The 56523-nt window shown below is 39.0% G+C and overlaps 6 protein-coding genes across 7 annotated transcripts; 3 read left to right on the plus strand and 3 right to left on the minus strand.

Moving 5' to 3' along the window:
* Nucleotides 1–1387: 1387 nt before the first annotated feature.
* LOC133725961 (1-aminocyclopropane-1-carboxylate oxidase) lies at nt 1388–3022 on the minus strand. Its single transcript, XM_062153385.1, has 3 exons — nt 2849–3022; nt 2190–2753; nt 1388–1929 (listed from the first exon to the last, which is right to left on the minus strand). Exons 1-3 carry the CDS (start codon nt 2951–2953, stop codon nt 1636–1638), a joined length of 963 nt encoding a protein of 320 aa, XP_062009369.1. The 5' UTR covers nt 2954–3022; the 3' UTR covers nt 1388–1635.
* A 7783-nt stretch (nt 3023–10805) lies between these two features.
* LOC133744041 (uncharacterized) lies at nt 10806–16665 on the minus strand. 2 transcript variants are annotated; one of them, XM_062172167.1, is made up of 14 exons: nt 16393–16665; nt 15680–16326; nt 15347–15510; nt 15193–15253; nt 14857–14922; nt 14553–14638; nt 13810–13873; nt 13247–13459; nt 12630–12695; nt 12206–12285; nt 11999–12125; nt 11711–11772; nt 11439–11499; nt 10806–11088 (listed from the first exon to the last, which is right to left on the minus strand). In XM_062172167.1, the coding sequence occupies exons 1-11, from the start codon at nt 16532–16534 to the stop codon at nt 12011–12013; spliced, it is 1704 nt and encodes a 567-aa protein (XP_062028151.1). In that variant the 5' UTR covers nt 16535–16665; the 3' UTR covers nt 10806–11088; nt 11439–11499; nt 11711–11772; nt 11999–12010. The 2 variants fall into 2 exon arrangements, with proteins under 2 accessions (XP_062028151.1, XP_062028158.1); XM_062172174.1 differs by having other exon boundaries at nt 11439–11542.
* Nucleotides 16666–18944: 2279 nt separating this feature from the next.
* LOC133725963 (uncharacterized) lies at nt 18945–21835 on the plus strand. Its single transcript, XM_062153387.1, has 2 exons — nt 18945–20925; nt 21339–21835. Exon 1 carries the CDS (start codon nt 19202–19204, stop codon nt 20897–20899), a length of 1698 nt encoding a protein of 565 aa, XP_062009371.1. The 5' UTR covers nt 18945–19201; the 3' UTR covers nt 20900–20925; nt 21339–21835.
* Nucleotides 21836–24265: 2430 nt separating this feature from the next.
* On the minus strand, nt 24266–27163 carry LOC133744056 (clathrin coat assembly protein AP180-like). Its single transcript, XM_062172185.1, has one exon. The coding sequence runs from the start codon at nt 27080–27082 to the stop codon at nt 24374–24376; it is 2709 nt and encodes a 902-aa protein (XP_062028169.1). The 5' UTR covers nt 27083–27163; the 3' UTR covers nt 24266–24373.
* A 2043-nt stretch (nt 27164–29206) lies between these two features.
* On the plus strand, nt 29207–29593 carry LOC133732417 (uncharacterized). The gene has a single exon (XM_062159959.1). It carries the CDS (start codon nt 29207–29209, stop codon nt 29591–29593), a length of 387 nt encoding a protein of 128 aa, XP_062015943.1.
* Nucleotides 29594–44711: 15118 nt separating this feature from the next.
* On the plus strand, nt 44712–46432 carry LOC133744063 (palmitoyl-monogalactosyldiacylglycerol delta-7 desaturase, chloroplastic-like). The gene is made up of 5 exons (XM_062172196.1): nt 44712–45063; nt 45182–45322; nt 45440–45583; nt 45687–45793; nt 45905–46432. Exons 1-5 carry the CDS (start codon nt 44779–44781, stop codon nt 46149–46151), a joined length of 924 nt encoding a protein of 307 aa, XP_062028180.1. The 5' UTR covers nt 44712–44778; the 3' UTR covers nt 46152–46432.
* Nucleotides 46433–56523: the final 10091 nt, after the last annotated feature.

Raw genomic sequence — 56523 nt, forward strand, 5'->3', positions numbered from 1 at the left:
TCATTCATTTTCTGTGTTTGGGATGGCAAAGGAAGGGAAAATGATTCCCAAATGAAAGGAAAAAGAGAGGGGAAATGGTTCCCCCCACCCACCCCAGGATCCACTTTCCATCCCAATTTCCTGCATTTATTACAAAATTATATGACTAAATTGTCACTGCTCCAAATCATTATTTGCTAGTTTTATCTATTCTTCTCTCATTTATTGGTTAATTGTATGTGATATATTCATGTAAATTCATCTCCTTTCTTTCTTCTCTTATATATATATATATATATATATATAATATGCACTGTGCGTTTGGTTTTTGATTTCATCTGTGGTTTTGATTTTGGTTAATGATTCATATACTTTGGTTATTGATTTCATCTGTGCGTTTGTATATATATAGTTTGTTATTGATTTGTCCTCTGTTTGGGGCATATGTAATCACAATTTTTTTTTCTTTAAACTTGAACAGGATAGGCAGTAGCTAGATTGATATAGAATAATTTCATTGATGCTATTATTCCATAGATGTGTCGTCATGATATGGAGGATTCTTCTACTGCTGGACAATATTAAGGATTTACTTAATTTTGTCGTCATGATATATATCATTGCGGAACGACATTATCGAAAGATACTTTACAAAAGACCAATTGAAAGCCCCAATATGTAAAACTTAGAAAAGAAAAAAAAAGAAGGTAAATTTATGAATTTGAATCTCAATTTTAATCTTGTTCTAAGCTTTCTCATTAGTATGAGGGTATTATTGAAAAATTAATAGGATTTTTTTTCCTTTCCTTACAAGAACCGAACACTACAATGGAAACTAAAAAGTGTATTATGATTACATTCCTAGTCTTTCCAAACACTGAAAAGGAAAATTGATGTGAATTACAATTTCCCAAGCCCATGAAAAGAACAAGGAATTGATTTTTTTTTATTTTCTTTCCTTTCCGCGAACCAAACGTAGCCTAAATGGAATTTAACTTCCCAATCTATTAGCCCAAAAAAAAAAAAAAAAAAAAACTTCCCAATCTAAGCTTTCTTGATGTTGTCAATGTAATTATCAAGTCAAAAGGCACTTGTTTTCTTCTCTTGGCCACATCTTGATATCATTGGCAAAGATAAAAAGCTACTTTTAGTGCAACTTGAACTCTCCTCTTTTCCCATCCTGAAAGCAACGCCGTGCTTATTTTTATACTCCTCTCGTCCTCTTCTTGTGCCTTTGATTGATGTGGAATTGAACTTATACTTTTAAAAATACTTTAGCTTCATCATGTCGGCATGTCACTGCTGCCGAATGGCTTCAGCCTCTTTAGCTTATCACTGTGATTTTGCTATTTTGGAGGGCCTAGTTTTTATAAGTTGACGAGTTTGAGTGATTATATAACTGACAGAATCTAGTTAAGCACCATCGGGTTTTAATTATTGCTTAGGGATTTGCAACAGATTATTTTATATAGCAAATTCCCATGTCAAAATATATATTACTATAGAATAGTAACCTTGGTAAATCAATCAATCTCTAGCTACAAACCACACACTGACGATAACCACAGTAATAGTAAACCTTGAAATTACTCTAGTTCAAGTAAAAGCTTTGCTCGATACTTTCACACCCATTAACTTAGTAGATTAAATTTGCTCTTAAGCTGTGGCAATTGCAGCCAAACTGGGATTGGCTTCAACTGTTTTCATGGCTTCAAATCTGGGTTCCTTGGCCTCGAACTTGAGGCCTGCATAGAGCTTCATGTAGTCATCGAAAACGAATTTCGGGTACACTTGATTCTTCTCCTCTGCTTCTTTCTCCACCAGAGATGGTGCTGGGTAGATAACTGCATCACTTCCAGGGTTGTAGAATGAAGCTATTGACATTCTGGTGCCATCTGTCTGGGCAATCACTCTGTGCTCCACACTCTTGTACTTCCCATTAGTAATCACCTATATCCATTCAGACAATGTGGGTATATATCCGGTTAATGCTCTTTTGCCATATATGTCGTAAGTTTTACTATGAGGCTTTAAATTTAAATCAACCCGTTGATATATATAATTTGAAGATATAACATGAAGATTGGACGACTGTAGAAATGTAAAATAATTGGACACTCATCATCATTAGTTCGTGTTTTTGATTTGATAATATAACAAGCGAGACTGTTTGGTCAGAAAACGTGAATATGGAGTTGAGTGATTAGTACCTCAAGTTGGTCACCAAGGTTGATAACAATGGAGTGGCGCATTGGGGGCACATCAACCCATTTACCGTCCTTGAGGAGCTGAAGGCCACTGACCTTGTCATCCTGGAAGAGAAGGATGATGCCGCCGGCGTCGGTGTGGGACCGGAGACCCTTGATGAGGTCCGGGGTGGGGCACGGAGGGTAGTTGCTGACCTTGGTGCCAAAGGTAGGACTACCCTGTGAACCATAGAAGACCTTCTTGAGGTAACCTTTTTCCAGTCCAAGATTCTCACAGAACAAGTCCAAGAGCTCCTCCGCTAGCTTCTCCAGTTTCAGAGCAAACTCCTTCATGACCTTCCTGTACTCGTCCTCGAGATCTGGGACTTCTGAGATGTTTGAGTGGGGAAGGTGCTTCAGGTGGAAGGTGCTCTCCCAGTCCATGTCTTTGACCTCAGAGTTAACTGCCTCAAGGCCTTTGCTGGCCACCAGGTCCTTAAATCTTTGCTCCAAACAATTCTTGTAGTGGCCTTTCGTCATCTTCTCCACTGTGTCCATAAGCTCAATGGGTAGCCCATGATTCACCAGCTGCGCGCAATATTTGAGAAAAACCAGAAAAATAAGATCATTGTGTGAATTAGAAAGTAAGAAGCTAGCATATGAATATAGACATTAATAATTACCTCAAAGAAACCCCAGTTCTCACAGGCATCTTTGATGGTTTCCATTGTAGCTTTTCTCTCCTCACCGTTGAGTTTCTCCATGTTGATGACTGGGAAGTTCTCCATTTTTCTCGACTTCTCTCTCTCTCTCTCTCTCTCTCTCTCTCAACAAGTGTTTGCTCAATTCTTTAATGGAGAGTAGAGCTTGGTGTGTGGGCTATTTATAGGGGTTTTAGATGGCACTGTGTGGTCAAGAAGAATAAAGTTGCCGTGAGGACACAAACAACTGCGAAAGCGGTCAAGTTCTTGGGGTAAGACCAAAGTGACGAGGGGAGAAGGTAAATGACTCACATGGGTTAGGTTTAGACTCTGTAAAGGTTAAATCCCTTCCAAGTTCCAATATAATTAAAAAGTTACCTTTTTAGCCTTAATTATCTCCGCTACAATATTTTTTTATAAAGTTATCACCTTTAAAAACAGTCATTTTTTTTTTTTTTTTTGAATCAAAGGAAAATTTTATAAAATAGTCTCAATAGAGATGATTACAATCAAATCGTAACGCACCCAGAACATTTTCTGGAGCATTATCAAAACTAAAGGAACTAGTCCTAACCTCAAGCCAGAATGACCATTACATACCCTTCCGCTGTCATTAATGTAGACAGACAAGAAGTTGTGGAGGTACCACGGTGGTACATAGAAATAGGTCCACTCATTTAACATTCGATGCTCACTTATTCTAACCAAGCCTATAGTACTATGCTCAAACATTAGAGAGTACATAGGCAATGTAAAATAGAACTTAATTTTTCTCCTTACCCATAGTAGTAGAGCAAGGAGGATAACTATGATAATTTGACTACCTCCGGGATCCCAAAGACGAAAATTTAGGGAGTCTGAACCCATATGCTTGTTCCACTTACAAGCCCAGGTCCAATAAACATCCACAGCTGCATTGGGCCCCCAAAATGTTCCAAACCCTAAAACGTTGGGCAACCATTTTGATCTGGGCACCCCAAAAAGGGATCTGGGCACCCAAACGAGTTTGGGAATCCGAACTGGAGCTGTTGCACCGGTGTTTGCAGCCACCATCGCCGCAACAACTTTCACACCTGCAGCTCGATGCGTCATTGGCTGTTGCCTTGGACGAACCTCCAATTTTTCCGCCACCAGCCGCCATGATCGCCCCTCTGGCTTCACCATTCTCAGCCTCCATCCCGAGCCCACGCAAAACCATTCGTCCTTCTCCGCTGCCTTCAGCACCAGGGCCAAACCATAGCCACCTCGTCTCCTAACAGTTGCATAGGCTATGATCCGATCCTCCGCCTCTGACACCACATTGAGAATCGTACGCCGAACGCCACCATACTTTAGTCGCCCTCTGGGAGGCCGGATCCCACCCAGATTCTCAGTTGGTTCCCAACTTGAGAGGCCATCAATGGCTTCATGGCGAGGCACGATGGAACTCGAGGATACAGCCTCTTTGAGAGAGAAAATTGGTTGGAGACTCGTCAAAGAAAATTGACGTTGGAGGGCCGTAAGACGGCGAGAGGCAGAGATGCTACTGCTTAGTGATGGTGACAAACACCATTGATGGAGGCCCCAGCCATGACGACTAGGGTTAGCAAGGAGGCGGAGAGCCATTTTCAAAATTTCGAGAGATCAATTCAGTATTCACTCCTTTAAAAAACAGTCATGTTGACCTTTCAAAAAAAAAAAAAAAAAAAAAAATAGAAATCACGTGATATAACATGATATAACATTTCAAATGACATTTCAGAAATCACGTGTCCAACAATAGAAATTTCAATTACTTTTATATATTCGTCATTTTACAAATCCTAAAATATATGCTAGCTTCATTCCAAGCCTAGCTACTTAACATCGTGATCCATACTTGCTACTCATATGGATTTGACATGTTCATTGAATCAAGCTGCTCTCTCCAAACTCGCTTTGCCTTGTTCTACTTTCTCCTCTTCAATCCATTCTCGGTAAAAGAAAATCTTCTCTTTTCGGACCACAGGATCGAGCTCGAAAGCTCATACGTACGTACATATCTTCTATATATATATGTCACCTTGACCAGTAAATTGGCCTCCACAGCAGACGCCAATTCCATTCCCTACTTTCTTGGATCCTTCTGAAAATGAATGATGGTAGCTATCAAGAATGATAGCTCTTGCATCTTTAATTACTCTTTTACCCTCTTCTCCTAATTAATAGGAATTGCAACTTGCAACCTAAACACAATGTGTGGCTCTAATAGAGTCAACTTGTTTGGGGCATATTAAACCAGCATCACCTTATTCATACCAAAATGCACACTGTTGCAGCAGCACAAGAAAATTGGCAGGTCTTTAGATTAAACAAACCTAATTAACGTTAACTAGAATTAGTTTACTCTAGCTAGGCTAGTGATGCAGCCTAAATGAACTAATTAGTGATGCAGGGTACGTCAGGCTTGCATGCATTTAGTGAAGGATTCTTATTCCTAAAAAACAAAACGTGGGCGGCTCTGTTGCTTCAATCAGTAATATCATGTATTTTGTAATTGTAATTTTCATCTTAGATTAGATTATACAAAAAGGATACAATTATTCATACGCTGCTTAATTTTAAATAGAATGGATAATTATGGATCAATCCGTGTTGGATACCATCTTCAAGGTTTGATTGAGAAGGATCAGAAAAGATATGTATACATCAGTCGCCATCGAGTAACTTGGATGTCTTTTGAGGACAGGAAGAGGTTCAATTTGCAGGAAAGGAATATTCGAATTTATATAATATGTAGTTGTCTAAAATATTTATTGAGGCCTTTGAATCTGATCATGAATTTAGCCCAGCCCTGACTCATGCACTCATTTCCAGTCCTTGTTTCTAATTAATGATAAAGCAATGCCAGTGCTACAGGTAATTCTTAGAAACCAACAAAGAAATAAAGATGAATATGGTCCATGCCGTGGGGGACTACTACGTACTACTATTCTTTTTTTTTTTTTGGTCAAAAAAAGATTCTACGTACTACTATTGAATGCCACTAACTTTATTATCATGCCCTAAATGAAATGAAAAGCCAGCCAATAAAACAATATTTCTTTACTTAATTGGGTTTCCGGGTTATATTATTCACCAGAAGGCTACCATGCATCTTTTTTTTCATCAAATAAAAAACAAAGGCTACCATCTTTTAAGCCTTTTGAAGCATCAAAAGCAAAAGGTTGAGTCAGTTCCCATATCTACACATCTCTTTATATATCTATTTATATTCACAATCAAACTGAGTCCACCTTGCATTTTGCGCACTTTCTACGATCAAATCAAAGCAGAGTTTCAGAGTACTCTGGAACCTTTTTTTTTTTTTTTCAGAGTCTGGAACCTTCAATAATCCACTGAAGTACTGAGGATAGGAGACATAAAACTTGTCACTGTGCTTTGAGCTAGCTAGGTTAATATTTTATTCATATCTGAATAAATTAGCCAATTGGGCACTTGGCCTCTGAAACCAGGGGCTTCTTAATTTGACAATGTTTTAAAATAATTAATTAACTTTTTCATCACCACCCAATGTGTCCCAGGTAGTGGAAGGTATGCACTCTGATCTTCTTAAGTAAAGAACCTTTAATTAGGTCTCTTCCTCACAGTCCAATTCACCATGATTACAATATTTAAAGTTTAATACTTTTCCATAAAGCAGAGTATATACTAATAATCTATGAGAATGTAGCAAAGCCTATACATATGGTCGGTAAATGAAGCGGCACACTCAGTTGATACTTGATAGAGCTTAGCTAGTCTGTTTTTATATAAGTTTGCTAGAGTCAAATACCCATTCGGACAAAAGCACTTTGGAGAAACGCATTAAGCATTGCACATGCCATGCATGATATAATTGCTATGATAGTACTTTGTGCCTTCTGATAATTGAAGCAGCTAGCTAGAACAAGGTGGTTCCTACCACCACATTGTTGGTGAGGTTTTAGTGCAGGTTCTGTCTAACTCTTAACAAAACTACAAATAAGTTATTGATAAGAATTAATGTGTGCGTTGTGATCCCAGCTTGTGGAACCAGTTTTTTTTTTTCTTTTTTTTCTTTTCGATTTTATGATATTGGGATTTTCTTCTTCGTTCAAAAATTGAGGAGGGAACTTGATTGACGGGTCAAGATATGGAACCAAAAACGCGTAGGCGCGCATATGAGAACAAAAATTGATGTCCTCTTATATATGCTTGGGTTGCGATCATCTTTTCTGTTATGTCCCCCATATGATTTGTGTGCAAGCACTAGCTAGTGCTCCTGGAATTAATCAATGTTTTCCATCGTCTTAGAGGCTGGGATGAGAATGACCTGACAGAGACCCAAGTAGAGGTTTACGGAATTTAGGGTTTTGATGAGTTTGTAAGAATCACGTTGCTGATTAATCAATAAATGAAAAAAGAAGAAGGTGAATTGGTGAAAGGTAAAAGATAGAAGAAACAAATGGGGATTATGATTAGCGTTCTATGGTTTCGGGACTTCAATTTTATCAGTTTCCTACAAACTTTTGTTTAATTAAGTTTGTGGGAAGGATTAAGATGGGAAATTATTTTTGTGTGATTTTGAATCATTTCTCACATGTCACTCTTTCTATACTTTTCTCCATCATCTCTAATTTAGAGCGTCAATCAATGCATGCTTACTATTTCAAAGCTAACTATGGTTTTTTTTTTTTTTTACTTTTTTATATCTAACAAAATTATGACAAGCTGAATTTAAAACTCTACTATTTATTTAAGCAATGTTATAGCTATGTATTCGAAACACTAGATAACTTATTTGAGAATTGAAATGTTGAGAATGAAAATGGAACTATTCAGTCACCATGTATAGAGAAATTCACAATGTAAAAATTCATTGGCAGCTGAGTTTTACCATGAGACATACCAACTAAAAGTTGCAAGGTTGGACCCTACTGATTGACCATTATTATAAAAATAGAATTTTGTTTTTTTCCGATAGAAGAAGGAAATTACAACACAAACCTAAAATATAATTTTTTTGATCTCAAAATAAAAATTTTGTCCCAGTGTGATATAATTGAGTGAACTCATATGATTGGCCCACGGCTGTACAATTAGTAAGTTTACGATTCAAATTTGCTAACCACTGTAGGTGGTGATACCACCACCAAATAGCAACCAAATAAGAAATTGCTATGTCTGATAAATCATACTCATAACTAATTATAATTAACTTAATTATTAGAAAAAAAAATAATAATAATAAAATTCTTGTTTAATACTTTAATTATTCACTAAATCAACTACTTTTATTATTAATTAAATAAAAGATATTAATTCTCTCATCTTCATCGACACTAGCCCAGCAAAGCTGCAAACATTCTTTCAACTTCAGAACCCAGCAAAATCCTACATACCTAGAAAACTCAAATGGACATAAACTCTTCTTTGGCTTTTGTCTGCCAGTGATGGGTTTGTGAGGGCATATTAGATCTTCCCTCCCAATTCTCAGAAACACACCAACAAACCCAGATCTCGTCCCAACACACACTAGTCCAGCACGAGGCAACTCACCAAATAATCCCAGCAAACTCAATTGCAGACCATCCTACCATCGATTTTCTTCTAACTAATTTTTACTTTTGGGCTTAATTTTCCATGAAGTTTAAAGCAATTTGAGAAATTGAAGCTCTATGAATTGTGGGCAACCAATTTCAGTTTGGGTTTTCTAGGTGAAAATTTTGTTAGAAAAGGCTAGGTACGTATTATAGTATTAAGACTTTTTCTGTCACTTTTAGAAATTGATAATGAAAAAGTTTGCAGAACTCAAATCAAATTCCAAACCTGGGTTTTTTGGTATGAAAGAGAGAGTATTTCGTATTTCTCTCTCTTTGTTAACATTAATTCAAAGTTGTGGTGCTATTTTTGCTATTGCATGTTACTGGGTTTGAAGGGGAAGAGAGGGAGATGGGTCTGCCGGGTTTGAACTTTGAAGGAAACGAGAGAGAGTATTGTTTCTTTTTTATTTCTCTCTCTTCATTAACCATTAATATTATTAATTTATTAACATCAATTCTAAAAACTTAACCATAGTTAGATTATGCGACACTTGACAACTGTTTATGGAGTGGTGGTATCGACACCTAACCAAAGGTGGTGAGCAAATTTGGTTCTCTACAAGTAAGCGTTGAACTTCAACCTTACCTAATTATACGATCATTTCGAATAAGAAATTTTAGCCATTAGTTCCAATGTATGACTACAATGAAGTTGATCAAGTACTAAAAAAACTAGATACGGAAGGTCAAAACATGCCAAACGCACGTTACTTTTTGCCTAGTTGAAAGTCTTGATTTGATGGAGTTGTTTAGTTTTATTCACATGGTTAATTGAATTTTAAATTTTTTAGTAATGAATCACATCTTCAACGACATCGATAATTATAGTATTAACATCGTTAAACATCTTTATTTCTCATTTGTATAATAGTATTTTTATCAAAAGAAATACTAGCCATCTTCTATTCAAAGATGTGAGTACTAATTAAACTCGATATTTTAAGTCAAAACATGTCAATCTCAAGTTATTTAGTTTTCGTCGGTAAGCTGTAAATTGTTGGTAAGTTATAAATTAAATATTGTAAAAGTCATGAGTTTGATTCTCACTAGCATATGTAAGGGTGGGCGAGTTAAGGGGTTTAAATATATATATATATATATATATATATATATATATATATATATATCAGATCCAATCCAGAGCGGAGCTCCGCTTTGAAATTAACGAGTGAAGTTCGAGTTTTCGGTAACTTTTCGGTCGCATATCCACATCTCGACCGTTCAGTTTTTAGGTACTACTGTATAGATCATCTCTGCAAATTTTCAGTCAAATTGATGATCATTAAGACATCTAACTCGTTTAAACCAATGAACCGTACTATATTAAGCCAAAATGATGATCGTTAAGGCATTTATCAATGCCTTAACGATCATCATTTTGGCTGAAAATTTGCAGAGATGATCTATACACTAGTACCTAAAAACTGAACGGTCGAGATGTGGATATGCGATCGAAAAGTGACCGAAAACTCGAACTTCACACGTTAATTTTCAAAGCGGAGCTCCGCTCTGGATAGGATTTGATATATATATATATATATATATATATATATATATATATATATATATATATTGATGCTTATGCATCAAGGATTAAAACATAATCTAGATTAATGAGAATGTTGTTAACGTAGTCAATGGGCCATGACTTGATATGGGCATATACAAATCAATGATAAGAATATATTAATCACCATGCACATGGTGAAGGCTCTAAACAACCCACATAAATTGAAATTGTTGATGATTGAGGTCTAAGTGTCTAACCATCAAGAATGAAGAAGAAAAGGAAGGTGGGTCAACTGACAAACCTGGAAATTTCGGTTGAGACTTGAGAGGCTCCAAATCCTTCAAGACGTATGGGATCGATATGTGTCTAATCATACAGAAAGGAGCGGTTGTGTTTGACCCACTAATTCCAATTGCAAAATGGAAATATTTGGAGGCTTCTTAGAAATTTCATCCTATTTATTTCACTTTGCTATTGTGACCTATCACTATACACCACGTCAGCATGGAACAATATAAATTTTGCAAAAAAATAAATAAATCCAGATATGCAAAATGACTTCTCAAATGGTCGAGGCAAATCCGTGACTCCAGGTCATGATATATTTTGGGAGGACAAAATAAGATTCAACATTCAACAAGGGGGACCAGACAGTAGCAAAGACTCGAGGAAAAACTTGGACAATTCGGAATGAAGATTGATTCACAATCTGGGTCGACTTGTAGAATCAAACTTTGATCTGCAATCTCCTGATGAATTTTCTTCAAGAAATATCAAACATGAATGGAAAAATGCCGCGTTTTGGAAATAGCAAGTTCCAGGAACAATGTAGATAGCTGACAAAATGAACCTGTAAAATGTTTATGGATATCTGTTTATACATAAAATTTGCACAAAATGAATGTGTGATATAACCATACAATCGTGTGATGACAATTATTCTGCTCTATCTATTCTTTGCTTTTGAATTTTTATTGGAAAATGTTAGTTGGGAAAGAAGCAAAAACGCTTCCCATCAATCACGAGGATGCTGTCAGCATACTCAGTTCAAGCTTATCTCCAAATATCAAATGTATCTTTGGTAGTCTTCAAATCAAATGTCAACAAAAGGGTTGCTCCATAGCCATATCCTACACATAGAGAAACTTTTAAATTATGATTATGCTGAAACAGTATAATGTTATTGTTAAAAGGAGAGGGAACTGAAGCAAACAACCAAGCCATGATTTTGCTAATGAAGAATTAAAATCTCAGTTATATGAAGTCCAAACTCCAAACATATGTTTTGATAAACTTTATTACAACTGAACACAGAGGAATGGAAGAGATTTTCCTGGTTGAAGTAATACTCAGTTGTACTGTCTTTTATAACTTGACAATATGTAGTTGATATTTGAATATAATGAGAAGATGAGCCACTACATAATCAGTGTGAGACATATGAAATAACCATGCACAAGCATGAGAAGGGAATTCTTACTGGACAAAATTCGTCGAAATCAGCTTCTGAAGACTTTACCCATCTTTGCACGCTGTTAAAGCTACGGAAGAAAAGAAGGGTCAATATGTTGTCAAAAAACCAATCTGTAACACGAATATTCACGGGATTACACAATGGCCTGACTTTAAGGACAAGTAAATGAATCATGCTGCATGCGCAAGTGTGATTGTTTTGCCTACAGAGAGAACATGAAACGATATGGACAAGATGGACAGCAAAACATTAAATTGCTAGCACCAGAAATAGCTTACCTATTTATATGAACCTGAAGCAAGGGCCTCACTCCCCGAATGAAAGATGAATTTGTCAACCCCTGAAAGGTAACAACATAAAGCTTGTTAGGATCATAGGTGAAAGAGGCTAAAATAACCTCTCCACAAAAACAATAAAGTCGAGCAAAACTACGAAAAGCTCAAAACTACCCATTGAATTCTAAGCTCCAGTTGCCAGAGATGGAGGTTATCTCTTCAAGTAGTAAAATAACAAATTTACTTCATCATGACATAGAATTTGAATGAACAACAATTTAGACAGATTACCTCTCTCATGCTCTACTTATAGCCTACTTGTAGCATTAAATGACGATAGCTACGGCCACGTATAATACGCTGCCACAAATACTGGAGTGATTCCCGGAAACCCATCTTTAATCTCTCTTGGACAAGCCTGTAATCAGAGAGCAACATAAATGGTCAGCTAGACCTTCATGATCATTTTTAGTACCTTCAGTGCATGAGATAGCTTACCATCTTACAAGACACCGTTGAATGGCTCTAGATATGGGGCGAATGATGGATAGATCCCGTTGAGAATAGAGCAAACCAACCTAAGTGATGAGAAGAAAAAACATGAGCTTAATAGGGCAGAGTATATCATTGTTTACCAAGCCAAATTCTAAGGAAAAAAATGCAGATGTACTATATCCACGTTTAGAATATACAGATGCATAGCATATATCCACGTTTTGAATTTATATTCAATTCAAAACTTTGCAAAGAGTTTCAGCAACCAACAGATAATGTGGGATGCATAGCATATATAACACTAAAATATACAGATGCTAAAAGTGTGACTGCTGGATTACTATGAAAATTACAATAAATTTGTCCAGAAATAAATGTGGGAGGGTCAATAAAGTTCAGGAGAGTAAATGCATATGGATGAATGTACCTCCACTAATGCAACAGCAGATGGATCATCGAAGATCTCCAGGCTACAATCAGCTAGATAATTAACCTGCAACAAGGTACATAGGTATTAGAATATCACTACACAGAAGATAGAAGACTAATAACGACATTACTGTTTTCTGCAAGCAAAATTAAGAGAGAAAGAAAAAGCGGAAAAGAAACTACTTACAACAAAGGTATCTTATGATGATATGATTTGATGCATTTTCCTACCTATCCTCTTTTGTTTCTCTATCTTATTAGTGAGTTACAAAAAAGTGTTTGGAGGGGCACAACCACAGCAACTTTGAGGATAGTAAAGTATAAAATAATGATACCTACATATTTGTTTAGAAAGTGGCAGGAGGGGAAAGTGTATCATGTTTAGACAGGCTATCTATGAGGCAATATTATTTAAATTTTATATTTAAACAAGAAAAAGAAAAATCACAGTGATCCAAACAATGAAGTCTAAATGTGTAATCTGTATGTAAGAAGATAGTGCAGCCCCCACCTAACCATAAATATCCTAATTAGTGAAACATTCAGTTATTGTTCCAATTGCACAACATAATTCTACCAAGAGAGAAACACAGTAGAAATCCATATACTACGTACCCCAAATTCTGTATTGACAAAAGACTGCACAAAATCCATCAGCTGGACCTTTGCCCAATCAGTGCACAATGTGGGTTCATCAGTTGGTGGAGGATGTCTCCAAGGTGCACCAAAGCGCAGTCTATCTTTTGATATATTTCCCCTGTGTGCATCAACAGCAAACTTTTGCAGAAACCCCAATGCTCTCTCCATGGCAGGATTGACTACAGTAATCTGAATGAATAAACTTGAAGAGAAGTAAGGCGGAGCACAAATAATCAGAAAATTAAGAGAGTGATCAACTTCAGCACTTAAAATGACATGTTCAATAGGATAACAAAGCATAACCACAGTATTGATGGTTGAAGATAGCTGGTAAGCTTAATGTATATCCATCTAGAAAATGAAGACAATGAAGTGACCATAAATCTTAATCATGCGAAGTGCCATCAAGTATATTTTGTGAAACTCCCATGCATTCATAAAAGAAAAAATTGTAAACAAGACAATCACGGTTCAATTAATGGAAAGGTAAATCAGCAAGATGCATACTTCGCGCTCCATTGCTCCCTATAGAAACTTACTTGCAAATATGCTAAATATGAATCCACAATGTCCTCAAATGTGCCATCTTCGTTATCCACCAACCTTGAGATGAACAAAAACAGTAATAGATATTAAAACTATGTAACAACAATTATACACGGAATTACCATGTAGCAAGAACTATATTCAAATTGGGAAGAGTTGACTGATTAGGATGAAACAGAGACATTCCATTTTAATTGTGTTTCAGTTACCAAAAAATTATATTAACTGACTTTGATGGTGACTGACGAGTTGACTATGCATTTCAAAGATGAGAAAGGAATCCTCTTAGGAGTTTAAGTTGGGAGCGGTATCCATGATGCGGTGCATATTGACTATGTATGAAGGAAACAGATGATTTTCACTCTATTTTTCACTCTACCTCAACAGTAAATGAAATATCCACAGATTATATGTTCAAAAATGAATTATGATACATGGTAAAGCTATGTACACCAGGTAACCCCAATGTTCATTTATGTAGAATATTAATAAACTCTTACAAAAACTAGTGTTTCCGTAAGAGTTTATTATGATACATTGGTAAAGCTATATACACCAGGTAACCCAACCCCATAATTCATTTATGTAGAATATTAACAAACTAATACGAAAACTAGAGTTTCCATATAAGAAACCAACCAAACCGTATCTATTTTGAGACAATAAAAAAGTGCAGTTTCTAGTTCCTGTAGCATGCATCAACATCATAGTAGATGGTAAGAAATATGATACTTACTTCTGATAGTAATTGCCCTGCTTGAGTGCATATAGCTCGAATAGGTGCCGTGGGTTTGGGCCAAGCACCTCGGCAATTATCAACCACTGCAATATGTAATAATAATGCCAAAAGTCACTAAGAATTGCAATATTTCAGGAAACTAAGGAGAAAAAAAAGTTAGTACAAGAAAATGGAAAATCAGCAGGAACTCTAATATGTTAAAATTTCAGAAACCAGGAAATATGATTGATTTGTTTTCTCCTCCTCCCCCCTGCCCAAAAGAAGGGAAAAAAAAAATTCTAAACTTAGACAAGTTTATTACCTCTGAATGACTGAAGTAATCAGTAACCATATGCAGTTTGGCTTCTTGGGGATTCCAGCCAAAGATCTGTAGAACAAACAAAGTTTAAATGTTTGATATGCACCAGCATCAGAACAAAATGCACAAGATTTAATTGAGGAATGTACAACTCTGGGAGACAATACATGGTCTACGACACTACAGTAAGTCCTATGGATAAGTCAGGCACAGGGAGGTCAAGGGCCATGCCTAGTCTAGAAAAACTAGTGTTACTTTCTCTTTAGCGATAAAGTAAAAACAGTCATGTCATTGTGTATACACAGAGATCATGAAGCAATGTCGTTTCAGTTTAAGTACCTCACGAGAGATGAATATGTCTGGAAATCCAAAATCCATGTAAGCTCGGTACGAATAGTAACTGAGGTATCGACAGTAAGAATTAGAATTCCTAACTTGTGATGCAAAGATAAAAGAGTGATGTGATGTTACAGTTTAATGGAATGAACCTTACCTATCCGATGTCACAAGTACAAGAGGCAAGCACCTCTCATTTGCACCTAAAGCAATTATTCTCCATATTAGGCTGTCATGGTACATCGATCCACTGACTGATGAACTCTCATCTAACAGAATTGCATTCTTCAGAACTTCGATATTGTTTATCACCAGCTTAGGCTGCTCAAACATAATTTAAAACATCAGTCAATTACTATTTTTATGAAAGCACCAAAAACAATTCTTCACATCAGTGTTTTGAACTTTAAGCACAACAGCTTGCATTGTGAATATAACATCATAACTTATCATCTAGTAACAGGATATCAAAAGTCTGAACTTAAATTACCTGAAAATGATCAATTTCAGCAGCTTGTGACAACAACTCCAACAACAAACAAGGCCAATCAGTACACGAATTCGCCAGAGACCTCGAAAACCCACCTGTCCGATTCAAATGCGCAATGGCATTAGCCCTCCAGCTATGCTGCAACTGAATGACCTCCTTTGCCAATTTCAATGCCACAACGGCCTCCCTATAATACGAAGCCTCCTCCAGTGACAAACTCTTCTTCTTCTTCTTCGTATCACTCAACCCTAAAACCCCATCAATCTCTTCAGCATCACACCTAGCACTCAATGCGAAAACCGCCCGATCCCACAGAACGGAGCCGGAAACCTTGTCGGAAACCGCATTGTTGGAAGCCTTACTGCCCTGAATAACTCGGCGAAGAGAGTTGTTGAGACTGTGCCATTTGCAAAGGGTAGAGAAGACCTGGTGGGAGGTAATGGCGCCGAGCCGGACGCCGCTGTGAGCCATGGATTCGAGGCAGGTTTCGAGTTTGGTTGTGCAATCGGACAAAGAGGGAGGTGGGCAATTGGCCCATGAAGCCCAAGGAAAGGAGTGATTGAACTGGGGGTGGTGGTCTTTGATGGACTCGGCGAAGTCGACGTAGCCAGTGAGGTGGGGGCCTTGGTTCCACTCGCCCAGCAGACCTGGAAAGCAAGCTGTGAGTGTTAAGAGATAAAAGGGAATAAGAAAGAGAGGGGTGGGGTTTTTACGTTCGAGGATGAGAGTGGTCTTGCCGACGCCGCGGGGGCCGTGGAGGATGAGAGGCTGGGGGACGCGGTGGTGGTGAGCGTGGTTGTTGAGGACTGTTTCTAACAATGGCCTGGGGATGATCCTCCAGGGTTTGTTCACCATTTTTTTTTTTTTGTTTAGATTTGGGGGAGCTCTGTGACTGTGACTCTCTCCTCCTGCTGCTACCACTCTCTACCTGTGTGTGATTTGGAAGTCTCACTGTGCTGTGCGTCGTTTTTGTGGTAGAGAGGAAGAGGGTATTAGGAGGGTTTTAGGGACCAATGGGGCGGCCTCCGCAACTAGAATTTTTTTTTTTTTTTTTTTGAAGAAAATGTTATGTTTTTCTTTCGATCATCACCAAATACACCATTCGCAAGACAAACAATTTCACATATCATTTGTCAAAAAATTTACCATGCTTTCATTTCTTTAATTTTCCTTTTTCAGCTAAGATATTTGCAACATATCTCAGCTGTCGAAATTCACTCAATATTTTGAAAAGTAAAGATTTATGGTAATTGTCTAATGACACGCATTAGGTTCAATACTTATAAAATATAATAATAAGTCAAAATTTATGAAATCATAAATGTTCTCATGAAAAGTTAAATTTACACAAAAACAGTGGGTTATAGCAAGGAGTTTTGGGCCTTTTGGCACGAATTGGTCAAAATTTTAGGGTCAAACTAAATGTACCTAGCAAATATCTAACTACACCCAGCCCTAGTATATTTTGCTCTAAATTTCCAATTTTACCCATAAAATTTAAATGTTAAATTTCATAAAAAAAAATTAAAATTAAAGCACCGCTAATTAACTTGTTGATGCTAGCCGGACGATGGCTCCTCCTCCCCTCATCAGACTGCTCTTTCTCTCTTTCCCCCCTCCCGCTCCCTCCGTCCCCCCTTCCCTCTATCTCTACTCCTTAATTTGATTTGCGAGGTTTGCTATAGTTGGTAGGACTGATGTTTTAAGAACAGACAAGTAATCTGCTGAGGAATTGATTGTACGTAGTTGGCTCTTCCTAAAGAATGAATTAGATGCATGTAAGCATGTATTAGATCCATGAGAACCAGTTAATCTGGTTGAGACCTGAGGATTTTGAATACATGCGTGATGGGTGTATGTTAACAAATGAGTGCCATGTGTGGGCATATTGATCTGCGAGTTCATCAATCCCCTCAAGAATCACAACTACTTTTATCTTCTAATGGATTAGCCAACTGGCTAGAGCCTCCAACATCTTCTTGAATCAATGTTTTTCTCTGATACATACAGTTTCAATTATGGTGGTGGTGAGGGTTTGCGACTTTGCGTTGATGTTGAACTGGTGATAGGTGAAGTGTTTTTTTTTTTTCCCTTTCTTTATTACAATGGGGATATAACTGGAAATAATAAGATATATGACTAGAGCTGGGTGTAGTAAGATATTTGCTGGGTAAATTTAGTTTGACCCAATAAATTTTAATATGAGTCGAAAAACACTATTTCATTAGAACATAAGGTTTTTTAAAACTCATATAAGATATATAGAAGATATCTCACCGATTGAAAATTCATTAGTTTCCTTGAAAAGTGACCATATGAATTGATAATTAAGATGCTTTTTTGCATTGAGACTTTTGGATTCAGTCCTCGGACATTTCACAAAATATCCACATTTTTTAAGTGTTAATGGCCCTTAATGTTTTGATGTTGTACTCTGTACCCGTTTATAAAATATCAAAACATTCAGAAATGTAAAGTTTTCCCAAAAACATGATGTTATCAAAACATTCAGAAATGTAAAGTTTTCCCAAAAACATGATGTTTTCAAGTTTTCATGAGCCATTTGAAACACGTAACTGGAAATCTAATCAATACCTTGAAACTTCTCAAAAAAAAAAAAAAAATCAATACCTTGAAAAAATATATAGCAAAACCAGCAAGTGCTAAGTTTCAAATATATTAATTGATCTTGTGTCATTCATATATAGCTAGTTAGCTACTAAAACCAAGGAGTCCTAAAATGATATCTTAAAATACAGAAATAGGCTAAATAGCACTTGAGAAGAACAAAGAAATAGGCAAACAGCTCATTTCCAGTTGGTAGCACCTGAGATCCCAACTTGGTCCAATGATCAAAACTCTATAGCCCGGGAAAACTCTTATAAAAAAGCCCAAACATCAATACAGCTACATGTGCAACCACAAAGATAGGCACCAATTGTTGCACCGCCGCACAAGTGCCCCATTTTCGGAACGCCAAACACCGTCTACTACGGCCCATAAATTCCGACAAACTAAGTTTATGGCGAGTTAAGCATCAAAGCAAACTTTAGAATTAAATTGCTCAACCCACAAGACGACACAAGTGGTGGTGTTAAAATGAATCACTCCACATTAAGTCAGGCCCAAAATCGATCCACATCGAGCCATAGACTAGAAGCGGAAAGAGGTAGGCCATGTGGCCCAGGCCCAAGTTCGTTAAAAGTGAGAAGAAAACCTGTCACAGACGACTGTTTTTTTTTCCCTCTAATAAAGGAGCCACTGTAACCATCACACTCCTTTCCACACACTCTCTCGTCTCTTCTCTCTCTCCTCTCATTCCTTGCCATTGTTGCTCTTCCCCACACCTCGATACCTTCGCTTCACTTTTCTCCACCCTCGTGTCAGACCCCCTCCCTTCATATTCTTACCTTCCAACCAAACAACCCAACCTTGACTCTCCTTCACTTTCATGCGTCCACCGCTCCCGGACTCCCACCCAAACCCGACCCGGCCTTAGCCCGGACCCGACCAACCACCCCAATGCAGAGCGCCACCTCCCCCCTCCAAACCCTCCTCGACCTCATCAACGAGACCCTCTCCCTCATCCTCCGCACCTCCCTCACCGTCCGATCCTTCGCCGGCCGCTGGCAGCCCCTCCGCTCCAAGCTCGCCTCCCTCCAGACCTCCGTCGCCGACATCTCCGACTCCCCCCACTGGGCCGAGAACCCCCTCCTCTACACTCTCCTCCCCAACCTCCTCTCCACTCTCCAGCGCCTCAAGGCCCTCGCCGACCAATGCAACGACACGTCGTTCACCGGCGGGAAGCTCCACATGCAGAGCGACCTCGACATGGCCGCCGCGTCCCTCACCAACCAGCTCCGCGACCTCGACCTGCTGCTCAGATCTGGCGTGCTCCACCAGTCAAACGCCATCGTTTTGTCCCACCCGGGTCCCGGGTCGGATAAGGAGAATCTCAGCTTCTTTATCCGGGACCTCTTCACGCGTCTGCAAATCGGCGGCGTCGAGTTCAAGAAGAAGGCTCTGGAGTCTCTGCTTCAGCTTCTCGAAGACGACGACAAGGCCGCGACCCTCGTCGCCAAAGAAGGAAACGTCGCCTATTTGATTCACCTTCTCGATTTCCACAACCAGCCCTGGGTCCGAGAACAGGCCACCTCCGCCGTTTCGCTCCTCGCCGCCGCAAACGACGAGTCGCGCAAGGCGGTGTTCGAAGAAGGGGGTTTAGGCCCGTTGCTGAGACTGCTCGAATCCGGGACTAACACATTGAAAGAGAAGGCGGCAATCGCCGTCGAGGCACTCACCGTCGACCCGGAAAACGCCTGGGCCGTTTCAGCCTACGGCGGCGTTGCTGTATTGATCGAATCCATTCGATCCGGGACTCCGGCGACGCAGACCCACTCGGTCGGCGCCATCAGAAACGTGGCTAACGTGGAGGAGATCAAGACGGCTTTAGGAGAAGAAGGGGCTGTGCCAGTGCTACTCCAATTGCTCCTCTCCGGCACCATCACCGCCCAAGAGAAATCCGCCAATTGCATAGCGATTTTAGCCTCAACCGATGAGTATTTCCGAGCTTTGATCATCCAAGAACGCGGCCTGCAGAGATTGATGCATTTGATCCAGGACCTACTGAGCTCGGAGACATTGGAACACGTCCTCCGAGCCATCACTTCGCTTTCGGCATCAGAGCCCTGCGCTCGAGTCCTGTCATCTTCAACCTTGTTCCTAATTCAATTGGCCGAGTTCATAAAGCAGGGTAGCTCAATCCTCCAGCAAATCTCAGTTTCTTTGCTTTCGAATCTATCAATTAGTATCAGCGATGGGAATAAGCGAGCCATTAGTAGCTGTATGGGGTCATTGGTCAAGCTCATGGAGTCGCCAAAACCGGTGGGGCTACAAGAATCGGCGTCGCAAGCTCTTGTTTCGCTGTTGACGGTCCGGTCGAACCGGAAAGAGTTGGTTAGGGACGAGAAGAGCGTGATGAGGCTGATTCAGATGTTGGATCCCAGAAACGAAGCAGTGAGCTACAAGTTTCCGGTGATGGTAATCTCGGGGATACTCGCCGGAGGAAGCCAGGGATGCAGGAAGAGGCTCGCTGCGGCCGGAGCTCAGCCACATTTACAGAAGCTAGCGGAGATGGAGGTCGCCGGAGCCAAGAAGGCGTTGCAGAGACTCTCCGGCAATAGGCTAAAGACCATTTTCTCCCTGACTTGGAGGGAATAACGGAACGTGGTACCCGCCAAAGAAAGGTCAGTTTCGAGATTTCAGTCCTTGTAAAGTGTGTTTGACTTATGGACTCTTTATTGTTTTGACTCTGCTTAGCCCTATTAGAGTATGCCAATTGTGCATGGCCTGCCTGTCTGTTCTGTTTAAAGTATCCCACCTGGCATGCCTCTATAGAGTCAAAAGACAATTGTACCCCTTTAGATAAACTAATAGAGTTTGGCCGGGTGGGGCCCCGCAGTCACAGAAATCCTATTATTCCTGGAGTACGAGTCTATGGAATATTTAAGTCGTATTGAAAACTCTGTACCTTGATTGCCGCCTAATTTGGGCCAACCCATCTAGAAGGTCCAACATTTTTACCTTCACAATTTAGCTGTTGACTCACGAGGTATTTTAACTGTTTGTTTACTCACGAGATTATTGGTTTTTACCACAGGGAAAAGGAGGAGTTCGATTGGATTTTTCTAACCGTCCAAGAATGAGAAGCTGGAGGCTACAAGCTTAGGCGACAAACACATACATCGTATACCCAACTTTTTTTTTTTTTTACCTAATCTTGATATTTATCTATGTTATATATAAATCCTAGTATAAAGTTAATATTATATATTGGTAAAGAAAAGAAAAAAAAGAAGCATGGATGCGGTTTTTAGGGAGTATCCTTGGTTTGCTGTTCCTTTTAATTAATCTTTTAATCTTTCTAATTGATTCACTCGTGAAAGCTGCAAGAGACAGAGAGAGAGGTTCAGTATGATGATGGTGAAGCACATTGTCATTTTTTTTTTCTTTTCTTTTCGGGTGTCATTAGCACATGTTTTTGTTTGGTAATGTACATCCTCCTTGAGAAGACAATGTTCGTAATGGATACGACTTGGGTTTCTTTTAGTTAGAATAGAAAGAGTGCAACTGTTTTTCGTGTGCTTTTTTGACCAATGATATTCTTGTGAATCTTATGTATCTGAGCCCTTCAATTCTTGTCATGATGATGATGATGATGATGGTGGATGTTGATTGCTTGATTTTGATGTAGATGTTGGGGTTTGTTTAGCTTAGGTACAATACAATAGTATTATGTTATTATTATGCACCCCAAGCCCCCAAAGCTTTTAGGGCTTAGATTTTGCTTTTTCCATTCTTGTCTGTGTTTCTGTGGAGGCAATGGGAATGGGAATCGATGGAAGTGAATGATGAAAAAGCTTTTAGTTTCTGAAACACACTAGCTAGCTAGTGACTTGGTGAGTTGGCTCTCTCTTTCAGCAGATTTGGTGATTGGTAAGGTGGAGGAACTGGGGACCCTCCTCTCATGCTTGTGCCAGGAATTAGCAAGCATGATGAGTCTGAAAAACCTAATTGAGCATAGAACCCACTACTCATCCCCACTCGATGTAAGAAATCCAGTCTCCATTTGAGCCGGTTAGCTTGAGCTTCACATCACAAACAGGGATGAGTGAGAGGGATATGGTTGTGATATGTCACGAGTAGAAAAGCTGGCTTTGAATATTTGGTAGGGGGAGCACCTGGTAAAGGGGAAAAGATTGAAAAATTGGTAGTGGAGGAAGGCAAAGGCGTAGATGTAGGGAAGATAGGAGACTGATTATTGGAGGTGAGAGCCAAGGGTGTCCCTAGTAGAAACCAACAGCGACCTCACATGGCAAAGAAAGATTTGCGTCAACAATACCCGAGCGAGGTAAGATATATGGTTGTGATTCTACTATACACCAATGTATGACATATTTTAGTTTTTTCTTTTCACGTTTCAATTAGATAACGAAACAAATCAAAATCGTCTTATATTTTCACTGATTCAAAAGATAAATAAACCAGAGTATGCCATATGCTAGTGTAAGGTTGGTCTCTCGTCATAGGATCAAAAGATTTTGTAAAAAGTCAAATATAAACAAAATGCAAATTATACTATGAAACTTCACACCTCCTAATTTTATACGAGCCGGATCATAAATGACTGTTTTTAACCGACCTAACATCGAGAAAAAAGGGAGCCAACTCCTTTAAGAATTAACTTATTAGATATGACCTATGAATGTGAAACTGTGAATAATGAAACTATGATATGATGGATGTGTCATGTCACTCATGTGTGGTCCAATTTGTCCTTCACAAGTTTGTCACATGCTGTTGCTTGCCTTTGCCTTCCCCCGCACCAGACACCACCCCCTCTCTTATCATATCATATATATTGCATTGCATCAGATGCTGTGCTATGCTATGCCTACTAAAGAAAAGCTAACGCCTTTTCCTGGGTCACATATATCTTTCCCGTGATATCTCTATCTCACTCTTTAAAGCAGCTGCATCAACTTAGCTGTAAAGCCTCTTCACTCCATTCTCTTTCTTTCTCAATTCTCATGAACCAACAACCAGTGCTGATTTCTGCCACTTTCCAGCCAACAGTCCACGGTTATAACGACGGTTGAGTTAACTGGGGCTTTTTGTCAAACCGCACTTAAAGGTAGGGCATTTCCCATTTTTATAGGAACTTCTGTACCAGAAACAATGATATCTCCAATTATAGCCCCTCTGGGATGTAAAATATATCTTTTCTCACCATCCCCAGTGTATGAGACAAATGTATGCATTTCGATTAGGATCGTATTCTATAGTTACGATTCTACCATACATCCCACCAAATATTATTAGAGTCGTATTCTATAGTCGCATTCTTGTTTGGTTAGATCCAATGGGCCTTAGTGGTAGCTGAGTCAGGTTTCGATACAAGAGTTTTGGTCTGAAAATTCACAAACTAATTTCTTTCAATACAATCTGGAAAAGTGAACGAAATGATCTTACAGTACAAGGACTTGTATTAGGCCTCAATATTGCTGTGCCCCGTAGCGAGGACTTGTGTGGTCAATCTAATCTCCTCTAGTCTTGTTAAGCACATTCCAAGCCCTCATTTAGCAGGACACCTCCATCCACTTGTGGGTCTTCTAAAAAAGAGGACCCATGTGCTTTTCTTTGTTGATACTCAAATATATCTCATTTTAGTGGGCTTCCTAGTAAAACCCACAGCCACTTTCTTCTTCTGTAAAATTAGACCAGTTAAATGTTGAACATTATGGGCCAAAATTGTTCGGCTTCTAGGAGATGTTTATGCTTTCAAGTAGCAGATATTGCCAGATGATCCGTTCGGTAAGTAAAAACCAGGATTTCCAAGTTTGTTGCTTAGCTCTAGCCCAAAAAAAATGCTTAGCGCAAGTGGTTGAGTATAAATCTTCAAACCTCTATGTTGGAGATTCAAATCTCCATTTGTGCAATGGGTTTAATATGCTTCGAAGCCCTTGGGGTCAATCTAAGTGGTGAGGGAGGATTGTGAATTGAATTAAAATTAAAATAAATCGGGAGTTCGATTCTTTCTCTAATATAACAAGGAGAAAAGAAAAAAAAAAAAAAACCTTTCTAAAGAAAGTAATTGCCATTGCAATATGGCCAAGACAAAGTTACCATTACACATCAAGTCAAATGTTTAGCAATAATCTTGTTTTGTTGCTCCAACCACTGTCTTTGTTGATGCAACACAGTTTCTTGATTCACTGTTCCATTACACATAGTTTCACTTGTACTTGTCATGCCAGAGAAGGGTCCGAACGGGTCATCACTTTGGATAGCAAATGGCGAACCAAACCTTGGTGTCTCGTTGCCATTAGTACTGCTTCTTGCCGAGAAAGTTGGCACGGCCATGAACTCATTAGGTTCCTCTGAACTGAAGGTTGGTGCTACTACACTCCCATTATTAGGAGTCAGCTCCCCAAACGTTTGCGACATTCTGCTCTCTCTTGAATTTTCTGCACAAATTGAAAGGGCCAAAGTCTTATCCTTTGGAAATTCTGCATGAAATGTTGGTGCTGTTATGCTGTTATTTGTATTCTGCGCACAAAAGGATGGTGAAAATGAGCTTCCTTCAGGACTTTGAGCCGAAAATGATGGTGCGATTTCAGTGTCTTTCAAATTTTCTGCACAAGATGGAAGTGCCAAAGTCCTATCCCTTGGAAATTCTGCTTGAAATGTTGGTGCTGTTATGCTATTATTTGTATTCTGCGCACAAAGAGGTGGTGACATTGAGCTTCCTTCCCCACGCTGAGCTGAAAATGTTGGTGCAATTTCAGTCTCTTTTGGATTTGTTGGTACCACTGTGCTATCTATTGTATCCGCCGTACAAAAGGTTGGAGCCACCGCCCTCTCATTTGAGTTCTGTGCAGAAAACCTTGGTGACATCGTGCTTTGTTTTGTACTCTGGGCCAAGTACGTTGGAGCTACATTTCTCCCATTTGAGTTCTGTGCAGAAAATGTAGGAGACATTGTGCTTTGTTTTGGATTATTGGCCAAGAATGTTGGTGCCATTGTGCTACCATTTGAATTATGGGAAGAAAATGTTGGTAACATTGTGCTTTGTTCTGAACTGTCAGCCACAAATGTTGGAGCCACTGTGCTCCCATTGGAACTCCGCACACCAAATGTTGGTGGCGCCGATGGCTGAGATGTGGAAGGGAACGAAAACAAATCGTCCAAATTTTCTAGGCCAGCGTTACTACTTGTCTCATTGGAAGTGGGAATTGCAAAGCCCTCAACTTGTACAATGTCTTGAAGAAATGGATTGTTTTGGTGTAATGCATTGCTTGTCAAAGAATTCTGAAAGAAATAGTCCAAGTCCGGGCTGGACGATGACTCCAACAGATTAGGAGACAGGTTAGGAGAAGGAGAAGCAAACAGGTTGGGAGGAGGCGAAGCAATCGATGATGTTTCCATTGCACCACTTTGATTTGCAGACTCAAAAAGAACAAGTTCCCATGCAGGTTTTTCACCTTCTTGATTAGCTTGTTGAACCTGATCTGTTTGTTGCGGTGGAAAGACCTCAAAAAGATCAATCTGCGGCAAAGATTGGCTCGATGCTTTATCATTACTACCAACCATGAATTCCGGTAACGGTGACTGAAACGGAGACAGGGTCTTCTCGGACAATTGCTCATCGGAGGTAAGAAAATCTTGCTCGGCCGACCACGATGGGCTAGCCCCATTTTCTATACCGCCAACACTCATCAAATCCGATAACGACGTACAAGCCGAACCAAAAGCTGAGCCTCTCTCCGATGCACCCTCGAACGGCTCTGAATTAGCAAACTCAAATTGGTCCGGGCTGGATGCCGTCCCTTTATCTTTAACATTCTGATTCATATACTGCGGCGGCGATCGACCTGGAAATGAAGCTTGGTCTTTCACAAACTCCTGCAATGTCTCGATCAGCTCCTCAGAAATTTTCTGCACGCTTGGATACTCAGAGGTCCTCCCAACACCTAACGCCTTGCAAGTTCCATAAAAAGTAGAAAGCTCTTCGAATTGCTTCGAGGCTTTTACGCATGCATGAAAAGCACTTAGACATGAATGGTATTGGAGATGAAAAAAGCTATCTAAAAGCAAAGCCAGCCCGTCCGAAATGTCTCTGTATAGATCGTAGGTCTCCTGGACGATTGCGTAGAGGGAAATGAGGATTAAACGGTTCGTTTTGGCGGCACCGGAGGGGATTAAGGCAATGGCTCGATCCAGCAGTTTCTGCCAGAATTGAATCCGGTCCAGCAGCATCGCCGGCTTCATGTCCCGAACCACAGGTTCATTATTAATGCCTCGTCGGCGGTTACGGGTGTTGTTGATGATAATGCAATCCTGATCTCGCTGATAGGTGAAACGCCGCTGGAGCTTTCCGGTGAGGAAGCAGTCGAGCCTTTCTTCAAGGTAGAGAGCGAAGTTGCGGACGAAGGCGGTGTAGTCCCAGGGACATGAGGTCGAGTCATCACGAAAATTGGAGAGGTTAAGGATCTTGGCGCCACGTTTCATCCCGTGGAGGACTTCAATGGGGAAATAGGGGTCGCCGTCCTGGAAGATTCGGAGGACGAGCATGAGGGACTTGATGGCGACGATCCAGTTGCGGGTCTTGCCGATGCGTTTGGCGATGGCTTGGGCGCAGGTGGCGGCGTTGGATTTGGAGGCGGAGATGAGGGAGAGGATCTCACGGACGTACTTGTCGTCGATCGGAACGACGTCGTGGGAGGTGGCCTTGAGGATGGTAACTTCGAGGCTGGCGAGGTTGGAGGTATTGGAGACCTTGGCTAGGCTTATGCTCGTCTGGTCTTTCACTGCCCCGATTGCCTTCTTTAACTTGCTTGGCATTGCTTATGAATATCAGTACGTAAATTTGCATGAATTTCAATAAGGAGGGATAGTTTGTGCATGAAACTAACGAGTATTCTTCTTTTTCTTTCTTTGGTTTTGGAGAAGATTGGAGGTGGTGAGAGGGATTCCCAATTATTTTGGGTGGTGTAGATGATCGAAGAAAGAGCTTGGCCTTGAGACTCGTGTTTTTGTGGACGTGAAAACAGAGACTCGCACTTGTTGGTTGACCAAGTCATTAGCTTAATTACAGACCATTTGCAGTACTGGTTGCTGCCACTCTGCTAGTCTTAGATTTGTTATAAGATTGTGTGAATGAGATCTGTTTCGACAGTGTGCATGGGAATAATGCAGTCATTGAAGTATGATTATAAAGATACTCTGCTAGCCGGTAAGGCATCTGATCCGCTCATGGACTGTTTGTTAAGTTAATTAGTCTTTTTTTAAACGAAAAATTAAGTAGAAAACCAAAATCACTAAACAACTTTCTCGCGATGGTCGGAACGTTGGAAAATGATATTTTAGATTGTTTCTATTTATTGTGCTGAATATATGAAGCCAAAGAGTAATTTTTTCTAATGCTCTATCAAAATATCATGTGTTTGGATATGCTAGGTCACATTACATTTTATTTTGGACGTGACTGACATACTATTAGAGCAAAGCGATTTTGACACGTATTGAGTCTAATTTCAATTATGTAAACTTTGGGGCAAGAGCTTGAAGGGGTACGTAGCTCTTTCATTATGGGACTGTTATTACCTCAAAACTAATATTAATAAAGTACGTTTTTTTTTTAAGAGGATAAAAGGATCTCACTCTTACTCCCATGGTGACTCGAACCCAGGACGGATCGGTAGTAGGCGCTCTAACCACTGAGCTAACACCACTTCGTCAAAGTACGTATTTAATTAAAAAGAAAGTACATTTGAGATCCATTCCAGCAGTCTTATAAGGTCTTTCTTAGCACGTAGGTTTATAAATTGACATTGGTCGCGACCGAAATTTAAAAGATTAATTAAAAAGCTTTATCCAACAAAGTCAGTAGGACTAAGGGAACGTCAAATCTAAAGTAAAATAATTCATGCAAAACGTACTCCAAAATTATGCTTGCTTATGCATGAGTACAATTTCGTATCCTGTTTTACATATGGTTTTCGTTTCTCTGTAATACTAATTAATTCATTAGATGTATAAATAATGTCCAAGCTAGACTGCATATGTGCAATGAGGTATTCACTTCAGCAAATTTGGAATGTATGTCCTTTCCAATAAATTCACATTCACTGTATTTTACCCAAACTCCCAAAGGGGAAGACATGCATTAATTATTACATGTTGGTCTCATGACTCTTTTTTTTTTTTTTTTTTTTTGAAATAATGGTAATTTCATTGATAATAGTGCATGCCAAGAATGCCATTACATACCCACCCGCTGACACATAACAAATTAACAATAGCTAGAACAAGGATTCGTGGAGGAGCCACAGTGGTACATAAGATAGACCTATTATATTTGAACTTATCGCTCACTTAAAAGCGAGCCTATAAGCTATGGAAAAACATAGCTAATAGACAAGCCCAAACGAAAGTAAAGCGGATATTAATTTTTTTTTAGAAAACCCTAAGCGCCGCCTACCTTGCGTCGTCGGCAAGCTTCGACTCTGAAGCCTCCTACCGTTCTCTATGTTGCAAGGCAAGATTATTGTCTGGAACTGTAGAGGAATTGTGAACAATGAAACCCAACGTGCCCTGATAACCATGGTTCAAGCACGCAAACCTGCCTTAATCTTTCTGTCAGAAACCCTAGCAAAGCAGGACCTCATTGATCGTCTCACACGAAGTCTGGGTTTTAAGGATAACATCTGTTTTCCCCATAGAGATGAGTCTCAAGGATTAGCACTCATCTGAAATGAGGAAACTCATGTGAAACTCAGAACTAAATCTGCACATCACATTGATGTGGTTATTGGCAAACCGGAGGAACTGAAAAAATGGAGATTTACAGGTATTTATGGCTTTGCAGCGAGAAGGGAGTGAGCCCAAACATGGTCCTTAATAGCAGCCCTCGCAGCGTAACCATGTAACTTGCCTTGGTTGATAGCAGGTGATTTCAATGAAATCATGACACAGGCAGACAAGTCAGGTGGACCTCCTAGGGCTCATGCACCCATGGCAGCGTTTCGGAGAACTATGGCAAATTGTGGATTCATTGATATGGTATTTGTGGGTAGTAGATATACTTGGAGTAATAAGTTCACAAAAGAGAGATTGGATAAGGGGTTTCAGACTCCTCTTTGGCGAAACTGGTTTCCTCACAATAGAGTTATCACCCTTGATCCTTCAGAGTCTGACCACAGCCCTTTACTCATAGAGATTCAGGCTGGAAAACAGAGAAAGCATCGTAGTAGGAGACTGTTCCGTTTCGAAGAAATATGGCATGAGAACTCGGAATGCAATGAGATTATTAAGCAGGGATGGGCTCACCCCTTGACGGGAAATGCGTTATAGCAATTGGATGGGAAAATCAAGCTTACGGGCCAACAGCTGATGCAATGGCACACTAAGGAGTTTGAGAAGCAGAAAATTGAGCTGCATGTCATTCAAGAAACGTTGAACGACATTATGAGGGCTCCCTACTCACCGGAGCAGTATGAAGAGCAGCAACAGTTGCATGTCAAGCACTGTCAACTCCTCTCTCAACAGGAGAAGTATTGGCGGCAAAGATCACGATCTATTTGGTTAAAGGAGGGTGATAGAAACTTGGCCTTTTTTCATCGTCGAGCTAGTAACAGAAAGAGTAAGAATATGATCAAAGGGCAAAATGATGCTTTAGGGCAATGGAGGGATGAGCCGGCCATAATCAAGCAGCTACTGTTAGACTATTTTCAAAATATTTTCACCTCGGAAGCTAGTGACACTGAGGCCATGCAAAATGTCATTGAAGCTAGCGCCACTCCTACAAAAGTCACGACCGAGATGAATGACTTGTTGTCAAGACCATACACTGATGAAGAAATCAAGATGGCACTTTTTCAAATGCATCCCTCTAAAAGCCCCGGGCCTGATGGTATGTCCCCATTTTTCTACCAAAAATATTGGCACATTGTTGGTTTTGATGTTTGTTTGGCAGTTCGAAATTCCTTGGAGAAGGGGGAGTTTTGGGATCAATCTAACTACACTTACCTGTGTCTTGTACCTAAAATAAAAGATCCCACTGAAGCGGCTCATTTCAGGCCAATAGCCTTATGCAATGTTATCTGCAGAATCAGTTCAAAGGTAATGACAAATCGTTTAAAGCAGTGCTTGCCTGAGATTATATCCCCTCTTCAAAGTGCATATGTGCCAGGTAGATTAATTTCAGACAACACTTTAGTTGCAACAGAAGCAGCACACTTCATGCATAAATTATGCCATCAAGAAGCAGGTTTCTTCTCCCTCAAGCTAGATATTAGCAAAGCTTATGACAGACTGGAATGGAATTTCTTGCAAGGCATGTTAACTAAATTAGGTTTTTGTTCTCAATGGATTGCTTGAGTAATGAAATGTGTGACTAGTGTGAGTTATGCTATTCTTCTTCAAGGCGAACCAACATCCAAAATAGTACCTACGCGGGGCATCAGACAAAGAGATCCTTTATCTCCTTACTTGTTTATATTGTGTGCTGAAGGACTTTCAGCATTGATCACCAGAGTCGTGCAGAATGGTGTAATCACTGGCCTCACTATGTGCCCTCAGGACCCCACTCTCCACCACTTATTTTTTTTGCAGATAACAGTCTCCTATTTGGTACAGCTAATGTAGAGGAATGCCACAACTTTCATGCAATTCTGAATGTGTATGAAAAAGCATCTAGTCAAAAATTCAACAATCAAAAGAGTAGTGTGGTCTTTAGCAAGAATGTCCCGGTGGAGCAACAATTTTTCCTAGCCTCTATTCTTGATGTGAAGCGGGTCGAGGAACATGATAGGTACTTAGGACTCCCACTTTGAGTAGGCAAATCCAAAACAACCATTTTTGAGTATATTAAAGAAAAGGTAAGTAAGAAGTTAATTGGTTGGAAGTCAAAAATCCTGAGTGCTGCAGGAAAAGAGATTCTTATCAAGGTTGTTGCTCAGACAATGCCAATGTATGCAAAGAATTGTTACCTCTTGCCAAAGAGTTTGTGTGATGATATTCATAGGTTATGTGCCTCTTTTTTCTGGGGGGATACAGATGAAAAAAATAAAATTCATTGGCGTAGTTGGGAAAAGATGTGTCTCACCAAACAAGAGGGCGGAATGAGCTTCAAGAATATTTACGCATACAATCTAGCTATGCTTGCTAAACAAGGTTGGAGACTTCTCTCCAACCCTCAATCTCTTATTGCTCGTTTATATAAAGCAAGGTACTTCCCCCATTGTTCATTTTGGGAGGCAGATGTTGGAGACTCTCCATCATTCTCTTGGAGAAGTATATTATCTAGCAGAATGATCTTAAAAGCCGGTGTACAATGGAAAATCGGAGATGGGCAGCAGGTTAATGTCTGGACGGATAAGTGGATCCCTGTAACATCCTCTTATGTACTGCAAAAGCCTCCTACCACCACAATAGAGTTTGTCGCTGACCTCATGAATGAGAACACTAGGGAATGGATTCTGGCCTCAGTGAATAGCCTATTCTCCCCCCCCCCCCCCCCCCCCGAGATTGCTGTAAGAGTGTTTTGCATACCTCTAATCGACAACCTGATCATGATCGACTCATATGGGGACCGGAGAAAAAAGGAGTTTACTCAGTCAAGTCGGCGTATTGGATAGCTCGGAATCATATCCTTCAACATGTCTTAACCTCCACATCCAGTGGAGATCCTTTTCAAGTGTTATGGAGACAGTTGTGGAAAGCAAAAGTTCCGGGGTATGAGCTGTATCAACTAGTGTAAAAACTATGGGAAGTTTATCTCTTCGTGGTTTAGCTCCCCTTAGGAAAGTAGAAACATATAAAGAGTTGACCGCTTTATTTAATGTCAAAATGACGGCGGATCGGGTTAATATTTTTACAAAATGCCTATTAATACTCTATAAATATATGGGTAGTGTCAAATTTATCGATTTCCAATGTCAATTTTTTAGATCGCACAAAATCCTTATATGTCTACTAATGTGGTCTTGTTTATTTGCTGTATCAAATAGTGTACCTTCCATGAGGAACAATGTGGAGAAAACATACTTTATCAAAATCGACATTTGGATGTTATCACAATAATAATATATGAATGTGGTCAAAATTTCAGCTATTTTTGTCGTTGTTTGGGTCTCGATCGACTAGGTCAACCCTAAACCCTAAGTACTACATAAAACTAATATACTTATAACCGCTTATTCGCAACTTTTTTTTCCGATTTGTCAGCTCTTTGCACTCTCGTGAGTATGAGCTATATCAACTAGTATAAAATTTTTGGGAAGTTTATCCTTGTATACTTACAAAATTTCCAATTTTGTTTTCATCCACCTTTTCTCATGATCCAGATTATGCCTTCAATTTCAATTTGACAAAAAAATAAAAAATAAAAAATTAGTAATAATAATAATAATAATCAGATGATGATGATGATCCGAATTATGCTTTAAAGGTAAATATTGTCTTTAACTTCATAATTGAACCCTAATTAAACACACACACTCTTGTATGACCAAACTCTATCTTTGTAAACATATTGAATTCCCAAAGCATTTGTGCTCGGAGATGCATAGCCTCATGGCTAAGTTTTGGTGGGGAGATAAAAGTAATGAGAAGAAAATACACTGGCTTACATGGGAGAAATTGTGTGTACCAAAGACAGAAGGGTGACTTGGGTTCCGCAACATGGTGCATTTCAATCAAGCTTTACTAGCTAAACAAGGGTGGAGAATTCTTCAAAACCCCAACTCTCTGCTAGCAAGGTTATATAAGGAAAAATATTTCTCAAATTGCGAATTTATGGATGTCGTGGCAGTTGGTGGATCCTCTTATGCATGGAAGAGTATTCTGTATGGCAGGGAATTGCTGAGGAAGGGACTTCGATTACAAGTTGGAGATGGTAGTCAGATTGCGGTATGGAATGACCTATAGTTGCCTTTACCCTATAATTTTAGGCCTATATCAAGGCCAATGGAGGGCTTAGAGGCACTTAGGGTTGGGGATCTTATTGATCCGGAGGAACATGAATGGCAGATGATGTTGTTGCAGGAGATCTTTTTGCCATTGGAGGTGGAGATGATAGCTCGCATTCCGCTTAGTTTAGGAGGGTCGGTGGACAGATGGGGTTGGCATCATGATAGAAGAGGTCTCTATTATGTTTAAAATGGTTATCACATCGCTAGGTTGCTGGATGGTACTACTGTTAGTGCATCATGTTCTAATGGTCCAGTTGGGTCAAATGGAAAGTATTGGAAGCTGATTTGGCATGCTAGAATTCCTCCTAAGGTCCGTATATTCATTTGGAGGCTGTTAAAGGGCATTCTCCCCACAAAACATGCACTTGACAGAAAGGTGACACTTCCAGATTGTGAGTGTGTTTTTTGTTACGGTGCAGTGGAACATGGTTTACATCTTTTTAGAGATTGCAGCAATATTATGTGCTTCTGGGCTCTTGGAGAACTGGGCTTGCGAGCCGTGAATATAAGCGCTGTATGTGTGGAAGATTAGGTGAAGCATGCAATTGATATCTTCACTGAGCACCAACGTAGCTTATTCTTTGTCTACTTGTGGGTGATATGGACAGAACGGAACAACTTGGTATGGAAAAGAAGTTTCTTTAATGCTCATAATGCGGCACAGTGGGCAAATTAATTTCTTGGTGATTATCAACAAGTCCATCCACTAGGAAAGACCAAGGTTCGAAGACCACAAGCAAAATGGGAAAACTCCCCTACGGGAAGACTTAAGGTCAACATTGATGGAAGCTATAGACCCAAGTTTGGTGATGGTGGCATTGGTGTTGTGATACGGGATGACAGAGGTACATGTATGGCAGCTATGGCACGTTATTTTCCCCATGTTCTCTATGCTTTTCATATGGAAGCAGAAGCTTGTGGGGTGGGCCTTCTCTTGGCTATATACCAAGAGTGGGATGGCTTTATACTTGAAAGTGATTGCTCACTGGTAGTTGCTGCTTTGAATCAAAATTTGGAAGACCGATCTGAAGTTGGGTGCATTATCAACGATTGTAAGTCATATTTGACATCTTTACACTCGATTATAAGATTTCTCATGTCTTTCGTGAAAAAAATGGTGTAGCTAATAGAATAGCTCACCTTGCTAGTTCAAACTATCTTAATGATGTATGGTTAGAGGAGGCTCCTGTTATTATTCAGGATGTCCTCTATGAGGATTTTTGTAATTGCACTCGAGATCAAGGCCCTATGTCCCCCTCGATGCATTCTTTTAATACAATAAGTCAGGCGTGGGGATGAGCCTCCCAGCTTGGCTGAGTTCCCAACCCCTTAAAAAAAAAAAACATATTGAATTCAGTATCTTATCATAATTTGATTTTTCTTGAAAAACTATAAATAAAACAGAAATAATTAAAAATGTTGTATGAGTCATTAGAAATTTACAAAAGTAAATTTTTTATTCTTTTTAGTGTTTATTGGAGAACCCCGAAATTCAAGATAGGGAATGTTCTTTATTTTGAAGCTGTTAGAAAAAAAGAAAATTGGTATGTTTACTTTTTTTTTTTTTTTGATTGAGGGTATGTTTACTTCTTTATTCAAAAAAAGGAAAGGAAATTAGATTAACAATAGGGTGTTTCTCAATGTACCCAGCAAATTTATTTGTTTAAATATATATCTAATTAAACCACATAATTTCCCAAACTAACCTTACCTTGTACCCACCAAAAGAAACACGGCAATGAAAACTTCTCAGCATCCATTGGTACCATCTTCTTTGGTGATTTCGATTAACCAATACTTTTTTTGTTGTTGTGTGAAAAGCATGGATTCACTAATTCAAGTCTTGTCCTTCATCATGACTCTTGGGTATGCTAATTTAACTCGATTGAAGTCGTGGGAAAGATAGAGCTTTTATATTCAACTCGACTGAATTTGTGGGATATATGCTCATTTATAGAGAAGGGAGGGATTCCTGCAGTTGGAATAGCAGAGTTTGATTTGATAAGAATTTGTAGCTTCTCTTGTTGATTTTGCTGAGGGTTTGTTTAGTATGTAATGGCGGACAATTGCTTTCTGCCTTATGCTAGACCAACTTTATCTTTTTTCTCTACTCCAAGATTGTTCCCTACCTTCACCTCAAAATCTCTCTCTGAAACTGAAGCTGTAACGAGCCCAACTTCCATTCTCGAAACCAAAGCTTCTTTGGTCTAAGAAACCCATTCTAGTCCAAATCGAACACACCCAAAACCCCAGAACTTGAAACCAAATGCCAACAATTAGATTTTTTGTCCTCCATCTCTTTGACCTACAGTACCTACGCTGGGAAATTTTCATCGCTGTATTTTTTTGCTGGGTACAAGATAGGGTAACTTGAGAAACTATGTTCTTTAATTAGATATCTTTAAAAATAAATAAATTTGCTAGGTATACTTAGAACTTTACTGGGTACATTTAGAAAGACTTGTATAATCTGAATTAACAATATTACACGGATCACGTGTTGGTTAGATCCGTAGATATGTGGAATCTTAGCCAAAACTTTTTGACTGTCAATGGAAAAGTGTTAGGCTGTAAAAAAAATTTACTGTAAAAACTTTGGTAGTAAAACTGTGACTTTTGAGTCGCTAGGTAAAGAAAATTATCAAGTTAATGTTTTACACAGATGCAGATCGTGGTTGCAAAACTCTAGTGGGACCATCGTTTCTTCCAAAAGTTTTAAAAAGGGAAAATTTTGCAAACAGTACACCAAATAAAGGCCACTAATAATTCTTATACATAAAGTTCCAAACCAAACATTTCGGTACACGAAATCTGAAACTCGACCCACTATCAGTACACGACGTCAATTTTTGACACCAAAATGTCCATTATGCCCTCAATTCTTTTTTTTTTTTAATAATTTTTTTTTCTGTTATTTTTTTTTCCTTCATTTTTTCTGTTATTTTTTTTTCCTTCGTTTTTATCTCTTTCTTCTTCCTTCTTCCGAGCTCACTCCTTCGCTTCCAACGCCGCCCTTGCCCTCCAATTGGTGAGATTTATGGTTCTACAGCTTATATTTGTAACTCAGCCAATATTTAGTCATGTGAAAAGAAAGAAAGAGATAAAAACGAAGGAAGAAAAAAAAATAACAGAAAAAACGAAGGAAAAAAAATAATAGAAAAAACGAAGGAAAAAAAAATAACAGAAAAAAAAAATTTATTAAAAAAAAAAAAAAGAACTGAGGGCATAATGGACATTTTGGTGTCAAAAATTGACGTCGTGTACTGATAGTGGGTCGAGTTTTAGATTTCGTGTACCAAAATGTTTGGTTTGGAACTTTATGTATAAGAATTATTAGTGGCATTTACTTGGTGTACTGTTTGCGAAATTTTCCCTTTTAAAAATTCTTTGCAGGTTCCCGGTTTACTTGACTAAGTGGCTAGGATTATGCCACAAGTACTGCACAAAAACTGATGGAGTGAAAATACAAAACATGTATAACACGACAAATATACATGTTTTTTTTTTCCTTTTCCTTATTTCTCTTATCTAATTATATAGTCCATAGGGTAGTCATCCGAAAAAATAGGAGCGATCTAGGGTTTGGAAAAAACAGAGGAGGTAGTGTTGCTTTTCTGGCTGAGTCCTCCCGTCGACAACGCCTTCCAGCCTCATTGACGTGTGATGGGTGCAGCCGGATGGGAGAGGTTTCGATCGGCGGCAAGAGGTAATCAAGTTTGGGGGCGGCAACAGGAGACTGATTCTTTTTTGCAGATGATGGCAATGGCGGATTGGTGCTCCGCCGCAGATCTGTTGTGGTTTGGCGCTGGTAAGGGTCTGCGTGGTCGATATGGTCTCCAACTTTTAGATCCGACCACAAGGTCGCCTACCTCTTGGCGGCGGGCTTAAACCGAATTGTTGGGGCAGCAAGGAGTGGTTACCTCGGCATGGTTGCAAGGCATAATGGCATTGGGTCTGGGTTGGGGCAGTGTTGGGTCGGAGAGTTTTGCCGGAATCTGGGTTTATAATGGAGGGGGACATGCATTAGAGCTGGAGGTACTGGGTAAGGTTGCTAGAAGTTCCATGACCTCAGGGTCTGGATTGGTACAATATGAGGTTGACGCTGATGTCTGAAGAAGCCTGGTTCAGTGGCGCTGGGAAGGAGATTTGGGAATTCTCTCCATGGTGGAATTGTCCTTGGCTTGGATGGCAAAATATGGGGGTCGAGTTTCACACCCTCAATCCCAACTTTACGGTGGCGGTTTCTGGGAAGCTAGAGTCAATTTTGTGGAGAATGAAAGTTGATTGTGGCAGCTCATCTTATTTTTTTAGGGTTTTACTTTTTAGTTCGTGGTTAAGCTTAATAAGTCCCTCCTCTTTTGAGCGAGGGTTTGGGTGTTTTAGTGTAGGGTCGATGCCATTGTTATGGTGTCATGTTCGTACTGTTGTGCCATCTCTATGGCGTTATTACCGAGGACTATCCGTTCTATTGTCGGTGCTTTCTGGTTGTCAACGTGATGGTGAATCGCCCTTACACGTGGTCTGGCTGTTTTGGGACACGGTGTCGGAAATGGTGAAGTGGTTCGTCTTAATGTTAGTGGCGGGGTTGTATCGTTACACTCGGTATTGGTTACTATTCATTGTAGCCCGCTGGTATGAGCGTAAAATTTGGTTAGGGGTTGGGCCCTTTTGGCTCATGGATGTCATTCATATTGACGGACCTATAACTATGGATCAGGTTAGGAATGTGTGTCGTGGTGTTGTTACCACAACCGGTCGTTCCAATGCTTTGTAATCTGTTTAGTTATTAGTGGAATTTTCTTCTTCTAAAAAAAAAAAAAAAATTATATAGTCCATAATGCGGTTCAAAAACCCTGATATTACAATTTATTATGTTTATATTCTATAGTATGTTAAGTAATAAAAAGTTCGGGTTAAAAATAAGGACATAAATATGGTGATTACACAACCCAAAGCACTGTTTCCATGTTTCTCTTCTCCATATTTATGCTCCATTATTGTTTTTCCTATGTTTCTCTTCTCCAAAGCACTGTTTTTTCAAAAAATAAATAAATAAATAAATAAATAAAATTTAGTTCTCCAGCTGTGGTTGATCGGTAGCAAGCTAAGGAAGAAAGAAAGAAAAAAAAAAGATCAAGCTTCATAGCATAATTGCAAACCCAGAGAAGGGAATGAAGGATTGGATAAAGACCTAACCCTCAGAACCCAAACCCACCTCCTGCAATTCTCGCGTCCAGCAGTTCCTCTCTCTCTCTCTCTATAGATCGTCTCTTAATTTCTTCGATTTCATTTCATTTTGCACTGCTATTTTATAACAATTCATGAATTTTGTTGAATTGGGATTTTGGGCTTTTTTTTCTTTTTAATTTTTTTTTTATGGTGATCTAGGTTTTGGAGGAAGAAAGAGGATGAGAGCTCCGTCCAAAAAAAGAGGGAGCCGATAGAGTTCTGAACTGATCAATTGCATGATCCACAATAGGAGACCGCTTTCTTTCTCTTTGTAATGGAGGAAGCTAAGTGTTAATAAAATCCTCGATCTTACGTATGGAATGAGATTGCTTAATAGTATTGATATCCTCTTTACATAACCCAGAAGGATGGATGGTGATGAACGTTTCAATTTGAACGATTTCAAATCCTTCAAAGACATTTTCACGTGTTCCAAAAGCATGTTGGGATGCCATGCAAAATAGAAATCTCATCTTAAGCACAGAAATCTCATCTGGGTTTTGGAGGAAGAAAGAGGATGACTGGATGAGCTAGAGCTCGTGATTGGGATTGGATGAGAAGAAGTAAGGACGAAAAGAGGGGAATTGAGTTTTGCGTTGTGATCTGGGCTGTTACTTTGGATAATCAAAAAACTAGATTTGGTCATAACCAAAAACAAAATTTTCAAATGTTCTATGAGAAAGAAAGTAGACCAAGAACAATCCAGCCTCCTTAAAAGAATTTCGTCCCTAAATTAGAGAGCTCCAAGAAAACCGGAGCAGAAAACCCTAGAGCGAAGGCCGTCTAATTTCAATGCCCCGTCTGACGGCACGTCCTCGGGACGTCGTCATCGGACGGGCTGCTTGGTTCTGTGAGTTTACCGGATCGGGGCAGTTGTTTTGGGGCCTGATCAAGCGCCTGGGAAGGCCTACAGAGAGAGTTCGGTAGGCAATGGTACGCCTCCGATCTGCTCAGAGGTGGAGGACGAGAGCAAGGATGGAGCGACGAAGGGGATCTGGTGTCGGGTGGGGACGATCTCGGGCTCCCCGTCGAGCGGTCGCTGCTTATTCCCCGGCGTCGGGGTTGTGGATCATTGATGGAGGTCAGAGGGATCGTTCATTGTTTCGATCTGGTTTCGGATTGCAATCTGGATATTGGGCGATCTGGCCGGCGCTGTCAGTTGGTGGTAATGTCTTGGTGAAGCGATGCGTTATGTGGGAAGCTGAGGTGCTGTTCCGGCAACACTGGTGGTGCGCAGCCGTGCGTGGAAACTTTGCTGGTGGTGGGAGCTTTTGGGCCGGTCCTAGGCTTCTGGGCCTGCTATGGTGGGCTTGGTTTTTATTTATTTCAATAATTATGTGGGTCTGGGCTTCTGCTTTAGGCCCAGTTCCTTTTATCTCTTATTTATATTATTTTGTTAGTTTAATTGGTTATGGCTTTATGCCGGCAATAAGTCCCTACTGTTTTAGGGTAGGGCGACGTGGGCTCTGTCCCGGACTGCACACCTTGTGTGCCTGGTTTGCCCTAGTTCGGCTGCGAGTTCCTTGCTTTGTCAAATGGTCGCAGCCTCCTAGTGGCAAGATGAAACTAAGTGTCACGGGATTTTTTTTCCGGTGGCAACATAGTGGGAAAGCTGTTCTTATTGGTATATTATGGCTTCGAGTAAGCATTTATTTTCCTGTATGTCACCACCTTTGTAAAGCGAATAGAGTAGCCAAAAGTGCACTCTTCGCTAATTGGTGCATGTTAGAATACATACTTTGTGTTGAGACTCCTGTGATTATCTCGGGATGCTCTCCTTATGCTTATTGTAAAATTGGGGTTCAGGTGTCATGTCCCCCCCCCCCCCCATGTATTCTACAGTTTCATTAATGATCAAGGCGTAAAGGCAGCCGTACTGGCCCTCTTTCAAAAAAAAAAAAAAAAGTAGACCAAGAACAGTAGGGAAAAACAAAAAAGGGACTTTCTAAATGTACCCAGCAAATATCTATATACACCCAGCAAATCAATTTTGCATGAAAAAACAATTATGCCCTTATAAGAAATGACGATAAAACTTATGGTAAATTAAAATAATAACAAAATGAACCATAAAATTTGAACCTAGCAGTTCATTGCATTCAGGGAACTGAAGTCGCTTTATCATTCGACATAAAAAAAACTTTGCAATTGCATAGAATTCAATTGCACTTCGATTAGTTGTTAACAACCAAATAAGCAGGGGCGGCCCTGAGGGTGTTCAAATGGAGCAGCCGCACAAGGCCTCCGGTTTTCGAAGGCCTCTGAATTCAATTTTGTAATGGCTTTAGATAAATATATAGGTCAAGAATGTTGAGAGTTATTGAATTGTTGTTCAATTCAGTTGGCCACTTTACCTTAAGTTGTTAGGCTTAATTGGTCTTGGGGTCAAAACCCATGGGTGCTTAGCTCTGTTAAATTTTTTTTTTTTGTGATCTTCTCTCTTCTTTTAATACATATTTTTTTTCTTTTCATTCCTAAGGCCTCTCAACTTTTTTTTTTTTTTTTTTGTGATCTTCTCTCTTCTTTTAATACATAGTTTTTTTCTTTTCATTCCTAAGGCCTCTCAACTTTCTTCTTCGATCTTCTGTTATGTTTCTTGACTCTTTTTTTTTTTCTCTATTTTTCCTTGTTGATGTTTTTAGGCGTCCACTATTTTTTTCTTCTATTTATACCAATCATTTTTTCTTAGTTCTTCTAATTTTTTTTCTTTTCATTCCTAAGGCCTCTCAACTTTTTTTTTTTTTTTTGTGATCTTCTCTCTTCTTTTAATACATAGTTTTTTTCTTTTCATTCCTAAGGCCTCTCAACTTTCTTCTTCGATCTTCTGTTATGTTTCTTGACTCTTTTTTTTTCTTTTTTTTTCCTTGTTGATGTTTTTAGGCGTCCACTATTTTTTTCTTCTATTTATACCAATCATTTTTTCTTAGTTCTTCTAATTGAGATCGTGATTAATAAGGCATCATTTAAATTTTCACACTAGGCCTCTTAATTTTCAGGACCGGCCCTGCAAATAAGCATTATTTATTTTGGTCAATAAGCTCCAGATAGCCGCCCAGTTGCGTCACCATGGCGTAGAAGCATAAGGGTCAACAACATTCCAAGGACGACGGGAAAGGGAAGGAAGTTATGTCAGTCTTAGCGAGAAAACTTGCAGCTATGTTGTGGGATATCAATGAAGTCCTTGATTTGAAAAGCAAAGTTTCTAAAATCAGAGAGGAGGTGGGTATTGCTCAAATGCCACCAAAATTGCCAGATACATCTTATAGGGGGGTAGTTCTACATTTTTTTATCTTACTATTATTCTGATAATTTTGACAACATTTATGTTTGTGTTTTCATATTGGATAGTAACACAAAAGTCATATTTCATGTGATGAATGAGTGTTAAATTCTGTGTATATGAACTGTATTTATTTTCTCTAAGTTTTTCAAAAGAACTTTGTTCGTATTGATTATTGAAGATTTAATTAATTGTTACTTGCTATAATGGACAGATGGAGATATGTCCGAGGATTTATATATATTCTCATATCTGCAACCAACTAGATTGAGGTGTTGGGTATTCAGAGATCTGAGTTCGATCATTTCAGACGAACAAAGGAGTTTTTGCTCAATATTGGTTTTGTTGGATGTTTGGGTTTTGCTGGGTTTAATTAACAAGGGTATTATTGGATATTTGCTAGGTGTAGTTAGAGAGATTTTATAATTTTGCTGGTGTAAAAAAAATTGCTGGGTGTATTTAGATATTTGCTGGGTACATTTAGAAACACCCAAGAAAAAAACATAGAAAAGATGTTTAGGAAAAAGAAAAAAAAAATCAATTAAGACATGAAAGGACGAAAATACCCTTCAAAATATGCCAACTGGCAATCTCCGTAACGGAGCTAATGGTTTTAGGTACGATTATTCAATCGGGATCAGAACCTCAGGTATCTTTCTGATAGTTTTGAAACTTGAGCGAAAATGTCGGGTACTATACAAGTCATTTTCTCAAATTTTAAATACCCAAATGTTTGACATGAAATTTGAGGTGACTTTAATCTCCTACAGTCTTCTTAAAATTTTTGCTTTATATTTTCTCTTCTCTCCTCTCCCTTTTTACTCTGTTTCTCCTTCGCCATTCTTCTTCTTCCACTTAAACCATACATGCGAGTACATATATGTGCGAGATGATTTAGAAAAATTAATGGGGTGTAATTTTTTTTTAAACCTGAAGAAGTTAAGTACAAACTCAATGAATGTATATAAATATAATGATTGTAGAATTGAATGTATGTCTAAGTTGTTAGGTTGGAAGTTCTTTTTTTATATTTTTTTTTGTCAAAGTGATTGGAAGTTATTATCTGCAGCATGATGGAGAATTAATATTGGTGGAAGAAGGCCGAAGAATGTAGAAGCAATAAACATAATGCTGAGCATGGGCAACATGGAGCGCCTCTCGCCAATCGGCATCATACGCAACTCGACCATAAACATTGTCAGCCCATATCTACATATTTGACTTTCCTTATTAATTTTTAATTTTTTTTTGGTCGACAGAACGAGGTAAATTTATTAAAAGAAAACTTTCCTTATTAATTTAATGTAGAAGAGAGGTGAAAAATTATTGTATGGTTCCATTCGATTGTAAAAAGGGCTGGTTCTAAGGGGGCGTTTAATAGCGTAGTCAGAAATTTTGTTAAGGGGGTCAAGGCATAGCAAAGTTTAAGAAAAATGAAGAGACTAGTGGTTTTCAAGTAGATACTATTCTACAAATTTAATCACCTAAATAGCCTACATATTCACCTAAAAGTTATTTGGTATAATAAAATAGGTAAGAAAACCTGTAAATCATGACAAGAGAAACATACTAGCTATTGAGAAACAAGAAAAAGAGAGGGAATAGATACAAAAGAAGTTAGTATTCTTTGATGAGTAAAGTAACTTATTTTGTTTTAAAATGGGCAAATAGTGAATTATCTCTTCTATCTCATATAGAAAATTATCAATACAGTACATATATAATAGATTTTTTTCAAAATTTTGGCAAGGGCCAAATGACTCTTATGGGCATTGAATTTTCTGAAGACTGAAGTGGTTCAAGAATGCTATTGAATTTTCTAAGGACTGAAGTTCATAATATGAATTTCACATGGGAAGATAAGAAATTTATCTATGAATTTATAAAGGTTTGGTCAACTTTATCCATTACCAAGAAGCCCATATTACTTTCACTTTGTAGATCAATTGAACCTCTCTATCCGTTGCCTGCAGCTTCGGTTGGGTCTCTCTGGAGCCTGCAACTCTTGTTACTCTAACAGTGGTTTTGGCCACCGGCCAAGATCGATGCTGCAGTTAATTACTGGTTAGTTTTTCTTTCTGTATGTGCAGGTTAGAAACTTATAACCTAACACCAATATTATTCACTCACCAAGCACATGCTGACATGCATAATTAAGTTTTCCTTTTTCTTCGTTACTGTACGTTTATATCTATACTATTATTAAGAGAAGAGAGTTTGTTAGCCAAAATCAAAAATTTTAACGGAAATGACCCTAGAAGATTAAAAAACTTTGAGAATTAATTAAATCACGAGGACAATTATGACATTTACAAAATATATTTTTATTAAAAAATTAAACAAAAAAAAAAACCACATCCACTTTTCTCTCCCATGATCTTATGTCTGCAATAACCGTTTTTTTTATTATTTTCTGCAAAAAAAATAAAATAAAATAAAAAATACTTGCACATGCAGAGCATGTGTGGAGAAATGCTAGTATTCGTCAATTATAACAAAGTTTGACAATTTTGGCCACCGGCCGAGATGCTGCAGTTAATTACTGCTTGTTTATATACTCAACCCAACAAAATAGGATATACATCTACCAAAAAAACAAAAAAACAAAATAGGATATACATGAATACCACGTACAGATTGGATTGGAAGAATTAATGACGTGCACCAATATGTTAGCCTCACCTACACAATTAAGCACAGTGCAATGTATTCCCCCGAGAAGAAAAAGAAGCCCCCGCCAGAATTCAGAGTAAGAAATAGGAGTTTTTCATACATTTCAGACCTGGCACCGAACCTGCTTATTATAGTTAATTAGTTCATTATTTTTCTTCCTCCACAAATACTATTGCCTGGGTAGGTACCAGAACATGAAAAAGTAAATGCAGTCATACGTTGCTATTGAAGGTTCAATTAATATGACAATCTAACCAGCGGCCCACCTAACTGGCTTCCATTTTCTGTGTGTGTATATATATATTTGTGCACACAACTCATATTTTGGTACAGAACTACAGAAGAGAGCAGCAACTTAGCTTAATAAGCTTAGCAAGAAGAAGATGGCATGGCTACTTTGGATGGTGCAGAAGCCGGTTTATTTTCTGGGGAGGCAATGGAACGGTGTCGACATAGTTAGTGTTTTCACCCTTGGTGCTATACATCTTCTTGCTCTTCTGGCGCCATTTCATTTCACATGGTCTGCGTTTTGGTTGGGCGTAGCACTCTACTATGTCACTGGTGTGGGGGTAACTATATCTTTTCATAGAAATCTCGCCCACAGAAGCTTCAAGCTTCCCAAATGGCTCGAATACTTCTTCGCCTATTGCGCGGTTCATTCACTTCAGGTTCATCGATCTATGCCCTAAATTTCATTCTTTTTTGAATTCTTAAATATTTCACATCGGAAAGGTGAAGATATTATATATGTATATAAAGTTATGGAGTTGGTTTTTGGTCTTGTAGGGAAGTCCACTAGAATGGGTTAGCTCACACAGGAGTCACCACCAGTTTGTGGACACGCCGAATGACCCTCATACCCCTCTTAAGGGTTTCTGGTTTAGTCACATTGGTTGGATCTTTGATTTTCGTAAACGTTTTGGAAGTGTGCGTATAAATCTCCTATACTCTTCATTTTATTACACACTGTTATTCCTGTACAAATGAAAGTTTTGTTTTTTTAATTACACGTACTTACTATTAATTAACTTTGAAATTGTGCAGTATGATGGAAAACTATACAATGTTGGAGATTTGAAAAAACAGACATATTATAAGTTTCTTCACTACACGTACCCTTATCATTGTATTGCTTGTGGAGTTGTACTCTATCGCATAGGAGGAATGCCCTATTTAGTTTGGGCACTGGTAATAAAATTTCTCTTACCTTTTTATATTTTTAAATTCATCGTCGTTTCAGTTTTAACCAATAGTTAACTATTTGTTCTTTTTATTTTGTAACTATTTGTAGGCTGTGAGAACGATATTTCTTCTCCATGTAACTTTTTCAATAAATTCGGTTTGCCACATATGGGGAAACCAAGTATGGGATACTGGTGATTTGTCCAAAAACAACTGGTAATTAATATTATTATATATTGTATCTTCTCTACGTACATAGTTAATGATATGTTTATTGGCTACTGATAGTGATTAATGCCATGAAATTTAATATGTTGTGTTGTTTAGGTTATGTGGATTGCTAGCTCATGGAGAAGGTTGGCACAATAACCACCATGCTTTTGAGTACTCAGCTCGACAAGGTTTTGAATGGTGGCAAATTGATATTACTTGGTATCTAATAAGGTTTCTTGAGATTGTTGGTTTGGCAACGGATGTTAAGCTCCCGACTGAGCTTCAGAAGAACCGAAAAGCTTTGTCAAACAAAATCAGTAGCATGGAGCAGGAGGGAAGGTTTGAAACAAAAGTGAAATGATTTAAGAGGAAACCTAGCTGCTCAGAATCTCAGATCGATATAAGCATATGAGTACATGCATTGTGCTATATATATATTATATTATATATAATATATATATTATATTATATATAATATATATTATGTATTACAACATTGCTTTGGTTTCTCTGTATCGATATGTTTTAATACGGTTTTAACTTTTATCAGCATATCTCCTTTTACTCATGAGTAATATTTACTAAGTGAAAATAAGTGGAAACTAGTCTGCAAATTAATATAGATCGAGTTTATCTTTCTCATGGATCGATGCAGCAAATTTGTTTGTGGGGGCCGGGGCGGGGAGAACACCCACCTTCTAAATTAATGCCACATTAATCTATCTTTGTCTAACCATGGTTAATCAAAAAGAAAATATTTTACCATTTGCTTATTTCTTCAGTACCGAAACCAATGAAACCCAGCAAAAAGCCAAGAACTCCAACTTTTCTTTTCCATCTTCATGCAAACCTACCCAGAAAATCCAAATTGACATATGATTCTCATTTCATGTCCAAATAAACTTTTGAAAAGCTGTAATCCAATCTTGAGATATGATTGGTTGTGGCATTAATTTAGAACATGGGTATTTATTCACCCAACTAAAAAAGGCAGGCAGAGAAAAAAAATATTTTCCTTATTAGTTTGTTGTCTTTAACAGTTTTTTTGTATAAGGATATGTCATTGAATAATTAAAAATTGAAAGATATTAAGAGGTCCCAATAAAAATTCTCTTTTTCTTTCATCATTATCATATTTGTTTGAAAAAAAAGAAGATCATGTAATTAACTATGATTAGATTAAGATTTATGTGGCATTAATGACGATAGTTAAGATGCATGTGGCATTAATTTAGAACGTGGGTATTTATTCACCCAACTAAAAAAGGCGGGCAGCAAATTTGTAATTGGACCAAAAATGGAAAATTTGTATCCCAACTCTCAGCTACCCAAGTTACCATGCCATCCAGAAGCAAAATAAATATCACATGCATACACTCTGGGCACACTGCATGACATTACTTATTGACTTGCCAGTGCAATAACGGGAACTAGCTATGATTAAAAAAAAAAAAAAAAAAAACGGGAACTAGCTATTAAGGTTCCTTGCCAGAAATGCATTGAATGGTGTTATCAAAGATGAATAACTAACCTCGCTCTTGAATCATAGGTTGATTTATATTCATCTTAACTAGAAGGGTAAGTTTTTGAAGGGGAATAGAAATGTCAACATTTGAGCTGTACATATGCTTTTGTGTTCGATCTTGTATTTAATTATATATGCCCGTTCCTCCAAAATGATGATTTCATGTTACAGGATCGATTGAAACATCGAAGTCGGGATTTGAAACTCTCTTACTTTGGATACTTGTATAGTCATGATCTCTCACTAATTTGAGGTCCATTTTTCCCGCAAAGGATCAAACTGATACCGCTCTCGATCTTTGGCCTGGATTTATATATGATCGATTTATACCTCCAAAAACTTTCATTTAAATTTTCAGTTCTCTGCAACCAAGTTTAGTTGAGAAAGTTAGAAGCATGTCATCCTTCCTTTTTGGTTGTAAAAAACCCATGTTCAAATGACTTGCTATAATTGCAAAAGAAGTCGTTTCATTATTTTTTTTTTCAATGCAAATCCATTATTTTTGGAGACAGGCTTAGAATTTGCTCAACTAACAGGTGTCCTGACGCTGGGATACCACTGCATGGGTGTGTGAGTTACTAACAGCTAACTACCTGATCAAACAAAAAAAAACTTTCCTCTTAACCACTGCAAGTGGCCTAGTGGTTCTTGCCTAGTTGAGTGTGCTCCCCAACCTAAGTTCGAACCCCGAAGCTGTCAAAGTGGTCGGGCACTGTGCTGCAATGCACAGTTTGAGCATTTCACATGCGCCGAATGGGTTTATCTTGGGCCTAGGAAGCCTTTGGGTTCCCCTTGACAAACTCAAAAAAAAACTTTCCTCTTTGTTCTGGAGATCGAATTTGATCCGGTAGATGATTATAGGACTATGCTAAATGCCTAAACATGTTGGGTAAATATACTTTGAATAGGAATTATGCATTGTGTACATTTTGGCATTTTGGTTTAGCAATTATTCAATGGCTCTGATCCAGAGTGTATCCATTATTTAATTGTGATGGCCTAGGCCTTCAGATTCAGGGATAGATCTGCATATGAGTTTGTTACCATATCATTAGTTGTCAACTGTTATGATATAGATATAGACGAAACTAGATATACACGCACAATTTCGTCAAATATTTTGTTGGACTTTTTGTCTACTAGTACTATAGGAACCGTTGTTAACTTCAACCTATTAGGGCATCTCCAACAGAATACCTATTTTTTAAAAAAAATTGAAATTTAACAAATTTTGGGATAAGTTTTATCTCCAGCAGAATACATATTTAAAAGCTAAATTTAGCTTTAGCTAAAACCTCTAGCTAAATATAGCTAGAGAGGAGAGAGAAAAATAACTTCACATAAAATCTGCAACGTTCCAATTCTTCAGTTCCAACGTTCCAATTTTTGAGTTCCAACGTTCTAATTTCTGGGCTCTTGAGTTCTCTCTTCCTCTATTTAAGATGAATTATGAATTTGTAAATTTTGCGTATAGTTTTCGAAGGGCATCTGAACAATTGGCGATATCTGCCATTAGAGATCTCAGTTCTTCATAGACTAGTAAGACTTTATCTTATCTGATTCCTCTATCTTATGTTACACGTGCTAGATGTTTTGTTATGTTGTCAATTGATTGAAAAATAAATCTTGTATTCATAAGGATTATTAAATTGAACTCATCTTACTGAAGTTATGTTACAATGTTTGTTTGTTTGAAATAAAGTCAAATAATTGAAATTATCAAGTACTGAAGTTTACATATGATCTCTACTGTGTGTGTGTGTCTACATCTATATATATAAAAACCATGGCAACGATTACTAAACCCAAAATGGTAGTGTAACTATAGTACTATACGAATTTATAAATAAAATGATTAAATACTGCTTACTCCCTATACTTATAGGGTTTCATCGTTTTAGTCCCCGACCTTTGAATTTCACCTAAAAAGTCCATGAACTCTCAATTTCCTCCCAATTCGTCCCTGCCGTCAATTTTCCCTCAATTTCTCTGTTAAGTTGCTGACATGGCAGCCATTTTATGCCGAAATGTCTATTTTACCCTCAGTTAAAAAAATTTCTGTTTTATTTTTATTTTTCTCTTTACTTCCTCTTCCATTCTCTCGCACTCTCTCACCTCACAAACACCACCACCACCACCACCTCTTCCTCCTCTCTTCCTTCACCAACGACAACACCAACACCACCACCACCTCTTCCTCCTCTCTCACCTCCCAAATGCCACCAAACACCACCTCTTCCTCCTCTCCTCCTTCACCAACGGCAATGGCAACACCACCAACACCACCACCACCATGCCACCACCTCCTCTTCCTCCTCTCCATTATCTCCTCCTCTCCTCCTTCACCAACGCCAACGCCACCCACCACCTCCACCATCTGCAAGAGAAGTAAAAACAAGCTGAACTCACGTTTATAATTTAATCGCAACCAAACCAGTAAATGAAGCAACAATCATCTCAAATCTATAAATTGAAATACATTATCCCAAAGCTCTGAATCGAACCAAGAGCTTTGGCGTCAACTGAAAACCCAGATCACGAGCTCGCCGCGCCACTGCATGGCATCATACCACGGGTCCGGTTACTGGCCAAAACCAAAACAAACACCTTCTTCACCAAACCCCAAATTCTCCATAGCCTCTCTCTGTCCGAAATTCAAACCTTACAATGAGGAAAGGAGCCAAGAGAAAGGCCTGGCCAGCGGCGAAGGAGGAGGACGCCACCAAACCCAAAGCCACCGCCACACGCGCCAAGAGCATCAAGACCTCGCAGCCTTAGCCGGAACCAGAATACGTAGAAGAGCAGAACAACCTTCAAAATCTATGGAAGGCGGCGTTATCGGCTGGAGTCGATTTACCAATACGACTGAGATTTCTCAAATCTCGAGAAGGAATTTGAAGAAGAAGGAGGGAAGTTTCATGGAATCGGGAACAACTACGATTCGGTCGCGGCGGAGCCTGACCGACTTGACCTCGGACCAGAACTGGGGCTATGGCAGGCCGAACGAGGAAGCCGCCATTTGTTTTTGATCGGAGCAATGACGGGGCTATGGTGGTGGAGGAGAGGCTTCTTGGATCTGGGTGGATTAAGATCGGGTCAAATTGATCGACCCCGATCGAACACACATACTGGATTCTCTATTGGCGGCGACAAGCACGAAGTGGGCTCGTTAGATGCAGATGACTTGGGTGGCTGGCTTAGCCATGGCAGATTGGGGTGATGGCGGAGATAAAAAGAAGAGGAGAGAGAGCTGGAAGAAGAAGATGTAAAAAAGAAAAAGAAAAAGAAAAAAAAATAGGAGAGAAAAGAAAAAAATAAATTAAAAAAGAGTAAATAAGGGTATAATAGACATTTTAGCTTGAAATTAATGACACGTCAGCAAAATAACGGGGGCTTTGACTGAAAGTTGACGGCAGGGACTAATTGGGAGGAAATTGGGAGTTCAGGGACTTTTTAGGTGAAATTCGAAGGTTAGGGACTGAAACGACGAAACCCTATAAGTATAGGGAGTAAACAGTAATTAACTCTAAATAAAACCCAGACCCAAAGATTGGCCATGACCACCATTGCTCTGAAGAATTGTGCTCTAAACACGTACGGCGCACGTTAGCGAACTCACACATCTCAGCCAATCACAACAGATAGTCTCGTGTTTGCTTATCATCTTATGGAATGAATGTTTTGCTCTATTGTTATCTGTTTAAATCATGAGATCAGCTCAAAACCACATTTGTTGTTATCAGGCCTGATCCCCTGCTCAATGAAGTCAATGCTCATTTGGTCACTCACCGTCCGATTGAAAATCGGTCGGTTGACAGATAAGCACTCATTTAGTCACTTACTTGTCAACCGTCCGATTTTCAATCGGACGGTGAGTGACCAAATGAGCATTGACTTTCATTGAGCAGGGGATCAGGACTCTTGTTGTTATATATTACAATCATGGTCCTCTCTCCGTTCCTCAATCACCACCACTCAATCCCACCGCTAAACTGAATGGAAAGTTGCATTGATTCTTTGAGAAGTGTGGGGTAGTCATGTGGGATGCATTGGGAACCAACTAAGGGATCGAATTAATCAAATACCAGATCATACATATTCAATTGATACAATATAATCAATTATCAATTATTGATAGATATACTAGACGGAAGACATTCAAATAGCAGATGAGAATTACCTTCAACAAAACCGCGTCGGCGGCGGGATTTGTCTTCCTTCATTGATTGTTCAACAAGAGCAAGCATAATTGCTTCATCCTCGTCATCAGAGGATTCGTCATTCATCATCATATCACGTAAAAAACGAGTCATAGCTAAAGAAAGAAATTATCAGTATTGAAAGTGAAGTTGAAGATGGAAGATGGTTGAACATGAATATGCGTCTTTTTTTTATAGAACAGACGTTGTAGGTAGCCGTTGTTTTAGTTATCTTTTTTATTTTATTTTAAATTAACTCAAGAATAGTATCCTTGCTGGAGGACAACTCTCAAATTGGATAGCTATATTTAACTTTTAGCAATGTTTAGCTATGTTTATAGCAAACACTGTTGGAGATGCCCTAATGCTAATTTAGAATTTAATTATTAGACAGTTAGCAAAAACCACAAATCACAAACCTATCCCACCGCTATGGTTAATTACTGTCCTTCAGTCAAACATCAGAATTGTTCTCCATGAACACAGCTCTAATTTATTAAACCGACTGATGTGAGGGATCAGCCTTGATGAAATGGAAGGGTGCGTATGTAATCCACATTATGGATTCCTGCCTAAAGATTGTATTATTATACAAACTTGCCACCAAAGATGAATGAGGAAAAAAAAAATCTAAAAGCTCTTCCTAGATGAAATTGTAGTTTTGATATGCCCAACAACACCGCATAATCTTTTGAAGGTTTTCAGAGGTCTACTTCTTCAAAATAGTTGCATCAGCTACTCTATTTACATTTTTGAGTCATGGCATGCTTCTATGCATTAAACTTGCATAATCAGATTATACATATTAGTTTTCATGGTAAAGTTTAGGTTTCTATTATCATTGAGCATGGAAACTATGTATCATTCAGTTTTGTTGTTTCCAACCTCTTTACCTTCCTGATCAGCCCTCTTTACTTTCCTGATCAATGTATGCATCTTCTATTACTGACTCTAGCCACTTCTATTACTTTGTGTATACAACTTTGAAGTAATTGGGGTGATACAAGATGAATTAGATGAGACAACCGCCATCATAATGAGAAAACAGGTTGAGAAATTGTTCGGAGCCACATGTGAAGTTTAATCTTGAAGAAAAATTAGAAGGATCCAAACATCCTCCATATATTTATTTTAATAATATGTAACTATACAAACCTGGTACAAACACCAGCTTTTGAAGTTTGTAGGTGTACTGTGTACATGCTTGGTAACCAATGAATGTAAAAAACTTAGCAAGTAAAAAACCCCAAAGCATTGGCGGGCTACCTGGCTAGTTGTATTGAACCTCCCAGATTTGTCTTTCTTCTTGTTTGGCTCCAAAACCAGTTGGCTTGCAAACTGTCTCTTTTGAGCGATTGATTGCGCAGGCGTGCCAGCACCGCGGGGTGCAGTCGTTGGGGTAGTCCCTTGACCTGACTTCTTCTTCAAGCGCTGTGGACGAGGAGAGCACCAACCTCGTCACAGGGTTCTTCTCTATGCCTTTCGGAAAAGGACTTTTTGCCTTACTGGTAAGGTCTTTGGTTGTGGTCTCTTTGCGTTCACCGAATCGATACTTAGTGTTGTAGACTAAGCAGAGCAATCACTGAGAAGTTGGAAGAAGCACGGGTTTTTGCTAAAGCGTGACTTTAGCTTCGCTGGGTTGCGAGGGCGTTACCCTTGCTTCGCTGGTAGTAACGGTGGCGGTTGCGCTCGCAGTCGGCTCCTGGGGAGACTGGGACTGGAAGTACGGTCGCCGGGTTGGTTTGGTGATGCTGACAGTCGGCTCTTGGAGAGACTGGGACTGGCGCACGGTCACCGGGTTTCAACGAGATTGAAGGTTTGCTCCGGGGAGGCTTTGTAATCGCTGGGATTGATTGATTTGAGAGAGGTCCTTTTTTCTGTATCGTCTTTAGCCTCTATATATAGGCTGCTGCAGATTCTCTTCCAAATAGGAACGAAATACTATATTTTAGGCCACAGATATTGGCCTTGAATCAAATCAAAACTCTTAATAGTTTTGATAACTATCGTAGTCAATGAAAGATTAACTCTGTCGTAGCAATCTTCTAGGCAAGGTTAATTGCCTTTTGGAGTCCTGGATGTAATATTCTTCTGGTCGCGAGTCAAACTGCTCCACCTTCATGAAACCTTAATTGCATGGAAGACTTGCTCGCTTGCATGTGATTGGCTGGTGAATGATGGCCCACCATGCTATTTAATTGCATGAATACTCTTGAATATAAGTGGAGAAGGACAGCACGTTGCCATGTTTAATTACATGGGGAATCTTCCTTACTTGAACCATGCATGAGCCACCATACATACATCATATATATATAAATATTCCTCTTTGACCACCATCAAGCATGATTGCATGCTTCCATATATGCCATTGCACATTAATTGCATGGGAATATATGAATATTTGCATGGCTTGCTTGCATGCCGCTGGTAGCGAAGGATAATGGCCCACCTTGACTCCCTCTTTAATTGAACCACCAAAGACCTTAATTGCAGGGGTGGTCTTGAATATGGGTAGAGAAGTATAGCCAACTTGATCTTCGCGAGCAAACCGACTCATCCGCATTCTTCCCTCCTGCTCAACCTTGGTAATCAAGCAAATAGATCATCATTAATTATCAAATATTTGATAATTAATAGTCAATCGATTAATACCCAGATTTGCTTTAAAATTGCTTGGCCTCCAAGTAGGCTTTATTTAGCCTCTAAACAATATTTTCCGAGCTTATCGAAAATAAATCGTTTGGGCCACGGATATTGGCCCGGTTCTCTTCGAGTCCCCCATGTAGGGAAAAAATATTTATTTTGGGTTCAAACACTTCTTTATATCTTGGCTAAATTAATTATTATTATTATTATTATTTTTGATAGTACAAAGCAGACAAAGGCCCAGAACGGCACCAAGGAAAGAAAGCAACAGACTGAAAAAGAAGAAAAAAGAAAAGCTAGCAGTGAAACATAGTCCAAGCTATGGAGGAGGGCCAGCCGCGTCGAAGAGCAGAATACGCATGAGGGTGGTAGGAGGGTTGGTGACCCAATCCGCCGGACACACCCTGCGAGATGCCAAAGCTGCCACACAGTCTGCAGCAGCATTTGCATTCCTACTGGTCCAAAGCCAGTTAACACGAGCAAACTGATAGGCATTAACACGAGTGCGAGATACAATCTGTGAAGCCGGGCTAAATTAATTATTTGACTAAAGACAACTTTGGGGACTGAGTGGGCTACCAAGCCTAAGATTTATATTTTATAGGTGGGCGTAGCTGATTAATAAGCCTAAATATTAAAAAAAAATTGCATGGGCTACAGCCCAGTCAGCTTGTAATCAACTAATCATCCTCCATCCTTGGTTTTGTAACTTTGTTGATGTGTTTGGTTTTTTCTGGTTCAATAAATTTTGTTGATGTGTTTGTTGTACCATTGAAGAGAAAGTAGGCAGGGCCATAAGTGTACGTGGCCTGTGTGAAATTGTTGTTTATGTAGAAACCAAGAAGAAAGAGAAAGTGACTCGGCCCGTGTACGTGGCCCATTTAACATGAACATTGACTATCATGTTTTTTTTTTGGATTAAATTATGTTTAGTCCCTGTACTATGACCTTTTTTTCGTTTCAGCCTGACATTCTCAATTAATCTGAAAAGTCTCTAACATCAAAATTTCCGTCTGATTGGTCCCTCCTGCGTCAAATTAGGAATTGGCCTTAGGTGAAATGTCCAATATACCCCTCTGTTATATCTTTTTCCTTTTTAATTTCTTTTTCTCCTTTTTTTTATTCCTTTTTAATTTCTTTTTTTTCCTTTTTAATTTCTTTTGTTCTTTTTAATTTTTCCTTTTTAATTTCTTTTTTTCTTTTTTATTTTTCCTTTTTAATTTCTTTTTTTTTTCTTTTTTTCTTTTTTCTTTTTCCTTTTTAATGACCATCGTATCCTGCTGCATCGATAGCACCACGTCGGCGAACCAATCCAGATCGACCAGAAACCCCAATTCTTGTTCTCCACGCCGGCGACCCTTTTTTTTTTTTTTCCTTTTCCTTTTTTTATTTTTCTTTTTTCCTTTTTAATTTCTTTTTTTCTTTTTTCTTTTTTCTTTTTCCTTTTTCCTTTTTAATGACCATCATATCCTGCTGCATCGGTAGCGCCATGTCAGCGAACCAATCCAGATCGACCCGAAACCCCAATTATTGTTCTCCACGCCGGCGGCCATTTTCTTTTCCATCACTGCGCTACTTCTTCTTCACTTCTAGTTTTGGTAAACTTGTCCATCAAAAGCCATCATTTCAAACCAGACCCAAAATCCAAATCACCATTTTGAGCAAGACCCAAAACCTCAGGGTCTGAAAAAATGGTAGTTTTCAGTGAAAAGTTTCAAATTGAGGCTTGATGTGGAGAGAGAAGTGAGATTTAAGTTGGGAGAGAGAGAAGTAGGCTGTGAAAACAAGAGATGAATGTTTTAGAGGCGAATTTCCGAGCTGATTGGGATCTGCTTGTGTTTGGAGATGGCGTCGGCGACGATGGAGGCGAGGGCGGATCCCACAGAGGGAGATGGCTTCAGAGAAGGTGAAGAAGTGATCGATCAGCTCCTAGCCTCTTGCTTTTGCTCAATGTCCATCTCTGCACCGCCAAACTAGGTCTTTGCTGGGTTTGGTTTCAATTTGGGGAGAGAAACAGATGGGTTGTGGAGTTTGATCGGAATGAGATTGGTGGGTTGAGGAAGGAGAAAGTAGGCAAAACGAAAAGAAAAAAAAGGAAAAAAAGAAATTAAAAAGGAACAAGAAAAAAGAAGAAAAATACAAAAAGAAATTAAAAATGAACAAGAAAAAAAGAAGAAAATTAAGGCAAAAATAAAAATTAAAAGGAAAAGAAAAAAGAAATTAAAAAGAAAAAAAAAGGAGAAAAAGAAATTAAAAAGGAAAAGAAATAACAGAGGGGTATATTGGACATTTCACCTAAGGCCAACTCCTAATTTGACGCGGGAGGGACCAATCATACGGAAATTTTGACCTTAGGGACT

Source organism: Rosa rugosa, chromosome 1 (assembly GCF_958449725.1).
Source record: "Rosa rugosa chromosome 1, drRosRugo1.1, whole genome shotgun sequence".
Classification (NCBI taxonomy): Eukaryota; Viridiplantae; Streptophyta; class Magnoliopsida; order Rosales; family Rosaceae; genus Rosa; species Rosa rugosa.

Coding starts and splice junctions, on each gene's coding strand:
- LOC133732417 (XM_062159959.1), top strand. CDS start 29,207: ATGACACAGGCAGACAAGTCAGGTGGACCTCCTAGGGCTCATGCACCC.
- LOC133744056 (XM_062172185.1), bottom strand. CDS start 27,082: ATGCCAAGCAAGTTAAAGAAGGCAATCGGGGCAGTGAAAGACCAGACG.
- LOC133744063 (XM_062172196.1), top strand. CDS start 44,779: ATGGCATGGCTACTTTGGATGGTGCAGAAGCCGGTTTATTTTCTGGGG. Junction 45,064..45,181: donor GCGCGGTTCATTCACTTCAG/GTTCATCGATCT, acceptor TTGGTCTTGTAG/GGAAGTCCACTAGAATGGGT. Junction 45,323..45,439: donor TTCGTAAACGTTTTGGAAGT/GTGCGTATAAAT, acceptor GAAATTGTGCAG/TATGATGGAAAACTATACAA.
- LOC133725961 (XM_062153385.1), bottom strand. CDS start 2,953: ATGGAGAACTTCCCAGTCATCAACATGGAGAAACTCAACGGTGAGGAG. Junction 2,754..2,848: donor AGAACTGGGGTTTCTTTGAG/GTAATTATTAAT, acceptor TATTGCGCGCAG/CTGGTGAATCATGGGCTACC. Junction 1,930..2,189: donor ACCTTGGTGACCAACTTGAG/GTACTAATCACT, acceptor GAATGGATATAG/GTGATTACTAATGGGAAGTA.
- LOC133725963 (XM_062153387.1), top strand. CDS start 19,202: ATGCAGAGCGCCACCTCCCCCCTCCAAACCCTCCTCGACCTCATCAAC.
- LOC133744041 (XM_062172167.1), bottom strand. CDS start 16,534: ATGGTGAACAAACCCTGGAGGATCATCCCCAGGCCATTGTTAGAAACA. Junction 15,254..15,346: donor GTACTTGTGACATCGGATAG/GTAAGGTTCATT, acceptor TCGATACCTCAG/TTACTATTCGTACCGAGCTT. Junction 12,696..13,246: donor TTGTCAATACAGAATTTGGG/GTACGTAGTATA, acceptor ACCTTGTTGCAG/GTTAATTATCTAGCTGATTG.